Source organism: Abramis brama, assembly GCF_963993115.1.
Source record: "Abramis brama genome assembly, chromosome: 2".
NCBI classification, from domain to species: domain Eukaryota; kingdom Metazoa; phylum Chordata; class Actinopteri; order Cypriniformes; family Leuciscidae; genus Abramis; species Abramis brama.
The window spans coordinates 14,176,182-14,248,270 of record NC_139964.1 but is presented as its reverse complement, the minus strand read 5'-3'; the positions used below and the strand labels follow the sequence as shown (position 1 = coordinate 14,248,270).

General features: G+C 37.8%; 3 protein-coding genes across 4 annotated transcripts in view; all 3 read right to left on the bottom strand.

The window, feature by feature from the left end:
* Nucleotides 1–10,399, bottom strand: part of LOC311077682 (B-cell receptor CD22-like) — a 33,633-nt gene extending 23,234 nt beyond the window's left edge. Inside the window, exons 1-4 of the mRNA XM_084106264.1 lie at nt 10,309–10,399; nt 4,341–4,406; nt 3,630–3,977; nt 3,283–3,531 (exon numbers count right to left, since the gene is read on the bottom strand). Of these exons, the coding sequence (XP_083962390.1) occupies nt 3,283–3,531; nt 3,630–3,977; nt 4,341–4,406; nt 10,309–10,312 (667 nt within the window). The 5' untranslated portion in view covers nt 10,313–10,399. The remainder of the gene's footprint in view (nt 1–3,282; nt 3,532–3,629; nt 3,978–4,340; nt 4,407–10,308) is intronic.
* A 6,317-nt stretch (nt 10,400–16,716) lies between these two features.
* Nucleotides 16,717–31,703, bottom strand: LOC311077699 (B-cell receptor CD22-like). Of its 2 annotated transcripts, XM_084106293.1 has the most exons (12): nt 31,613–31,703; nt 31,414–31,470; nt 30,624–30,965; nt 30,277–30,525; nt 27,926–28,177; nt 27,603–27,839; nt 27,426–27,519; nt 17,883–17,972; nt 17,635–17,680; nt 17,389–17,466; nt 17,245–17,304; nt 16,717–17,107 (listed from the first exon to the last, which is right to left on the bottom strand). In XM_084106293.1, the coding sequence occupies exons 2-12, from the start codon at nt 31,466–31,468 to the stop codon at nt 17,084–17,086; spliced, it is 1,527 nt and encodes a 508-aa protein (XP_083962419.1). In that variant the 5' UTR covers nt 31,469–31,470; nt 31,613–31,703; the 3' UTR covers nt 16,717–17,083. The 2 variants fall into 2 exon arrangements, with proteins under 2 accessions (XP_083962419.1, XP_083962420.1); XM_084106294.1 differs by lacking the exon at nt 17,883–17,972.
* Nucleotides 31,704–43,454: 11,751 nt separating this feature from the next.
* On the bottom strand, nt 43,455–59,238 carry LOC311077701 (sialoadhesin-like). The gene is made up of 11 exons (XM_084106296.1): nt 59,197–59,238; nt 56,102–56,158; nt 55,403–55,744; nt 55,056–55,304; nt 51,551–51,808; nt 51,228–51,464; nt 51,051–51,144; nt 49,668–50,941; nt 44,548–44,625; nt 44,404–44,463; nt 43,455–44,266 (listed from the first exon to the last, which is right to left on the bottom strand). The coding sequence occupies exons 2-8, from the start codon at nt 56,154–56,156 to the stop codon at nt 50,686–50,688; spliced, it is 1,491 nt and encodes a 496-aa protein (XP_083962422.1). The 5' UTR covers nt 56,157–56,158; nt 59,197–59,238; the 3' UTR covers nt 43,455–44,266; nt 44,404–44,463; nt 44,548–44,625; nt 49,668–50,685.
* Between the last annotated feature and the right edge of the window lie 12,851 nt (nt 59,239–72,089).

Genomic DNA, 72,089 nt, shown 5'->3' with positions numbered 1-72,089 from the left:
CCATCAGAAATAGAAGACCATACAGGGACTTCTGGTATACTCTTTTCAACATACTATGCTTTGGGACATACTTATTTTAATATCACATACTGTTAAGGATATACAGCATGGACATTGAGACGCAGGGTATCGCTTGTTTCAGCATCTTCTTCTTCTGTGTTTTGATACAGAGATTCTGTACTCTTTCAGAAGATGCGTAATAGCGCCCCCTACCGTATAACAGTGAAAAAACTGATAGCCTGAAATTTCAGTCAGTGGCTGGGAAAAAGTAAAGAGATTTGAAGTAAATTCCTAAGTACACTTCCAGTGGACTAGCCTACTCAAAAACTCAGATGCTCAGAATAAGGAGCATATCTGTTTTCTTTATAAATCAATTGTGGTGAGCAGGGCGAGGCCGTGAGGCCAGTGGCGTCAAAGAGTATAGAAGCCCAAGAGGCGAAACTCTGAGGAGCGACACCTGTGAGACGCACTGGTCTCATATCTCTGACGGAGGAGCGGAGGCACAAAAGGAGGAGCGACGACAGTGGAGATCGAGAGAGGACAGGCCTGAACTTGTGTTGTGCTTTGTTTTATTGTGACAGCAGTCGTCCGTGAGGGGCTGCTGTCTTTTACTTTCGTTTTGTATTTGTTTTATTTTTTATATTAAAGTTGTTGAATGTTCGCCGGTTCTCACCTCCTTCTTCCCATAACAACGAATCTTGTTACATCAGTATTTTCAAACACAACCACAAGCCACGTATACTTAGAATACTTAATTATACTTTTAAGTATATCTCAATCAAAAGATAGGTACAAGTAGGCCAAATATACTTAGACCTTTCTGTCAGTATGTCAAGTATACTTAAGTGCAATTTTAAGTATATTTCTGAGAAGTGTATAAAAAGTAGACTGAAAGTATACTTTCTTATTTTTAGTTTAAAAGAAGTATACTAATAGCACACTTGAATAAATTTATTTTCCTTAAGGGGTGTCTCGTAAGCAATTGGGGTGTATTGTTGTTGGATGTAAGAGTGAACATAGCCGTCTTCGTTTACTAGTCCTGACATCAGAGCTGCTAGTGTTGCCAAAAGTATCGACTTCGGCAAGTCGTTACTGAAATTAAAAAAAATGTGACGAAACCAGCATTTCCCTCTAGCATTTTGAGCTGCTGAACGGATTCTTAAACACCTCTGATTGGCCATTGCATTCACACGCTCAACATATGTCTCTGATTGGCTACAATAATCAACACTTCAAAAACATGTTGTAAACAGACATCTTACACAGCGCTTAGATACACACAGGAGCGTTTAAAAGCAGTTATCTATCAGCAGATCCCTAATATATCCATTGATAGACGGATCCCCTGATAGACAGATGCGCTGATAGACACCTGCTTTCAAACATTCCCGTGTGTATCTGTGTAAGCGCTCAGTGAAGACAATGTTTTTGAAGCATTGATCATTGTAGCCAATCAGAGCAGCTAAACACAATGGCCAATCAGAGGTTTTTAAGAATCCATTCAACAGCGCGCAAATTGCTACTATATTAAACTGTGTTATTTATTGTTTTGATCAAATAAATGCAGCCTTGTGAGCATAATATACATCTTTCAAAAACATTTTTTAAAATCTTAATTATTTATGTAAAGACCACCCACTGGCCCAAAAGACGGAGTCCAACGGTCTGGGCGAAGGTATAATGCGTGTATGTCTTTTCAGCGCTCCAGTGAAGTTCACTTAATTTATTGGAATTTAGTTTCGATATTACTTTAGCTCTACACTTAATCTGACTTCAATTTCAAATGATAATCAAATTTAGATTGTGTTTCTTATTAGAAAATAATCATAAATATTGATTATGGATTAATTTTGGTCTTTGATTATTCTGGGTTTCCCATATTTTCAATTATTCATTCATTAAGGACCCTGTGTCACTTTGAGACGTCACGTCGCGAATGTGCGCTCACGATCACAAACGTAGCCAGTTCTGAAATAGTCAGAGGATGCAGTGCAAACTATTTTACCCTTAAGCAGTCGCCCATGCTTCCCAAAAGGTGTAATGTTTTGTAATAGTCGCAAGATGCAACGTGCTAAGTCAGTGATAGTCAGAAATCGGAAGGTCTCCTCAATGATGTGCCCCATGCTCCATTCATTAGTGCCTTCGGTTTGATCTATCCTGGACAGAGATTTGCGGGAACACCAGACTACACATTAATCTACTACGAATAATGATTTCAGAATACTTCAGAATAAATCAAGATGTAACATTTATTTGTCAGGTAAAAATGTTGCCAATTACACAAGTGATTAAAAGCCAATTCAGAAATACTACATGACATCAATTACTCAAAGATGACTCTAAAAGTAAGCAATGCATTCCTGACAGAGACACACAGGGGTGTGTGAGTGTGTTCCAAGTGTAAGACTTGAGAAAACACAGCACTGCATGGGGGTTATTCCTGGTTACAGGTTCCCAAAGTCTGCTCTGCCACTTCCCCTTAAATACAGTAGCAGTACACGAGATCCAGGGGGTGGAGTTGGATCCAGATTTAAGGGGTGGAGATTGGTAGGTTTAGAGGTGGGTTTAGGGATCAGGGGGTGGAGATGGGTAGGTTTAGGTATGTAAGGTTGGAGGAGTTGGAACTGGATCCAACTCCTCCCCCTGGATTTCGTGTTCTGCAGTGAGGATCTCCTTAAATACATAGACCAGAACAAAAGGGTTATACGAATATTTTTTTGAGTTGTTTTGGGTCAATTCATGTACCCCAGGGGGTAACGCCTGGTTTCGGGGGAGGGGGGAGAATTATCAGATATCTTGAAGAGACATCACCCAAAGAGGAGAACAGGATTCTCCTAAGTTCTCAATCTTTCTCATAATGCCAATGACTGCAATGAAATTAAGACCATTTTACCAATCGCACTGAGACATTTAAAATGATACCAAACATGAAAAGGAAAAAACAATAGATTCACAAGATACATCATTATGTGATATATAGACATTCTTAGTGAACTTTTGGTGACTTGACTCAGGAGGAGAGGAAGGGAGGAGGGAGAGGAGGATGACATAAGGAAGAAGAAAAGTTTGGAAAAGACAATGCCCTGTGCTCTTTCTTTGGGATCTTCTGTCCAGGGTGCGTTTAATTGCTTTATTGCTTTATTGTAGGGTGAATTTTATCTCAGCTTTTGTTTTAGCAGGAAAATCTGTTATTACATTTAAAACTTATGACTAGTAGGGGTGAATCGTCAAAGAAAATATGTTGTTAAATAAAACACTGAAGTACATAAAACACATACTCACACGTGACATTGAGCTGAACCTCAGGAGAGATGTGAGTGTGTCCGTCTACAGCACAGCTATATCTGCCTGAATCCTCTCTTCTGACTGACTGCAGCAGGAGTTCATTGTTTCTGTCTCTTCTCTCAGTTAATGGCTGTGAGTTTCTGTACCAGATGAATGTTGCTCTGTCAGTCAGAGCGCAGCTGCTTTTACATCTCAGAGTGACAGAATCTCCCTCTGTCACTTTCTTAGGAGACTCCACCTGAAGATCTGAACACAACACACACATTATATCTAGTGCTGCTGTCATACACTGATTATTATTCAACATAATGCACAGAAGAAGAGATAAACCTCAACAAACTCACCTGTGACAGTAAGAGTTACACCAGGTTTACCAATCCATTTTCCACCAGGTTTATCAGTGATGAATCTGAAATAGTACATGTCTTCATCCTTCAGTGTCACATGACTCAGTCTGACGGTGCAGTTCTGCTGTTTATCTCCCAGATACTGAAGCCTCTGACTGTATTCAGGGTCCTCAGACAGATCTGGAGGCTCGACAGGATCTGTTACCTCTGTTTTGGTCCAGAACACTTTCTTGATCTGATGTCCAGTAGGGTATTTATAAGTGCATCTCATTATCACTGTTGAGTCCTTTAGTGCACAGATGTGTGAAGGACTGTAACTAACACCCCAATCAGCATCAGAAACCCCTGTAACACAGATTATAGGGATAGTTTACACACACACACACACACACAAAAAAGATTTTACAATTACCCTCATGTTGTTCCAAATCTTAACGCTGTTACTTTTTTCCCTGGAACACATGAACTGTTAACATTGCAACGCAATTGAAATAATAGTTAGCGATGTACAGTACATAACTTGTACATTGATTTTTATCTTGGTACGTTGTAGTTTGGTGGAAACAATGAAACATTTAGCTGAACTTTAGTTTTTTACTAAACTAAAGACTCAAATTTGCTTAATATTATATTTTTGATTCATACAGAAAATGTGAAAGGGGGTTCAAAAGGATGATTGACAAAAGTTAAAATGAACTCGTAGCTCACCGTGAAATGCGAGAATCATGAGGAGAAGTATCAGAGGAAGAGGAGGAGCCATTCTGACCGACATCACTGCAAGATCAACAATATAATCAGGCTTGATTCCAGAATCTGAAGGCGCTTCTGAAATTAGTTACAGTGCTCAAAGTGTGTAAGCAACGGCTCCTTGCACCACCATAGCAATAGCATAATGTACATGGGAAACTTACGAGATTACAAGTCATAACTTCTACAAATAATTATGCAACAGCGTTAATACTTAATTAGTATAACTAATAAGTGATTTCATTAGTCATTATCAAGCATTTCAAGATTCTTGGTAGCAATTTCACTCCAAAGCAAACAATTGGATCAGATTCCCTTTACTATTTGTATTTAACTATTTGAAATAAAAAAATAATAATAATTAAATAATTATTCATAATTCTAAGTAAATGCTAATATTATTTACTTATCTAATAATATAATTATGTAACTCTCAGATATATATTTTTTTATTATTCATCTGTTATTCTGTTAATCTTCTTTCTTTATTTATTTATTTATTTAATTTATTTTTATTTATTTATTTTGGACAATTTTGTCTTGTCCGTTGTTGAGCTGAATCTCAGAAATGAGTCTCAAAGAACTACACTTCCCAGAATGCACCAGCAGCAGCAAACCAGCTGCTTGTCATCTGATCAGTCATTGTCACTGATGTGGAGCACCTGTGAAGACATGGAGGTCCTCAGTCATTCAGACAAACAAACTTCACAGAGAAGACACTCCAAGTTCACTCGTAGGTTAAGTCCAAAGACGCCAGTGGTCGGTGAAATGTTTTATTTACTTTCATGGTGTTCGAAATGCTGCTTAATATGTTTGAGCTATGTTTAACTGCTGGGTTAAGGAACACATTGTAGCACTGACTTCATTGATTTTTTGTTAAATGGGTTCTTTATTCCATGTAAAAGGCTTAAGTGGGTAATGTTTAACTAAAATGTTTAATTAAAATGGTAACTTTTGTTCTCTGTCTTTAAAGGTTTACAACCTAATTCATTGAACAGACCAATCAACTGACAAAGCCAAAATAAAAATAAAAGTGATTGAGTTGGAAATTTGAGTCGTCTTTGTGTCCTTTGGAAGTTGAACAAGAGCAGGACTTGAGGACTTCCGGTTATGGCGGCAAGGTGAGCAGACGCGTTTTCCTCATGCTCAGTTACTTTTCAATAAATCCTGCATAATATTCCAGAGAGAGGTCATATAAAGAGACAAAATTGTAAGCGTAAGAGTAAACTACTTCAAACATGCCAAAGAAAGCGGCTAAGGAGAAGAAAACGATGGAGAGCTATGAGGATACAGGCCAGGAGCTAGCTGAAGGGGAGCCATGCTCACCGGAGCAGGCACACGCTGATGTTTCCGCGGACGCCGAACAAGTCATAAACATGGATAATCCTTCAACAAAGGACCTCATGCTTGCCATAACCTCATTCAAACAAGACTTTAACACAAAAATTGACGGTATACTGACGGAAATAAGAATTGTCCAAACGGACGTTAAAGACTGTAGTGGGCATATCATGGAGGCCGAAATGCGGATGTCTACAGCAGAAGACGAGATACAGACCCTGAAAGAAACTATCGAAAAAGTTGAGAGCAAGACAAAAAACCTCAATAACAAAGTCGAAGACTTAGAAGGGAGGAGTAGACGTAATAACCTGCGTGTACTGGGCATACCCGAGAAAGTAGAAGGCAATGATACCTGCTCCTTTATGGAAAAGTGGATACCGGATACTCTGAAGATAACGCCACCAGTTTTGGAGAGAGCGCACCGGATAACAGCGAGCCAAAGTTCCACGACGTATCCGAGAACCATCATCGTCAAGTGTTTAAACTACAAGGACAGAGAAAATATCTTGAAAGCTGCGCGGATACAGAAAGAGGTGATGTACCAAAACAACAAAATAAGATTTCTTCCTGACCTGCCAACGGAGGTGTATAAGCAACAGAGGAGCTACGACGGCGTGCTTGACCAACGATGACCGCACTGTCGTCTTCAATACACCGGCGGACGTGAACAAGTACATCAAGAAACTGGAGCCAGTGACTGAGGATGACTAAATTAAGTGTGTCTTGATGAGAACTCTTATTAAACGTACATTCTCTTTAGATGTGGCTGCTGGAAACTAAGAGGTATGTAGGGCCTAATTCTGCTGGAAGCTTGACATCGTACTACTTACAGACTTGGTTCTTTTAAAATACTAGTATAAAGTATTAATAAGCCCTGTTTAAAGCTATATTTTATTTTGTTTTTTCTTTTGGTTTCTTCTTAAAGTGCAATTAGGTGCTTCTTACGTGAGTGCTGAAAAGTATGTGCATGTAGTATGGCGCACATTTTATTTTCAGTTGATAGATAAACTAGCTTATCTGGATTATTTTTTGTACATAGACAAGCAATTGAGCTGAGTTTTGGTTTACAGGAGAATAGTTCCTCAGTATAGCGTGGACCTATTCCCGATAATGGAGGGAAGTTATTTAGGGGTTTGGGCGAGCCTGTATGTTCTAGTGAGTCAGGCCTGGGTTCTGGGTGGGTCGCTCTCTTCCTTTTCTCGCTCTCTTCTTTTTCTTAACAGCTAAGAGCCAAAATTGTGTTCCTGCAGGAAACACACGTTAGACACACACACATGTAAACACACATCCATATCTCACGGATCATGAGATAATCAAAATTAAGCGTAGATGGCCAGGTCAGGTACTGTCTTCAACTTACTATTCTAATTCCAGAGGAGTTATAATTATGATACATAAGTCTATTCCTTTGCACATTGATAAAATAACTAAAGACCCCAAAGGTAGATTTTTGATTGTACAGGGAAACATTCTATCAAATCGGATTAATCTGGTTAATGTATATGGACCTAACGATGATAATGCAGATTTGTATAATTTTTTTTATTTTTGAGAATCTCCACAATGCCCAGAAAACACATTGTGGCAGGTGATTTCAATTGTGTTTTGCAGCCCAGTAAGGACCGGTCATCTGGTATCGATAACACTCATGTAAGGTCTAGGAAATGTCTTTACTCTTTCTTTCTGTTTCTGAGTAAATGGAAACATTTTCTGATTTCAGAACATGTCTTGAGTAAGAGTGGATGGTGTCACATTAGCTACATTCACACGGTCAGTCTAAGGGCCCTATCTTGCACTCAGCACAATTGACTTTGTACACCGACGCATGTATCGTTCCTATTTTGCACCCGCACACAGCGGACTTTTCCCTCCACAGACGCACGTTGGTAAATTAGGGAATGAACTTGCGCTCCCGGGGCGGTTCAGCGAAAAGAGGCGGCGTGTTCCGGCGCAAACGTTCCCTGGTGCTATTTTGCAGTTCCAGAAAACATTTCCGCCACTGACCAGGAAAAACCTCGTCTAAAGTCAGCGGCAGCGGACGCGGCCGCGTTTTCAGATGCTATTTTAAGGGTGCATCAATTCAATTCAATTCATTTCAAATCCAAAGAACTTTATCTGTTAGGAACTTCATTCATGTTGAGCATCAATGCGTGTACGGTTCCACAAACACAGCACAATATACCACACACACACACACACACACACACACACATTACATACAGTTCCATGTAAATAAATAAGTAATAACTAAAGCTTGCAAAATACAATAAATACATGATAAATAAGCAGTAAACATAAAAAAAAAAAAAAGTTTGCGTTAAAAATAGATAAAGAGAAATAGTCACCAAATCCGCACACACGGGCATACACCTTGGTGGGTAAATTTATCAACCATTCATGTTTCTAATAGATGTGGGCACAAAACTTGTCATAGCTCTCTTGGTCCTAAATATGAGTGATCTACACTCGGGAACACACCTAAATAACTAGACAAACTTAACACGCAACAAGACGCTCTCCACCTGTCGCCATTACAGCGCCACATCATCACATCAATTGTCTAATGATTCTCAGCATGCTTGGCCATAATGTAGCGTGTGCACAACGCACACACACTTTACTTCTCTCATCTACAGACACAGCAGTTGACATTTTTGCAAACCATACATAATTACAAGGAAAAATATTACCACACAACGGAAATCATTGTGGTGTCCATGAAGATGTGAAAAAATAAGCATAAATCTAGCTTACACATTTACCCAAATTATACTCCTTATTATACGCTTGTTTAAGCGAAGCTAATTTGGGTGGGTTTCTCCATCCCCATACAATGTCACTTCTCTGTCTTTTACGGCCCTGATGAGAACGTCGGTCTCCTCGGCTGTGAACCGCTCCTGGCGTGCGCCGGGCAAATCCACCGTTATAATAGCAATCCGCCATGGAACAAGCGTGCCTGCTCTTAAAGGGAATGTGAGATGACGCTCTGATTGGTTTATTTCACGTTACGCCCAAACCACACCTATGAGTAATGAAGCTACTTCAGACCAACCCATTTTAGATTTGCGTCGGGCGCAAGAGTCATTTATCCCGCCGGGATAATAGCAACAGTGCCGAGATCCACCCACAAAGTTACTTGCGTTTCGTGCTTGATACTTGCGTTTCAGATCGTTAAAATAGGGCCCTAAATCAATATTATTACAATAAAAAGTATTGCAACTGTTCAGATCCGATTTGTGTTGCCAGTGGCACTCTTTCATTTTCCGGAATATCCACATTGCACTGTAAAACTTTGACCTGTAAATTAATGGTAAAATAATTTACTGTTAATTGAACAGTTCTTTACTGTAATCTACGGTATGTTACTGTTTTAATGGAAAATGGTATGTTACTGTCAGAATTTGGCCATTTTTTTACAGCAAGGTTTAACTGTGTGGTTACTATAGCAATGACGTTGTGTTGGTATAAGCCAAAAACAACAACAACCGCAACATAGAGGGGTTTACAATACAGATCTAGTCTTATTTACAACATGACAATATGTAGTTGCCGTGCTGAACTACAAATAATTTATAGGTACGCTATAATTACCGAAAGTTACACTGTAAAATCGATTTAATCACGCAGTACTTTCCGGGCTGTAATCTAAAGCGTTACCCACATTACCATAGCAACACCTACAACAAATGTACAGTGGCTTATTTCTGTGAAATTTAATGGTTTAATTCTGTTGAAATTTGTATAGTACATTACCTAGTAAACAAACAAATATAACTTAAGAAAACTAAAACAATTAACTTCAGCCATACTCATTGCGACTGGTTTAGAAATGGTTAATTTAAACACACAAGCCCTTAACTTCCTCTTTTAGGCCAGTTCAAATTGAGCACCATCAACCGTACAAGCTGTTGACGAAGATAGTCTTGTGGGTTAAGATTATTAGAAGTAATGACACCATCTATGAAAAACAGCATATGTTAGTCTTCGTAATAAGCTTCGTAACAAGGATATTTACTCACTGAGCTGGAAAAATCATATAACACATTTAAATCAACAACAGCATATTATCTCATCAAATCAGAACAATTAGTACAAATGTGTGTGAATACGTACAGTATTCACACAGACAAACTGGGTTTAGTTGTCACACGTTTACTCCAGTGAATATTTCTAAAGGTAGATTTCTTTTTAAAAGTAACTTTCTGTATAGAGACACAGCTTAAAGACTTGGGCATGGCCGGCACTAGGGAGGGGCTAGAGTTGCTTCAGCACCCCCGAGAAAGACCAAAGCACTTCCATAACTTCCATCCCCCACACATTTTTTTCTGGAAGCAATAATATACAGGCTGGGTGTTATATTTAATAAGTTGATAAATAAAAGCAACAAATGAAATAAAATAAAAACATTTGACTCATTATGCATGAATGACGTGGTTTGCAGCTACTGTCACACTTTTCGTAATGTTATAGCATGCAAACACACTAGAACTTTTGACCTTAAACCTTATAGTGACTGTGTGACAACTAGCCCCAGTCTCCCCTATAACATATTTGAATCTAAAGATTGATTAGTAAATTATGCTCTTACCCATTTCACCAACACTCCAATGACGAATGAACAGGCTGAAACCAGCATTGGGTTTTTATGTGGTCAACACTTTATATTTAATATGAGGATATGAAACTTCATAGTGCTGATACCGGAAGCAAAGTTTAAACACAGTGACAGAGCAACATCAGAGACAATATTAGACTAAAGTAATAATACAAAAGTTAAACTGGATAAACTTTGTCAGTCTCTAGAGATGCTCATGAGCATGTTTTTAAACATGCATATTTAACCTGTTTCTATAGGACCAAGAAAATACACAGCAAAAACTCCAGTATAAATGAACTCTCCTGGAAGTTTATATGGCTCCAGACTCAAGAGTGTTAAAGTGTTAAAATATGTGTTAAATTAACACTTAAGAGTGTTAAAGTTAATTAGCTCATTGAGTGATGATTGATCATTATTGAAGACACCTGATTTTAACAAGCAGAATCACCAAAGGAGAAAATGTAAGACCCCGTTATGGTGATCAGTGTTTGCTTTAGTTGGGCTCTTGACCCTTACATCATTAACTTTAGATTTTGTTTGGCTGTTGTTTCTGATTTGTAACTCTCAAGTGAACGAACAAAGAGAAAAGTTGATCAGGTGTTGTTGGTTATGTTTTGACATAATCGTCATTTGACCTGAATCACAAAACTCATTTAGAGAGTTATGTCTACCTTGTTGATTACAGCAGCCCTGTAATTGCTTGATTGTGCATTTGATAAACCTTGATTCCTCGTCCCTCGCCTCCTCTCGGTGCAATTACGGTGTTTTTCTCGGCTCGCTTTACTTTGGCTCTGTTCCTGGCTGCAGCCTGCATATCGGGACGAAGGTGCACCTGGGGCGGGGCTGCAAAATTTGAATCCGTTAATTACTTAAATCTGGTAATAATATATAGTATTATAAATATTTTTTTGTTGTTTTTTTTGTTTTTGTTTTTTTGTGGAAAATGTTTTATTATGTACATTTCCAAGCAATAATCCAGTTACTTCTTTTGACTTGTCACACTGAAATGTCAACAAACGTATAGTTTCAAGTTATTTTTTATTCTTTTTAATGTTATTTCAGTATATGCTTTACAGTTACAAGTATTAATTTTTAACATTTAAATAAAAGTCGAATAATTTCAGCAAGTCTCAAGATGTTATTAAAATGAATAAATTATGGATTTACTTGATAATGAAAAGGGTTATGGTTAAAATACAAGCATTCACTCTAAAAAATGCTATGTTGGCTTTAACTTTTTTATGTCAACAGGTTCCACGTAACTAGGTTATGTTGGATTTATGTAACATTATTTACTTCAATTAACTTAAGTTAATTACATAAGGTTAATCCAATGCCGTTTAGTTGAATAAGGTTAACAGTCTTAATTTTGTCCAAAATTAACTAAAAACACTAAAGGCCACTCAGAAGGCCACTTAAAAAAAAAAAGAAAAAAAAAAGAGCAGCTTGCCTGTAGTCACCATGCTGCAATGAACCGCGGAAATGAAAACTCGCTAGAATCGACGTCATGACTTGACGCCAATGAGAAGAGATGTGGAGAGGCGAGACGTGCAGCCCTGCCTCAATCGACGTCATCACTTTGCCACTAACCAATGAGAAGCATTGTCTGGCCTGTTGAATACCTTGGTCCAAAGCGGGCCAGCTCGGGCTAGAGGAGTGGTTACGAACAGAGGCGGAGTTTACCTGAGTCTGGAGACGGCAGCACCGGATGATTCTGTCAGCATTAAAGACTTTTAAAATAATTTAACTCACTTTCATGTTTGAAGGCCATCTGTTTGTGATCCGATGTGGATTCTGATCACCGTTTAAGGCAGAAATATTTATGTAAAAGACTGTGCACGCTAACCATTACCATATTAAACATAGTAAATATGAACGCTTGAAGAAATCAGACAAATCATAAAGGCTATCACAATCATGTTTTTATGTTATCTGTCAGTAGCCTACGTCTCGTCTCTTTATACCGGACTATCATGAAATAAAGCAACTTTTTTTTCGGGAGCTTCCTCTGTTTCTCTGACTGAATATAACTGTACTGGGAGAGAGTGCTAAAGCTCCTCAGGTCATATTTTTGGTGGCATAATTGTAGAAATGATCATTCTTTCTAAATGTGATGTAAATATATCCTACAACTACCAAATAAACAGAAACAGACGCGACCGAATAAGTAAGTGTGTCCTCTTTCTTTTGTGAAATAGACCTAATGGTAAACCACTTTATTTCTGTGTGACTAATGTGCAATTTTGACACAAATTAATTCATTATGATCAATGTATCTCTTTTTATTGTAAACCTGTGGTAAAATATCGATGCTTGGATTTTAAATATTCAAGTAAAAAACAAAAATGCCAGCAAACGGCCGCTTTTATCATGTTTGTTTAGTGATCTCGCTAGTTTCCAGTGATTTCTTTCTGATTAGCTTTCGATAAAACTTGTTTTTTTTACTTTTTATTTTTATAAAACTTCCATTTGCTGGTGAAAAGATGGGTTAGTGTGACGTTGTTCCAGAAAGGCGTGTTATGGGCGCGTTTAGTGAAGCACTGTGGAGCTTCTGGCCCGACAGCGGAAACACAGCTAAAATGAACAATTTAAAAAATTAAAGGTGCGCTGAATGTACAGTTTAGACTCACAAAGACAATAAGAATCAGCACATGAATCTCAACAATGGTGACAATAAACAGAATATTAACAAACAGTTCAACTCTGAACATCACACACACAAAAAAAAAAGTCACAACAACAAAAAGCAAACAGGAACAATCAATGACAATTACAGGACAATTCAGCTGCATAATATATTCATTCTGCAATCCATAATCGGAGCCATGGATGCGTTTTGATTGGTGACTCCCATCATGCACTGCAACATAAAGCTTTTTGCTTGATTGTTACCATTGCTGAGGTTCATATGCAGATTTTTGATATCTGTGTGTCAATTGAAAAAAATTGTCTAAAAGCATTGTTGGATCTCAAGCAGTAACATCACAGATTTAATGTAATGAAAAATTAACAAATCTTTAATAATGGTGGATAAGATCTGTGATTCAAGCAACTACAATACATGATGAAAATGTCATCAAAACATTACTGTCATGATCTTGGCTGCATTTCCCTAAATACTAAGTTGATTGTAGAACAATTGCAACAAATGTTCTTAATGAAAAATGTAATTGGCTGTGATGTGATTGGTTATCAAGGCACACATGATCCGAGTTAGCCATTACGCTTCAGGTTGTTTTGGCAACTTAAAATGATAGTGTAATCATCATTAAATAGTAGGGGTGTGACGAGACGCTTACTCCATGAGACGAGACACGAGATTGGGTTCACGAGAACGAGACAAGACGAGATTTTTACACAATTTTTAAGAAATCCTCAATGATGAAATGTATGAATGGAAAATAGTATTTTATTCAACTGAAAATCACAAAATGCAAAACAATTTAGGTGCATTTTGAAATCAACTTGTAATGAATGTTATTTTACTTCTATTTTAATGAATTATACGCAGTAAAGGACATGCAAACACTGCAAAATGTTTTGCTATAAACTCTACCATCTGGCTTCTCCCCTGTACGATTTCACATGAGAAATCTAAATCCTTTCCACAAATCGAACATAAAAAATAAAATAAAACAGTATAAATAAAATTAATATAAATAACTGAAATAACACTTTAAATGCAAACAGTAAGTGTGTATCCATAATCAAAGTAGCCTACTGCTCTCTCAAAACTACAAGTTCAAACAGAATTTTTTTTTTTCTTCAAGCATGAAAAAGAGATAAATTAACTACACAGAACAGACTAAGATTATGGTCATGTTCTTTTTCAAGAATATAAGCATGTCGACGATTTCTGGCAGCAGTTGAGACCTTTGGGCATTAACTAGGGCTGCACGATATGAGGAAAAGCTGCGATGTGCGATAACATTGTTTAATATTGCGATGTCGATATGACTTGTGATATGTGAATGTTAGCTATACTGTCCCCATGTCTTAGTGCTTTAATAGGTTCTTTGCGCAATAGGTCAAATGTTTATTACCTGCCTGGTTCAGATTACAGTATTTTAGCGCGATTTTGGCACGATCCGTTTCGTGGAGATTCGTAAAGGACAACGGGCGTCGGGACGCAAGATTCGATCGTTTCATTTTGTATAGTGTGTCATAGTGGGCGACAACCTATGCGTCTGCTATGCTTCAGGACATCACGACAGAAAGACTAAAGACCGTTTAATTTTAACGGTCCTCCACGACGGGTTGAGTGTGTGCGAGAGTGAGTGTGCGCGAGTGAGTGAGAGTGCGAGCAACAGTGAGTGTGCGTGTGTGCGCGCGCGAGTGAGCATGTGTGTGCGCGCGCGAGTGAGTGAGTGAGCGAGGTGACAGTAAGTGTGTGTGTGCGCGGAGTGTGTGTGTGATTGGCCCGGCACACAAATGATTTAAAAGTGGCAGGCAGAGGTGGAAAGTCCAGGGGTCAGAAAGTAAAAGTCCTGCCATATATTTATTCCACCCATGAACTCACACAGCAAAAACTCGTGTTAAATGAACTATCCTGGGAGTTTATTTGGCTCCAGACTCAAGAGTGTTGAAGTTAATGAGATAATTTAGTGATTGATTGAGTGATGATTGACCATTATTGAAGACACCTGATGTTAACAAGCAGAATCACTGAAGGAGAAAATCTCTCTTTTTAAGTTGCCATTATTGTGATCAGTGTTTGCTTGGGCTCTTTTGACCCTTAAACTATTAACATTAGATTTTGTTTGGTTGCTGTATCTGAGTTATAACTCTCAGATGAACAAATAGAAAAGTTGATCAGGTGGTGTTGATTATGTTTTGACATAATCATCATTTGACCTGAATCAAAAAACTCATTTAGAGAGTTAGGTTTACCTTGTTGATTACAGCAGCCTGTGATTGTACAGTATTTCTTAAAAGTTGTTCTGATCAAAAGACTTTGAAAACGTATTTTATTTGGACACATAGAAATCAAGAATCAGCCTGTGATTCTCAACAATGGTGACAATAATAAAGCATGTTGCAGTGCATTCTGGGTGCCACCAATCAAAACTTATATGTAAACATTTATCACTGTTATGGTGACTTCAAATGAAACAGAGTTAAACCTCTGTTAATTCTCAATAAAACTTCTGTAGACGTCTGACAGAAATAAAGTCAGTCTGGTTAGTAATAAGTGAAGCTGGTAATGCTGTTTGCGGAGTTGTTTAATCCTCCTCTGCTGAGATCTTCACATATTTAATGTTTTTTATCTTCAGTTGATTTCATCTGAGACTGTGGCTGAAGTCAGTTGTAGTTCTTGTGTTTCTGCTCGTCTCTTTTTTCTGTTCCTGTTGTTTCTCTAAATGGACATTCCCAGAATTCCCTGTGTGACACTTCACATTTGATGCTATTTCATTTAAATAATTATGTTTCTTCTTGGTTTTTGTTATCAGTTTTATACATTTGGGGTTTATATTACATCATATATTGTTTAATGAATGATTATGGCATTATTTGGAGTCATGTGTGTGTGTCACCATGATGGTGTTTTGTGTTTGTGTGTATGACACTGTGCACCTTCTTAATATTAACATGTGCCTCAGTTTGTGGAAAACCAATGGTATACTTAAATCATAGTGTGTTTTTCTTTTCACCACCTGTATTATTATGATGGTTATCAGTATATTACAAAGATATAAAGCAGACTTTAATACTTTAGTGAAATTTAATGATAACATTTATCGGTTTACGTAACATAACGGTTGTCCCGTGGAAACTAAAAGGTTCCTACTGTTTTTTTTATGGTAAAGTACTGGCAACCACAGCTGCCGTTTTTTTACCGTAAATTTCACAGTTTTTTTTAACAGTGAAGATATTTGCACTACACTTCCTTAAAATGTTGTCTAATTAAATTAAAAATATTATTTTTTGCACTGGAAAGAACATTCTAGAAGTCTAATTCTATTGAATAAGTTTGCACAAGGCTACAGAAAACTGTTGTGTTTATTTTTCTTCAAATGCAGTCTAAGCCGATGAGTTTTGAATGTTATATGTTGTATTTGTTTAAGTTAAAAATAAAACGTATTATAAACTAAACAAATCCATGGTTCATTGTTGGCAAAATGATCATGATAGCCTTTAAATTTCACATCTATGTGGTTCAGTCATGTATATTGATTAGGCCTACTTTGCTATTCTATAAATATGCCTAAGTTGTATTATAATATGCTATAGCCTAATGTATGAAATATATTTATCTAAATGTATCAATTAGTTTCCACAATATTCACCAGAAGTCATCATTTCAGGGGTTATTTTTCAAAATAAAAATTTATTCCACGTGAATTGAAATCACGTGACAGGTTGATACGAGCTTCAAAGCACCACTATGAAACAATGGGCTGAAATTGGTCTGTTTATTTTTGCAAATTGAATTTCTATTTTAAAAGAATAAAGATAAAATATCAGTCACACAGTTCCTTTAATAAACAGATAATATTTGCACATAATTCAGTCACACTATAATATGTGTAAGGTCCTTTCAGCAATAGCTCATAGTAGAAAACATGTTTATTGATTACAATACTGTTCATTCATCACACACTTGAATATAATCCATTACTTTGTTTGACAAAAACTATAAACATACTTCACTGCAGAACAGAAACTCTACAGTGGCAGATAAAGTCGCTCATTTTTATTGGTAGTTGTGATGTTGGCGTGTCCAGAGATGCCACAAAAGTTGAGTAAAGTTTAAAGGTGCTTCATTTTACCGTGGAGGCTTGTTGTATGGCTACAACAGAAATGAGAGAAGATCATTTAAGTGATTAAAAGTGCTGAAAATTAAAGTGATGTTCACTATCTATTGACAAGTACGAGGACACTTTCTTTATTGATTATATTGAGAAGACCTGAGGATCTCACACTTACTGACACATTTTCATAGTCAGAAGAGCCCGACTGGTGAACAGTAGGTCTGGAATGAACAGTCTATGGGAAAAACACATAGATTATTTATTACCTGAATTTTGAATGCAAATATTTTGCACATGTAGTTTTGGACATTTCACTTACTGTGAGTGTGTTGTACTGGTCAGAAGATCTTGTCCTGAGGTCAAGAGCTGTATATGAGCCTGCACTGGGATCATCATTCTACACACACACACACACACACACACACACACACACACACACACACACATATATATATATATATATATATATATATATATATTACACACACACACAATCTCTGTATGGATAAAGAGGCTAATTTCCTTCTTTTATTGATTTTATTCTGTGATTCTTTGATCATCTCACCTCATACTCATGTATTGCAGATCTTCTGTTCATCTTTTTCCTCTGACTGTCAAAAAGAAAAAAAAGAAACGTCTCAGTTACGTATGGTAACACTCGTTCCCTGAAACATGCCGACATAATTCAGATCACTTCTAGGAGCCCTATCATCTTCGAGTATATACAGAATGAGCCAATGCATATTGGCGTGCAAGATTTGCATCGTGTGCCCCGCCCCGCAGTGTGGTAAATACAGAAGCGGATGCACACACCTTTGTTTTTTCTCTGAGAAGCCGAGATAGTGATGGCCGTACAGCGATGGCATAGGAACCGTGGCAACGGGACGTAACGTCTCCTGCTCCCTACTTCAGGGAACGAGGGTTACCATACATAACAGAGACATTTTCTTTCAGTCGGTCATGTTCGACGCTACGTCGACGTGCCCCACGTAATTGGGATCCCTATAGAAAACACCACTGTCGCTGCCACCTCCAGCGCCCTACACAAGTCTCTCAGCCCCCCAGCTGACTGGGTCGGAAGACCTGTATAAAGAGAGTTTATGCTGCTGTTCCTTATAACCCACACAGTAAGACTCTTTGGATAACACTAGGGCTGGGCGATATATCGCACGATATTGTTATGCGCATCTCGTCAGTAAAGCCGGTTCCTTGATTAGAAGTAAATCACCATCACCTGCTTTCAGATGGAGCGGCATTTACTACAAAGAGCCGTAGTTAACTGACAAGCTGAGCCATATCGCATTAATATCGCGGACGTATCGCACGCGATATTTAATGCGATATGGCTCAGCTTGTCAGTTAACTACGGCTCTTTGTACACAGCAAAAACTCCAGTGTTAAATTAACACTCCTGGGAGTGTATATGAGTCAACACTCAAGAGTGTTAAAGTTAATGAGATAATTAAGTGATTAATTTAGTGATGATTGAGCATTATTGAAGACACCTGATGTTAACAAGCAGAATCACTGAAGGAGAAAATCACAAATTGTAAGCCACCGTTATGGCGATCATTGGTTGCTTTAGTTGGACTCTATTATTAACTTTAGATTTTGTTTGGCGGCTGTATCTGAGTTATAACTGCCAGTTGAACAAAGAATAAAGTGATCTGATGGTGTTGGTTATATTATGACATTCATCGTTTGAACTTGATCACTGAACTCATTAAGATCCTTCTTTCTGACTTCGATTTATGTTGTTGGTTACAGCATAACTGTGAATCTGCATAAATGCCCAGAATTTTTGATATAATATAAAGGATTTCTTAAAAGTTGTTTTAAAAAAAGAACTTTCTTTTAGGCACACACAGAAGTCAAGATTCAGTCTATGCATCTCAACAATGGTGACGAGCAGAATATTCAATTAGGAAAAGTAAATTACATAGACAATTCAGATCATAATTTATTCATACCGCAATGCATGATGGGAGCCATTAATGAGTTGTGATTGGTGGCAGCCACTGCAACATGCTTTATTATTGTCACCATTGTTGAGATTCACAGGCTGATTATTGATGTCTGTGTTTTAAATGAATTTATTTGAACGTCTTTTGATCAGAACAATGTTTATTATATATATTTTGAATTATAAGTAAAGTACTTATAATCATAGGCTGTAGAATCACAGAGCTGCTGCTAACAAGTTAAACCAAACTATCTCAATAAGTTTCATTTTTCAGATCACAGCATGACTATGTCAAAACATAACCAACACTGTTAGATCACACTTTACTTTGTTCATTTGACTGTTATAAACTGTTATAAAAGACAAACAACAGTCCAATTCAAAGTAATCATATAAGGGTCAAGAGCCCAACTAAAGCAAACACCCATCGCCACAATGGTAACTTACAATGTGTGATTTTCTCCTTCAGTGATTCTGCTTGTTAACATCAGGTGTCTTCAATAATGCTCAATCATCACTAAATTAATCACTTAATTATCTCATTAACTTTAACACTCTTGAGTGTTAATTTAACACTCATATTTTAACACTTTACACTCTTGAATGTGGACTCATATACACTCCCAGCCCCAGGAGTGTTAATTTAACACCGCTCCATCTGAAAGCAGGTGATGGTGATTTACTACTAATCAAGGGAACCGGCTTTACTGACGAGATGCGCATAACAATATCGTGCGATATATCGCCCAGCCCTAGATAACACTAGGAAAGTGTGTGTAAGGATGGACTTTTACTAAGACTGAATTCAAGAATTCTAACCTGCAATAAAACAATAAAACTCACTAATCTGAAGAAGAGATCTATGGGACAGAGAGCACAACACAACTTCTCCAATCTTGTCTCTTCCCCCCATGCTGAGTTCCTGACTCCTCACACTATCTTCTCCCCTCCAGGTCTCATTCAGTCATGCAAAACACACACACCTACTGTCTCCAGTTGTTTTATGAGAGGTCAAAATAAATACTTTTGGTGCGAATGGTAAAGAAGTTTCATTCCCGCAGCAGCAGAACAGTCAGAAAAAAGAAAACAATGCCTGCTCTTCTGATGTGGGAGATGCCCCAATAAAGATCGTTGATAACATATGTCTTTATACCCCAAACTCAGGCGTGACCACTTTGGGCACGAGAAAGGGTCCAACAAAAGCTGAATAAATATTTGGGTGCTAGATGTTTATTGTTCTTTTGTTCCACTTGGGTATTTAAAGGGGATTGGCAAACCACTCAAGGAAGCATCTGTAAACAGAACTTCCCACACTGTTGCTGTGTGTCTCTATTGCCAGGTATGCTGACTCTTTGAAACTATTTTTGATATTGCATTTTGAATGTTGTCTCTATTATATGCTGATCAGTTAATTATTTTATTGGATGTTTAATTCTGCCTGGCAAAAATAAATGTTAACCTTGATTTATTCTGCATTCTTCTGAAATCATTATTTCCAGTAGATTAAAAGTGTAGTCTGGTGTTTCCGCAAATCTTTGTCCAGGATAGATCAAACTGAAGGCACTTTGAATGGAGCATGGGGCACATCTTAGGAAGACCTTCTGATTTCTGACTATCCCCTGACTTAGCATGTTGTACGCTGCAAATATAAAAAATTACACCTATGGGTCTGCAGTGAGCGGCTGCATAGGGTAAAATACTTGCACTGCACCCTCTGACTATTTCAGGACTGGCTAGTTTGTGATCGTGAGCGCACATTCGCGATGTGACGTCTCCAGAGGTGGAAAGTCCAGGAGTCAGAAAGTAAAAGTCCTGCCATATGTTTATTCCACCCATGAACTCACACAGCAAAAACTCCAGTGTTAAATGAACTCTCCTGGGAGTTTATTTGGCTCCAGACTCAAGAGTGTTAAAGTTAATGAGATAATTTAGTGATTGATTGAGTGATGATTGAGCATTATTGAAGACATCTGATGTTAAAGGGATACTCCACCGTGTTTTCATATTAAACTATGTTTTTCCCTTAACTAAGACGAGTTGATACATACCTCTCTCGTCTCAGTGCGTGCACTCAATCGCTTTGGCGCGCGGGTAAAATGGATAACTATATTGTATGGCGGAATACCATGGCAAGTGCTTGTAAGCACTTCGTCTTGGCGCAGTAATATCTTCACTAGAGGGAGCGGGGGCCGGTGAGAGGATTTTTCATGAGTGAAGATATTACTGCGCCAAGACGAAGTGCTTACAAGCACTTGCCATGGTATTCCGCCATACAATATAGTTATCCATTTTACACGCTTAGAAAAACACAACGTTTTGTTTTGTGTTACCGTCCTAGGTCGAGTTACACTACGCGAGTAACTGTATTTAAATAGGGAAAACGTGGAGGTGTTTGGTAGCTTCTCTGCTTGGCCCATATTGAATGAATGGGCTAAGCTAAGTGCTTTCAAAGTGTCACCGCGCGCCAAAGCGATTGAGTGCACGCACTGAGACGAGAGAGGTATGTATCAACTCGTCTTAGTTAAGGGAAAAACATAGTTTAATATGAAAACACGGTGGAGTATCCCTTTAACAAGCAGAATCACCAAAAGAGAAAATCTCTTTTTTAAGTTACCATTATTGTGATCAGTGTTTGCTTTAGTTGGGCTCTTGACCCTTAAACTATTGACGTTATATTTAGTTTGGCTGCTGTAATTGAGTTATACCAGCCGGATGAACAACAAGAAAAGCTGATCAGGTGGTGTTGGTTATGTTTTGACAATCATCATTTGACCTGAATCACTGAACCCATTTAGAGCCAAATCTCTGACTTAAATGTATATTGGTCATTACAGCATCACAGTGATTCTACAGAATTAGAGCCAGATTTTTCAGTATAATCCAAATGATTTATTAATGTTCAGATATATAAAAAAAAACCAAAAAAAAAAAACATCAAGATTCAGTGTATGATTCTCAACAATGGTGACAAAAAGAATATTCAATTAGGGAAAGTAAATTACTAAGACAATTCAGATCATAATTTATTCATACTGAAATGCATGATGGGAGCCATGCATGAGTTTTGATTGGTGGCACCCAGAATGCACTGCAACATGCTTTATTATTGTCACCATTGTTGAGAATCACAGACTGATTCTTGATTTCTATGTGTCCAAATAAAATACTGATCAAAGTCTTTTGATCAGAACAACTTTTAAGAAATACTGTACAATCACAGGCTGCTGTAATCAACAAGGTAAACCTAACTCTCTAAATGAGTTTTGTGATTCAGGTCAAATGATGATTATGTCGAAACATAATCAACACCACCTGATCAACTTTTCTCTTTGTTCATCTGAGAGTTATAACTCAGATACAGCAGCCAAACAAAATCTAATGTTAATAGATTAAGGGTCAAAAGAGCCCAACTAAAGCAAACACTGATCACAATAATGGCAACTTAAAAAGAGAGATTTTCTCCTTCAGTGATTCTGCTTGTTAACATCAGATGTCTTCAATAATGGTCAATCATCACTCAATCAATCACTAAATTATCTCATTAACTTCAACACTCTTGAGTCTGGAGCCAAATAAACTCCCAGGAGAGTTCATTTAACACGAGTTTTTGCTGTGTGAGTTCATGGGTGGAATAAATATATGGCAGGACTTTTACTTTCTGACCCCTGGACTTTCCACCTCTGGAAATAACTGTGTTTTAACTGTGTGTTTCTATTAAAAAAGATTAATGAAGATTTCTGTAAAAGTATTTTGCACTTCATTTAAATTAGGATATTTTACTTTATTTTTACGTTTTTTGTTTGGCAGCCGTAGCTGACAGTCATTGACCGTTTTTTTACGATTTTATTTTTTACAGTGTAGGCGCAGAGTGCGAACGGGACAGATAAAAGCCAGGGCTGGGTCTGCCTCCTCCAGGGGCAGCGCTTGCAGGTTCACCCCCTGGTCCCGGGAAGGAAGTGGTAGGAACCTTGGGCAAGTATCCAGACGGTAGTCTCAGGATCACGTGAGAGTTGGCCGGGCCGAATTCTTGATGTCCGGCGATAGTTGTGACACACTTTAAGGGTGGAGGAAGATAGCCTTCGCTCCAACCCAGCTTGCAGGAAGGAAAGCACTGCCCTGATCGGGCAAGTTCGGGGGTTCTCCTGGTGAGAAGAACACCACTCAACGAACAGGTACCACTTCAATGCATAGAGGTGCCTCGTAGAAGGGGCTCTAGCGGAAGTGATGGTGTCTACCACCCAGGGTGGGAATTATGTAATTTTAGGGGCAAGGCCATTTGGCCTCCACCTTTTTTTTTTTTTTTGGGGCACCAAGGCCATATGACAGGGTACAAAGGCCATCATACAATTCGATGGTTTTCCCATTCAGATTGATAGCATAACATCCTAATTTGGAATAAGACATGGATTATGACTTTTTTAATAAAAAAAACATTTTTTAATGAGAGAGAGAGAGAGCGCCGTTACATCCAGAAGGTATACACCCTCACACAACAATAGAAACAACATAAATGCCAATAAAAGCATTCAGAAACACCACAAATGCCAATAAAAGCATTCAGAAACAACACAAATGCCAATAAAAGCATTCAGAAACAACACAAATGCCAATAAATTAATAATTTCCTGCATTGTCGAACGCTCTTCTTCATGTGTTTCAAATATGGACTATAATGTTCAGTAGAGCGCCCTCAGGCTGCTGGTATGAATTGAAAACACAGCACATCAGTATACAGCACTCATAATGATTACATCGACGCATTTGGCTATAAATTCAGTAAAATATTATTCCTGTCAATAGAAATCTGATGTAAACTGAGAATATATCAATATTTCTCCAAATCTGCACACTTTTGAGCTAAAAGCCGTGAGGGACGTTGTTTTGTGAATCGCTTTCATGACGACAGCACAGGAGTTTTTTATGAATGGGAGCGTCTGACGCTCATAATTCATATTAAAGGTATCGACTCATTTTTGCATTTCATAACTCCTGACACAAATTAAGACATAACTGTCAATATAAATTTCTCAGAATACAATAGTGGTCAAATACTGAAACGTGAGTCTTATATCTTTTTAATGATGTAAGTTATAGTTTGTCAAGGTAATAACATTAAATCTTATAGTAACTTTGAACTATTAAAAAAAAAAAACGCTTCAGTGCGCCGACGCCGTTACCTCTGGAACCTTGCATAGGGCCCTTTTCTGAAAAGGGCACTTATCTACTAGCAAATAGATTTTGATATTTTTAGGTCAAACCGTTCTTGTCTGTCAGTCATATAATGCAGGTCTATGGTCACGGTCTCAAAGAGCATCCACAGAGTCCAAATTAAAACAATTCCCCATCGTCCAAATTAAACAATTCCCCATCGTAAGTACACATTGATGGCCTAAGACACGAAACGAGCGGTTTGTGTGAGAAAACGAACAGTATTTATATCGTTTTTACCTCTTGTAACACAGCGACGTCCAAGTGATCTGAGGGCGCCCGCGCTTCCTGCTGTGTGACGTGTGCGCAGACTGGTGCATAGATAGACATATAGATTTCGCCTTGGCTACGGCAGTTCATGAACGAATGCCGTAGCCAAGGCGAAATCTAGTGTATATATCTATGCACCAGTGTCGACAACAGAGTGTCGTTCTTCTGTTGGTGCTGACGTTACATGCTTCTTGCACTGCTGTTTTGATGCGTGAGATCATCAATGTGATTATGACACTGCACCTGCGCGAATCCACAAACTAATTGAAGTTCAGAGACTACTTGGGTGGAACTTGGACAGGGCCAGGGCACACAGGCCACTGTGGCCGTACGATGATTTTTTTTTCACGGGGCATGAAGGCCAAAGTGTAGGGCAACGGCGGCCGTGGCCGCGGTATAATTCCCACCCTGCTACCACCGCTTGGACAGGACGCTTCCCGTCCAGGGACCAGACATGGAGCTTCCAGAGGATTGGACGCGGGGGCCATAGAGTGGCCCGTCTCTGAGAAAGCAGGTCCTTCCTCAGAGGAATGGGCCAGGGAGGGGCTGTCTCGATGAGTACTAGTTCTGGGATCCAGGTCCGGTTGGGCCAGTACGGCACTGTTACAGCCCTGCCCCTGTTTTTAACTCCAGTTTCTTTTGTGATAATTCTAGGACCGACTCCTCTTTATTGGGTCGGATTGTCCTAATGAAAACTAGCCGCACCTGTGACAACCTATTTAAGGAGCTCCTGGATTTTGTCTAGTTCTCTCTCAGTTTTGTTTTTTCTTTGTTTGAAGAGTGGGTTCTTGAGTTTGTGTTCCCATATGATTTCCACAACTTTCCAAACCCCATTTCCAACTGTTTATTGATTTGAGGTTGTATTGTTATTTACTATTATTACCTTATATTTTGACCCTAGACATTATTTGTTTAACCTTAAATTTATATTTTTATAAAAAATATAAATTACTTGGCCCAGTGCAAGACATACTGCTAACAACTTGAGGCAGTTGATGTGCAAATGCAGTTGAGGCCCCGTCCACAGACCTGAAGCTACATGCCCATTGTACGTGGCCCCCCAGTCGGTGGCAGAGGCATCCGTGAAGACCACAGCATACCTAGACACTTATTCTAGGGGGACACCTGCCCGTAGAAACGAATGGTCCAACCATGGGCTGAGGGTTTGGTGACAGTGTGGGGTGATGGAAACCCGGCATTAGCTATGCTGCCACGCCCATCTTGGGACCCGGTAATGAAGCCAGTGCTGAAGCGGCCTCATATGAAGCAATTCGAGTGACGTCACATCCACTGAAAAAGTTTCAGTGGGGCCACCGCACAACGTTTAAAGGAATTACGCTGTTCAACACTGACTGAACATGGGCCTCCGTGAGGGCTGTAGAAGCCGGTCTTCATATCGGCTGGAGCGACCGGCTCTATTGCGTCCTTTGCCAGTAGGACTGCGATTTCTGCCTGAAACACAGGGGCATTGTCCGCCAAAAACGGGTGAACTGAATGCTCATCAAGGCCGGGAGACACCGGGTGGACTGAATCGCATAGCATTCAGCTGGCGGACAGGTGGAGGCAGCAGCGGTCCGCCGGGGCAGGATGTGCCGGATTACCTCCGTCTGCTTCTGGGCAGCCAAGAACTGTTGGGCGAAGCTCTCGACTGCGTCGCCGAATAGCCCAACCTGGGAGATGGGGGAGTCCAGGAACCAATATTTATCAGTCTCCCTCATGTCTGCCAGGTTGAGCCAGAGGTGGCGTTCCTGGACTACCATGGTGGACATCGCTTGATCAACTGAATGTGCGTTTTTTTGCATTGTTCGGACAGTGAGGTCGGTTGCCACAAGGGAGGACTTCTGGGAAGAAAAGCCCTGGGGCAGAACGCTGAGAACAATCGCGGCCCACCCAGAGAAACCAATCATCCAACCTAGAAGGTACGGGACACGGTCGAGGGTTCCATGCCAGTGGCAGTGTCACACCTGTGATGCTCTTTTAGGGAAATTACGCTTTTAGTTTTAGGCTACGTTTACACGGAAACGATCTGAAGAGAAAACGCAAAAGTGATCACTTTTTATTCTGCGTTTAGACGAGCGTTATCGGGGGGAAATCTGCGTGCATATGGTGACGCAAAAGTGTGTGAAATTCAATGTAGTACGCACTCCAGGCGGCTAGGTGGCAATGTGAAGCACTGATCGGTGCCTTCACTGTCTAGCAAACTTTTGCGTTTTTACCATTTAGACGGAAACGCGACGGTGGAGCGTTTTTAAGATTTCCACTCTGGAGGGTGGTTTCATTTTTTTGCGTTTTTAAGCCTCGAAAACGCCGTCACCGTCTAAACGAAAGGCACATCTGATAAAATATTTTTACGTTTTCACCTGCGAGCGTTCTCGTGTAAACAGGGCCTTAGTGCTGAGGCACCCAGTGATAGCTGCACTGCACAAGTAGGAATAGTGCAGCCTGCTGTGCACCCTCAAAACGGGGAACACTGAACCGACACAGAAATTTAGTGCTGTGAAAACAGCAGTTGTTGAGCTTTCTCTTTAAAGCTTGCGGCCACCGCTGATCGCGCTATCACATCAGCACCAAACAAAAGGATTTCCACAAAGTAGACTTGAAGAGACTTGGAGAGAACAGGAAGCTCGGCTCCGAAGTGAAAGCCAAAGGGGCGTGCATCCGCTTCCGTATTTATACCCGCGCTGCAGGGCGAGGCGTTAGATGCAAATCGCGCACGCCAATGTGCATTGGCTCGTTCTGCATACCATCGAAGATGATAGGGATCCCTGTTACGACGGCACGTCGACTTAAAGTCGAACATGATGGACTAAAAGGCAACTAGAAATGTCATTGTTTCATATATAAATAATTATCAAATATCCTTATGCATTAGTTTGAAAGTAGATGATATTTATATTCTCTAATATTGTATTTACATTATAAATAGTACGGTGATGAAGATGATGATGATGAATAATCCTCCAGATACCGCTGTGATCATAATCACATTCCTACCAGCAACATGATGAACTGAAAGAGGAAGATCATCATGATTAACTCTCCAAACTAATGAATGATGTGAAGATACAGGAGTGTGTTAAGAAAACCTTTACCTGTGACAGTTACAGCGTCTGATCTCTGAGATCCATGTTGATTGTGAGCCTGACAGTAGAAGCGTCCACTCTGTAGTGCACTGAAACTCTGTCCAGATCCAACAGCTGAGGTTTCATTCTCCTTAAACCAGCTGAAGTTCAGAGCAGGAGGGTATGAGTCACTGCTGCAGTTCAGAGTCACTGAATCTCCCTCCACTATTTCACCAGAGATAGACACTAAGACATTCTTTGGCGGGTCTAAAGCAGAAAACACAACAAATTTCACATCACAGAAAATGTTTAAAGAATTTAATGTCACAGTTACTGAACCATCATTAACTCACACATGACATTTAAAGTCACAGTATTAGAGTATTTCCCTCCATAATCATTGATGGACTTGCACTTGTATTCTCCACTGTCATCAGAGCTGATCTTTGAGATGCTGTAGATTCTTCCAGATCCTACAATCGTTCCTCTAATCCAGCTGATTTCTGCAGGAGGGTTTGAGTCACTGATGCAGTTCAGGGTCACTGAATCTCCCTCCACTATTACAGCAGATGGACTGATGGAGATCACAGGTTTCACTGGAGGATCTATAGGTGAAATATTTTATATTTTTATCTTTAGTTCATCACCAAAGGCCTCAACGTGTCAAGGAAAACTCTGAGTTGAACACTGAGTTGATTTGTATTATTATTTTGATTCACTCACACTGACTCACACAGACTTCATGCAATACAATTCTTTCAGACCAGAGTCAGTAAGTCATTTCTTTATAAATCTCACAGCGGCGTTTGATGAGGCTATATAACCCCCATAATGTTTTCCTAATGATTTTCCTGTTGTTTACTCTAAGATTTAATAAACGTTTAAATGTGCCTATATGTATATATACAATGGTCTCGATGAGGGAGTAGTAGATTAGGCCAAGCTCATGTACTGCAAACATTAGCAAATAGCAAATCAAGAGCGATCATAATGGAGCTCCATTAAAGGTGCAGTAAGCTGTACAAACAACACCTGCACCTTAACCAACTTATAGCCAATCAACAGTAGGGAGCATGTCCACTCACGATAGGGAAGGAGAGAAAGTGAGCAATAGGGAGATTTGAAGAAAGAGTGTAGAAAGAGAAATAGCTGAGAGACATTACAAAAGAGAAAAGGTCAGAGGAATATCACTGGAAAAAAGGGATTATAATCAAGAGCTTTAGAACCAATGTTACTATAAGAAAAGCTTTCCAGTGTTGGAGAGACCTCAGCTGGAAGGCCTGAAAACAGATGCTGAGGTTGTGTTGTTTCCGCTCCATACGTGAGTAACACTGGTTTTGGGTGTCATTGGTTTTCTGGAACTGCTGTGCTGCTGGTGACTAACAACCAACTCTTGCTTGTACAGTATATACTCTTGTGTACTGTATTTTCATAGTTTGTGCTTACTTGTTGTTTGTTTGTCATCGTCCTTTTATTTTTCACAAAGCATTATTCTGCTGCGCTTTAGCTATGATAAACAGACATCCTCACTTGCATTTAATTTTCCTGCATTTCGGGAGCGGAGCAATGAAGGGAGGCGTGTGATTGTTTGGGTTTATTTCAAATATCTACAGTGTTCAACAACGATTGTTGGAAAATGCATACTGCACTTTTAAATATGAAGCATAAGACCCGTCTCAGAATAGCTCAGAAGATAAGGACAGATTGTCCTCTTGTAATCTGCAATTGGTGAGTAGCTACGCTTGTGGCTTAAGCCCCTGATTATTGTCAAATGCCCCTGATATTTGTGAAGATTCACTCACATTATAAATGTAAAATAATATAGATTTTAATATAAATTCTTCACAGTCAGAGTCTCCCATTCCCTTTAAAATCCAGTTGCGATCACGGCAGATTCGCTATTTACATGACGCAATTTGCAAGCGGAAAGTCTGAACACATCTCTAGAGAGCAAACGGCTCATGCGCGAGGTTAAAGCTGAATCAGACCATCTACGGGACAAGTCGGACTCCACCATATCTTTATGAACACAATATTAATCTTTTACATTGTAATCCTTTTATTTTTAATATTTGGCATGTTTGTGTGCTGCTGCACATCCCTATGTTTGTAATAAACAGAGTGTATGCGTGTTGTGGACCGGCCTATAGGCACACATTACTGACGCGCTCTTTAAATAACCAAAAAAATATTATGCCATTGACTTTACACCAGGTTCCAGTAGGTCAATGGCTCAGTTTATTTCAGTTCCTCAAAATAGCAACATGCCAGCAATGTGCCTGAACACACCTGGTTTTCAGACCAGCAGCCCATGGGTGCAAATGCATTTGCTATTTAAACAACGTGGCGCAGGACGTGAAAGTCATGACTGCGTCGGGCCTGGCAAAAAACACTTGCGTCGCGCCTGGAGCTGCATTGCGCCGGGTGTATGATAGTGCCCTATAGATGCATATGTCTATGTGATTGTCAGTCTGCAGGTTTCGATTCAAAGTGCTGACAAGGTAATAACGAAGATGTTCAGAAAGACTGATAACATCTGCTTAAGTTTACATTATAAGATTTTAAATGTATAGTTTTAAGGTTAAATAAAAAAAAAATATAAAAAAAATACAGGGTATTAAAGTTATTGATGCACTTAAAGTTCTTAGCACCACCTCTGAATGTATAATTTTCTTAAATTAAATACTAATAATAAGATACTCACACATGACATTGAGCTGAACAGCAGGAGAGATGTGAGTGTGTCCGTCTACAGCACAGCTATATCTGCCTGAATCCTCTCTTCTGACTGACTGCAGCAGGAGTTCATTGTTTCTGTCTCTTCTCTCAGTTAATGGCTGTGAGTTTCTGTACCAGATGAATGTTGCTCTGTCAGTCAGAGCGCAGCTGCTTTTACATCTCAGAGTGACTGAATCTCCCTCTGTCACTCTCTCAGGAGACTCCACCTGAAGATCTGAACACAACACACACATTATATCTAGTGCTGCTGTCATACACTGATTATTATTCAACATAATGCACAGAAGAAGAGATCAACCTCATCAAACTGACCTGTGACAGTAAGAGTTACACCTGGATAACCAAACAATTTGTATTGATCAGTGATGAAATTGCAGTAGTACTTGTCTGTATCCTTCAGTGTCACATGACTCAGTCTGATGGTGCAGTTCTGCTGTGTATCTCCCAGATACTGAAGCCTCTGACTGTATTCAGGGTCCTCAGACAGATCTGGGATCTCTCCAACCTTTATTATAGCAGCTTTGGTCCAGAACACTTTCGAAATATAATATCCAGGGTATGTAAAAGTGCATGTCATTTTCACTGTTGAGTCCTTTAGTGCACAGATGTGTGAAGGAGAGTAACTCACACGTGAATTATACTGGCCACAAACTCCTGAAACACACATTAAAGGGATAGTTCACTCAAAAATTCAAATTAGCCCATGATTTAATTTAGAATGTCATATACACCTAGGGTGACTTGAGGGTGAGTAAATCATGAGCTAATTTTCATTTTTGGGTGAACTATTTTTTATATTAACTATTTGATTGAATTATAACATTTATGTGAATGAATTGGCCTATCGAGAGAGAGAGAGAGAGAGAGAGAGAGAGAGAGAGAGAGAGAGAGAGAGAGAGAGAGAGAGAGAGAGAGAGAGAGAATAAGAATTAAGTATTCAGACAGACCATGGTATAAATGACATTGTATATCTGATTAATACAAACAAAAATTAAAGGGGGTTCAATGATTGGCAGATCCCAGCAAAAGAAAGTCACAAAAAACAGGTTTATATAATAAGTGACTATGTAACGTTAATTATGTTAATTCTCCAGTGACTCACTGTGAATCATGAGCAGAATCACCAGAGGAAGACGAGGAGCCATTCTGACTGACATCACTACAATTTAACACACACACGATTAGAAAAAAAAGTATTTAGCTTTAGATTTCAAAGAGAATATTTCCTTTAGAATAGGCCAGAGGTTTCCACAGAAGTATTAATCTGACTATATTCACATATTAAGCGTTGTAACTCTTACCGTGTTCTGGGGAGTCTGATGTCAGGCAGGAGTTAAACTGATTTCACATGATTAACACAGTTTTAAAATCCCCATGCTGGCAGAAATCGTTCCTTCCTCTTTCTTTGGTCCTGCCCTTGTGTGAGAAACTTCAGACAACTTTTCATCATGATCCAATGGCATGTATTGTAATCTAAAAAGTCTTTAAACCCCAAATTCTTTAACAATAGGAATCCTCATTTCCTATTGTTAAGGCATTTTGGGTTTAATGACTTTAGTCATATTTTTTTGGTCCACCACTTTAATTGATCAGTGAATCTCAGATTTATTGACATATTGTCAGATATTAACGTATTTACAGTTTTGCTTGCTTTTTCACATATTAAAACTGAAGAGATGTTTAATATGAAGAGATGTTTAGATGTTTATAAGTCATATAAAAATAAAACGGTCCGTTTATACTGGCCACGGTTTCTTCCTGGAAACATTTTCTGAATAATTTTGAAACATTTATTGAGTAAGGCTGGATGTTGTCACTTCGACCATAGAGAGTTATTTTTTGACATCCTTGAGAAATGTTCTTTTTGCCTTCAGTTTGTTGGCAAAAAGAAAAAAGAGAAGTGACAGGAGGTGGTGGATTGTGGTTGTTCGGCATATTTAAAAAATTCTTCAAATTATCAGATTGCATAACACTGCTGGAGCTAACGCTGCATTATCACAGAGTCAATAGAACAAAATTTGTATTCATTAATAATATTAATGTGACCACTTTATGACAATTATATCATTAACAATTAGTACCAACATCACCTAATCTCACTCCACCTTGGCTTTCTTTGCCACTGTTACGATGAGGTAGGAACAAGGCAGAGAGAGAATCCACATGCAACACTTACTTTAATAAAACAAACAGGTAATCCCGGGCAAATATCAGGACTCAGGACTCAGAACTCAGGACTCAGCTACAACGACCAACAAACAACAACTGAAGCACAGAGGTTTAAATACAAAGGCAAACAAGCTAAACAAGATAACAAGGGGGCGTGGTAAATAAACACCTGGGAAGACTAATCAACATAACGGGGAACTGCTAAACATAGGATGAGACAGGGGAACACAGACACAAATCATGACAGCCACAACAAATGCGTTTTATAAACACACTGTTACAGCAGCCATAAAGTAAATCAAAATGTCAAGGATGAAGAGCCCAAATAAAGCAAACACTGATCATCATAACCACAATCTGGTTAGTAATAAGTGAAGCTGTTAATGCTGTTTGTGGAGTTTTTAAATTAAGATATTTCCTCACCTTAAACGTACAGTATGGGATTTTTTCTCCACTAGGGGTCGCTAACCTATTTACAATAACAAAGGCGTAGTTTGATGACGCAACATTTGCTAAGAATTATGGATCTTGTCGTCAACGTCAAGCCGACCGATTTAATAATGTTTATGGATGACTGAATACATCGATGCTTTTATCATGACTATGATATGAAGCAGTTCGGGATTGCTAAGAGACAGCTATCAGCTCCAAACCGCTCCAAACGCGACGCGAGTCCCGCGGATATAAAAGGAATATGGACATTTCATTCTACCGGACTACACGCAGAATTACTACTCACAGGTCAGTTTATTAGACAAATTAAACTTGTGAGGTAACGCAGCGCTGTTTCACTTGGTCTAACATTACACTATCACACTAAACTGCATTTGAATGTGTTGAAATGTATGTGTTAGTTTGTCTGTATGAGACTAACGTTATCAGTAACGTTAAACTAGATCAACATTAGAATAACATACAGATCATATTCTGACATTTTATCATTGTTGAACTACATAACATTAATTAGTTTTATGTAAATGTGCTCACCTGTTTAATAAAGTACATGTAGAAGCGGTCGAAGTCTCGGACGTGGAGCTCTCGTTTATATACTGTCTATGGGAGCTCTCGGCATCTCGAAAACACCGCGCTGATATTGATTCTCGTTTTAGTTCTCCTTTTTTATCCAAAGTCTGCTTGCCATGGTCCATAATGTTTGAACGAAACAACAACAGCGTGCAGATAGACATTGCGGACTACAGTGGTCCACGTCTGTCGTCTTGGTTACTATCAGACGGCTCTGGTTCATAGCTCTGGTTACCATGGCAGCACGAGCGGAAACCAGGGACAACGCGGATATGACGCCATTGACTGCGACAAAACAGAAATAAAGAAACGTGCCGTGTCTTCGAATTAAATTAAAATTTCTCCTGGTTTGAAAGTTGTTGGAAACAGTCGGGATAATGTAAGTACACAACTAAAAAAAATATATAACATAGATATAGTGATTTTTGCTATTTTTAAAGCAAAAAAGTTACATATTGTGCCTTTAAGGTATTTAATTGATTTGACTTGCAGTTGAATGTTCGCATGTCTTCCAATGCAACCTCTTAATTGCAGTAAAAATTTACTTAAAGGGGAATTCAAAATTGTCATCCGAAACATGACTGAAATATTTTAAATTAAGTATTTACTATTAAAATAAAAGAACAATTTGAATAAAATAATGATTTATTTGGTTGAACTGAGAAACAAAATGAACATGAATGTTCAACTTGACAAATAAAGCTGAAATGTATTTAATATTCTGAGTAAATACAACTTAAAGGTGCTGTAGGTGATTCTCTGCAGAAACAAATTTTTGTTATGCTGGTTGAAAGTCCCCTCATATCCTGATAGCAATCACTATGTCAAGCGACAATAAATATATGTTGTCTGTGGAAGGCGTAGGACCATAAAATGTTCGTTCAATTGTATCGTTTGGTCCGAACGGTCCTATCGCATATGTTCCCTGTCGGTCAATGTGTGTTTACATACCACTGCGCAAGCTGTTCACGCAGACATAATGAGTCACATAAGTCATCAGCGCGTTCATGTCCGCTGTTAGTCTGGCTATCACCAGAGCAAGCTCAATCTTTTAAGATTGAACATTGGTCTGGGGAGTCTGCTATGTATTTTCTACTCAACGGGCATAGTTCAAATGACTCTGTACAGAATTGGATAGTCCTTCAACCAATCAGACCATGCAAAAAAAAAACCATGAAAGTTTGTGGTATTTACACCCACTTGAGCGATTTGTGTGCTAAAAAGAAGCCATTGAGCATCGTCGAGAGGTTAAAAGGAATTGGACAGAGCCGTAACGGCTCTGGAATTGGATTGGATTAAGCCAGTTTGTGATTGGTTCTCGCAAATTTGTAAAGTAAGCAGCAGAGATAAATGTACAGGTTTCCAGCCTGAGCTGCAGGGTGAAATCAAATCACCTGCAGAACAGGCTGGGTTTACCCAGTCTAGTACGCTGTTCAGACAGAGCGAGAATGGCAGGCAAACACACTCTCAGAAATAGGGGTACAGTAGGAGTCCATTTCTGTCCCCCAAGGTACATATATGTACCTTTTTGAGGGTCAAAAAGGTACATATATGTCCCCAAGCATTAAAAGGTACATATACAGTGAGGAAAATAAGTATTTGAACACCCTGCTATTTTGCAAGTTCTCCCACTTAGAAATCATGGAGGGATCTGAAATTGTCATTCATAGGTGCATGTCCACTGTGAGAGACATAATCTAAAAAAAAAAATCCAGAAATCACAATGGATGATTTTTTAACTATTTATTTGTATGATACAGCTGCAAATAAGTATTTGAACACCTGAGAAAATCAATGTTAATATTTGGCACAGTAGCCTTTGTTTGCAATTACAGAGGTCAAACGTTTCCTGTAGTTTTTCACCAGGTTTGCACACACTGCAGGAGGGATTTTGGCCCACTCCTCCACACAGATCTTCTCTAGATCAGTCAGGTTTCTGGGCTGTCGCTGAGAAACACGGAGTTTGAGCTCCCTCCAAAGATTCTCTATTGGGTTTAGGTCTGGAGACTGGCTAGGCCACGCCAGAACCTTGATATGCTTCTTACAGAGCCACTCCTTGGTTATCCTGGCTGTGTGCTTCGGGTCATTGTCATGTTGGAAGACCCAGCCTCGACCCATCTTCAATGCTCTAACTGAGGGAAGGAGGTTGTTCCCCAAAATCTCGCAATACATGGCCCCGGTCATCCTCTCCTTAATACAGTGCAGTCGCCCTGTCCCATGTGCAGAAAAACACCCCCAAAGCATGATGCTACCACCCCCATGCTTCACAGTAGGGATGGTGTTCTTGGGATGGTACTCATCATTCTTCTTCCTCCAAACACGTTTAGTGGAATTATGACCAAAAAGTTCTATTTTGGTCTCATCTGACCACATGACTTTCTCCCATGACTCCTCTGGATCATCCAAATGGTCATTGGCAAACTTAAGACGGGCCTTGACATGTGCTGGTTTAAGCAGGGGAACCTTCCGTGCTATGCATGATTTCAAACCATGACGTCTTAGTGTATTACCAACAGTAACCTTGGAAACGGTGGTCCCAGCTCTTTTCAGGTCATTGACCAGCTCCTCCCGTGTAGTTCTGGGCTGATTTCTCACCTTTCTTAGGATCATTGAGTATATACTGTATATACCGTTTCTTTATGCAGCTAACGACCTCAAACAGGTGCATCTAATTTAGGATAATAAATGGAGTGGAGGTGGACATTTTAAAGGCAGACTAACAGGTCTTTGAGGGTCAGAATTCTAGCTGATAGACAGGTGTTCAAATACTTATTTGCAGCTGTATCATACAAATAAATAGTTAAAAATTCATATATTGTCATTTCTGGATTTTTTTTTTTTAGATTATGTCTCTCACAGTGGATATGCACCTACGATGACAATTTCAGACCCCTCCATGATTTCCAAGTGGGAGAACTTGCAAAATAGCAGGGTGTTCAAATACTTATTTTCCTCACTGTATATACCGTTTCGGTAACGCTTTAGATTACAGCCCGGAAAGTACTGCGTAATTAAAATGAAAGTACAGTGTAACTTTCGGTAATTACAGTGTACCTATAAAGTACTTACGTGTAAGTATAGGGGAACAATACGTAAAGTCTTGGGAATAAAGGTGTAACAACCAGGAAAATACTGCGTAATTAAAACGAAATTACAGTGTAACTTTCGGTAATTACAGTGTACCTATAAAGTACTTACGTGTAAGTACAGGGGAATAATATGTAAAGTTTTGTGAATAAAGGGGTAACAACCAGGAAAATAACAAATTATTTAGGCAAATTATTTAGACTGTAAGTATTCCATGTAGTTACAGGGTAAGTATAACATTGCGGGCTGTAAATTAAAGTGGTGTTTCTTACCCTCTTGTTTCATGTAGTTACAGGGTAAGTATGACATTGCGGGCTGTAAATTAAAGTGGTGTTTCTTACCCTCTTGTTTCATGTAGTTACAGGGTAAGTATGACATTGCGGGCTGTAAATTAAAGTGGTGCTACTTACCCTCTTGTTTCATGTAGTTACAGGGTAAGTATGACATTGCGGGCTGTAAATTAAAGTGGTGCTTCTTACCCTCTTGTTTCATGTAGTTACAGGGTTAGTACAATAAAAACACATGTACACACACAATCTGATATCACTCGGAAAACTTTATTTGAAAAATTATTTATTACTTATTTCAAAACGGATTTACAGCACTTTGTTTCTCTTGCTTGGTTTCCTCCTCCTCTTTTTCCTCTTCTTCTTTTTCTTTCTTTCCACTGATGAATTTTAAGAAGGAATCCCATGACATGTCTCTTGCTATTCTGTATTATGTGTTAAAAGAAAATACAGTACAGAAATGGCCTCCCCATTTACTCATCTTTTACCCTCATGTCATCCGAGATGTATACAAATTTCCTTCTTCAGATTAACATAAACAAAAGTTTTTAGAAAAATAAATAATCTCTGTAAATGCATATAATGCAAGCTCATGTGTTCCTAAAAGTTGACAACAGCACATACAACAATAACTACAGTAATCCATACGACCCCAATGGATGAATCAATGTCTTCTGAAGTGAAACGATAAGCGTTTGTAAGAAAAATACCAAATATTTAAACATTTTAAACTGTAGACTATCGCTTCCGACCAACTGTCACCTGCGCTTTCATGAGAGGGTTGAGTAAGTTTACGCTTGAAAATTTAAAGCTTGACGTAAGCGCACCGAAAAACCGGATGTCGAATTATTATTATTATTTTTATGTTTTTATTATTGCTCAAAAATACAAAATAACAAAATACAAACAATAACAGATAATACTAATGAAAAACAAACCATGCAGAAGAACAGAGACACCAGTTCTCGCGCGAGTTTCACATCAAACTCGAATGCAATGAATGCTTAAAGCTTCACCAAACGCGAAGCCATTCAAGCCGACCCTGTGAAGCCGACTCTCATGCACTCGCTGGTGACAGTTGGTCGGTAGCGAAAAGATGAGTAAATTATGAGAACATTTCTGGGTGTACTGTATTTTCTTTTAATACATAATACAGAATAGAAAAATACTCCTTCTTATGATTAGGCAAATCAGTGGAACGATAGAAAAAGAAGAGGAGGACCAAGAGGAGGAGGAAGCCATGCAAGAGAAACAAAAAAGGACAAACATGCTACTTTCTGTCAGGACTTTAGTATTTGAAATGAAAAGTTGATTTTAAAAAAATAATAAAGAATAAGAAGTGTAATATGTTGTAAATCTGTTTTGAAATAAGTTGTTTTTCAAATAAAGGTTTTCCAAGTGATGTCAGATTGTGTGTGTGTACATGTGTTTTTATTGTACTTACCCTGTAACTACATGAAACAAGAGGGTAAGAAGCACCACTTTAATTTACAGCCCGCAATGTCATACTTACCCTGTAACTACATGAAACAAGAGGGTAAGAAACACCACTTTAATTTACAGCCCGCAATGTTATACTTACCCTGTAACTACATGGAATACTTACAGTCTAAATAATTTGCCTAAATAATTTGTTATTTTCCTGGTTGTTACCCCTTTATTCAGGCAAATTATGATTATGTCAAAACATAACCAACACCACCTGATCAACTTTTCTCTTTGTTCATCTGGCTGTTGTAACTCAGATCAAACAGCCAAACAAAATCTAAAGTTGATGATTTAATGGTCAAGAGTCCAACTAAAGCAAACACTGATCACCATAACGGTGTCTTAAAAAATATATTTTCTCCTTCAGTGATTCTGCTTGTTAACATCAGGTGTCTTCAATAATGCTCAATCATCACTCAATGAATCACTTAATTAGCTCATTAACTTTAACACTCTTGAGTCTGGAGCAATATAAACTCCCAGGAGAGTTAATTTAACACTGGAGTTTTTGCTGTTGGACCTCAAGGTACATATATGTACCTTTTTGAGGGTCAAAAAGCATTAAAAGGTACATATATGTACCGTTTCTTTTAAAGGTTAAGGTACAATATTGTACCCTTGAGGGTACAGCCCCAGTGACAAGCCATTGTACCCCTAAAGGTACAATTATGTACTTTATTTTCTGAGAGTGTATGTAGAGCCAGCCCTGATTGGCTGCTTGAATCTCAACGTAAAAGAACGTCCAATTCGCGGTCTTTCTTTCTTTTGGCCATCGGTGGAGAAGAAGTCATAGCACGGTTACTCATGGTTCTTACCAGAGTTGTATAGTCCAGGGGTCAGAAAGTAAAAGTCCTGCCATAGTTTATTCCACCCATGAACTCAGTCAGCTGATTTCACTAATTAGTTCTCTCTCCTGTCTGAATTAGCAAATCCAGGTGATTGGAACAAAATTCTGAGCAGGACTTTTACTTTCTGAACCTGGACTTTACACCTCTGGAGAGAACAGAAAAAGAGACGAGCAGAAACACAAGAACTACAACTGACTTCAGCCACAGTCTCAGATGAAATCCACTGAAGAGAAAAGAACAGAGGTGTAAAGTAAATCTGTGAAGATCTCAGCAGAGGAGAATTAAACAACTCCACAAACAGCATTACCAGCTTCACTTATTACTAACCAGACTGACTTTATTTCTGTTAGAACTCCTTATTGAGATGTGTGTAATTTGAAGTTACCATAACAGTGATTAGCATTTCCATTAGTTGGGCTCTAAACTCTGATTATATCTTTTGTGTTTTCTGGCAGCTGTGACAGTGTGTTTGTTAAACACATTTGCAGCAGCAAAGAAAGCTCAGTTTAATCAGGGCAGGTGATGTTGGTTACCTGTTGATGGCTTTATAATCATCATGAAGTATCGTGCTCCACTGATGCTTTTCAAATCTAACAATTGTGTTCCATTAATATTTTCACTTCACAAATCCTGAGTTATTGCAGTATGAGATACAGAAGTAATATAGGAATCAGTTAAAAGAATTTTATAAACTTGAGTGCTATAGCTAAATCTACTATGACAAACATCAATAATCAGCGTATTAATCTCAACAATGGTGACAATCAAAAGTACCTTGTTGCAATGCATGCTGGGTACCAGCATAGTACAAAACTCCCAGCATGCATTGCAACATGAATAAATTATGCAGCTGAATTGTCCTATTATTTTGTTTAATTTTAAATATTTGCTTTTATTTTTTGCTGTTGTTTTTGTAGTGACATTTAGTAGCTTTTTTGTAATGTTCAGAGTTGATCAGTTTATCTGAATATTTTTGATTGTCACCATTGTTGAGATTCATACGCTGATTGTTGATAAGTGTGTGTGTCACACTGAAGATAAAATTTTTGTTCTCATGTTTGTTCAAATATTTTAACTGATAGGTATAATACTGCTTGATCTCATGCTGCAGTAACACAGGGCTTATGATATTGATATATTAATTGAGCAAAACAATTGTATTACACAAATTATATCAGTGATTCAGGCAATAACATCATGATTAAAAAGCCATCAACAGGTAACCAACATCACCTGCCATGATTAAACTGAGCTTTCTTTGCTGCTGCAAATGTGTTTAACAAACACACTGTCACAGCTGCCAGAAAACACAAAAGATATAATCAGAGTTTAGAGCCCAACTAATGGAAATGCTAATCACTGTTATGGTAACTTCAAATTACACACATCTCAATAAGGAGTTCTAACAGAAATAAAGTCAGTCTGGTTAGTAATAAGTGAAGCTGGTAATGCTGTTTGTGGAGTTGTTTAATCCTCCTCTGCTGAGATCTTCACAGATTTAATGTCTTCTTTTCTCTTCAGTTGATTTCATCTGAGACTGTGGCTGAAGTCAGTTGTAGTTCTTGTGTTTCTGCTCGTCTCTTTTTCTGTTCTCTCCAGAGGTGTAAAGTCCAGGTTCAGAAAGTAAAAGTCCTGCTCAGAATTTTGTTCCAATCACCTGGATTTGCTAATTAGCAGTTTTTCAGACAGGAGATAGAAATCAGCTGACAAAGTTCATGGGTGGAATAAACATATGGCAGGACTTCTACTTTCTGACCCCTGGACTATACAACTCTGGTTCTTACACAGAGGTGGAAAGTCCAGGGGTCAGAAAGTAAAAGTCCTGCCATATATTTATTCCACCCATGAACTCACACAGCAAAAACTCGTGTTAAATGAACTCTCCAGGGAGTTTATTTGGCTCCAGACTCAAGAGTGCTAAAGTTAATGAGATAATTTAGTGATTGATTGAGTGATGATTGACCATTATTGAAGACACCTGATGTTAACAAGCAGAATCACTGAAGGAGAAAATCTCTCTTTTTAAGTTGCCATTATTGTGATCAGTGTTTGCTTTAGTTGGTCTCTTTTGACCCTTAATCTATTAACATTAGATTTTGTTTGGCTGCTGTATCTGAGTTATAACTCTCAGATGAACAAAGAGAAAAGTTGATCAGGTGTTGTTGATTATGTTTCGACATAATCATCATTTGACCTGAATCACAAAACTCATTTAGAGAGTTAGATTTACCTTGTTGATTACAGCAGCCTGTGATTGTACAGTATTTCTTAAAAGTTGTTCTGATCAAAAGACTTTGCAAAAGTATTTAATTTGGACACATAAAAATCAAGAATCAGCCTGTGATTCTCAACAATGGTGACAATAATAAAGCATGTTGCAGTGCATTCTGGGTGCCACCAATCAAAACTCATGCATGGCTCCCATCATGCATTTCAGTATGAATAAATTATGATCTGAATTGTCTTAGTAATTTACTTTCCCTAATTGAATATTCTTTTTGTCACCATTGTTGAGAATCATACACTGAATCTTGATGTTTTTTTGTTGTTGTTGTTTTTATATCAGAACATTAATAAATCATTTGGATTATACTGAAAAATCTGTCTCTTATTCTGTAGAATCACTGTGATGCTGTAATGACCAATATACATTTAAGTCAGAGATTCGGCTCTAAATGGGTTCAGTGATTCAGGTCAAATGATGATTATGTCAAAACATAACCAACACCACCTGATCAGCTTTTCTTGTTGTTCATCTGGCTGGTATAACTCAATTACAGCAGCCAAACTAAATATAACGTCAATAGTTTAAGTAACTAAAGCAAACACTGATCACAATAATGGTAACTTAAAAAAGAGATTTTCTCCTTTGGTGATTCTGCTTGTTAACATCAGATGTCTTCAATAATGCTCAATCATCACTCAATCAATCACTAAATTATCTCATTAACTTTAACACTCTTGAGTCTGGAGCCAAATAAACTCCCAGGAGAGTTCATTTAACACGAGTTTTTGCTGTGTGAGTTCATGGGTGGAATAAACATATGGCAGGACTTTTACTTTCTGACTCCTGGACTTTCCACCTCTGTTCTTACAGGGCTTTCAACTGAGGAGGTCCTTCAAAAAATATCAGAAGCAGGCATAGAAGTAACCGACGTCGAGATGAAAGGAGATGAAATGGACTTTCAGGCAAATGACACTTACTCAGATGATAATAATTGATATGTTACAGTTAGACATTGTGTTTAAAAATGTTGGAAAATGTGAAATTGAAAAGGATTTAATAAATTCAGATTTTAATTCAGTGTGTGTGTAATATATATATATATCTCATTATAGTCAATGATTGTACCCTGTCAAAGCCAATTTTGTACCATTTTTGAAGGGTCCATTTTTGTACTGTTAAATAAAGGTACACAATTGTCACCACAGAGCAACATCAGAGGCAACATTAGACTAAAGTAATAAAATAAAAGTTATCACACTTTTATTATGGTGTCACACCGGAACTGTTTCCCCAAAGGAACTTGTTCCATTTATTATGGTTCCTATTTGTCACTCCGTGACATCTGTTCCTCGCCTCCTCGCGGTGCAATTACGGTGCTTTTCTCGGCTCGCTTTACTTTGGCTCTGTTTGCCGCCTCTACTGCTGTAACTTCATCGGAAACGCAACACAAACAAATGCACAAAACAGGATACAGACATTTCTTTTTTCAAGTTGCGTGTGACGGTCATTTAAAGCAAGTCATTTAAAAAAGTTCTGCGAACAAATTATACTGCCGTGGCTGTTGCTGACTTTGAATCTACACAGCAAAATCCCCAGTGTTAAATGAACACCCCTCAGTGTACATATGTGTTTAACTGCAGGGTGTAAAATGTAACACTGAAGCAGTGTTGAAGTTAATGAGATAATTAAGTGATTAATTAAGGGATGATTGACCATTAGTGGTGACACCTGATGTTAACAAGAACAGAAAAAAAGAGGGACACAACAACTACAACTGACTTCCAGCCATTACACATTATTGCATTTATTACTAACTAGTTTGACTTTATTTCTGTCAAATATCTACCAAAGTTCTTATTGAGAGTTAACAGAGGTTTAGGTGTTAATGTTTAATGGATGTTTTGTTTGAACTCATCATTATGGTGATTAGTGTTTTATTTAGTTTGACTCTTGACCATTTACTTTTTAATGTTAGTTTTTCTCTGGCTGAATTAAATAACAAGTACTTTGGGTGTCTTGTTCATTATATTTATTTTCATATAAAAGCAACAGAACTTAAAATTACATCCAGTTTATTAGCAACACCGTGCACGAACGTGAATCCTGTGAATCCCGTGAATCCCGCTATATCCGTCTTTGATCTCGTAGGCGTCTGATCCACTACGAGAAGATGGATTTGTCCGTGTTGTCTGCACTTTTTTCACTCCTCCTCTCACTGCAGCCGCCTACTCTCGACAACATTTCAGGCGAGGCAAGGCTGATCTCAAACAATTAGTCTGTGCAGCTCCGGTTCAAGTCGATCAAGCCTAATGATGTAATAAAGTCTTGTTTGTTGAAATCACGTGACAGGTTGATACGAGCCTCAAAGCACCAATATGAAACAATGGGCTGAAATTGGTCCGTTTATTTTTTTTTTTTTGCGGATTTAATTTCTATTTAAAAAGAATAAATATAAAATATCAGTCACACAGTTCCTTTAATAAACAGATAATATGTTAAGGTATTTGCAAATTCTTACACATAATTCAGTCACACTATAATATGTGTAAGGTCCTTTCCGCAATAGCTCACAGTGGAAAGCATGTTTATTGATTACAATACTGTTCATTCATCACACACTGAGGTCACACATGAACATAATCTGTTACTTTATTTTACAAAAACTATAAACATTGCTTCACTGAAGAACAGAAACTCTACAGTGGCGTTCACAGATAAAGTTGCTCATTGTTATTGGTAGTTGTAATGTGGGCATGTCCAGCGATGCCACAAAAGTTGGGTAAAGTTTAAGTGTGCTTCATTTTACTTTGGCATCTTGTTGTGCGGCTACAACAGAAATGAGACAAGATCATTTAAGTGATTAAAAGTGATGAAAATTAAAGTGATGTTCATTATCCATTGATGAGTACGAGGACAATTTCTTTATTGATTATATTGAGAAGACCTGAGGATCTCACACTTACTGACACATTTTCATAGTCAGAAGAGCCCGACTGGTGAAGAGTAGGTCTGGGATTGACGGTCTATGTGAAAAACACATAGATTACTTATTACCTGAATTTTGAATGCAAATCTTTTGCACATGTAGTTTTGAACATTTCACTTACTGTGAGTGTGCTGTACTGGTCAGTAGATCTGGTCCTGAGGTCAAGAGCTGTATGTGAGCCTGCACTGGGATCATAATTCTACACACACACACACACACACACACACACACACACACATATATATATATATATATATATATATACACTGTAAAACCCAACAAGTTAAGCTAACTCATTTCATTTGAGGAAACCGATTGCCTTAATTCAATTAAGTTTATAAAAAACAATAGTTATGAGTACTCTGAACTAGGGCTGACTTCTAATAGTCGAGGATTCGACGATTCGATTCGGAGAGGTCTGATTCGACTATGAACCTCGTAGTCGAATTTACATGGGCGTCAGTTTGGTTTGAAATCTTGGGGGGAGACGCATTCGCATTTTCAGAAGGGCTGGGTACAAAAAAATTTTTTTCCGCTTTCGCGCAGGTCATGTTTTGAAAGACGGTGTCCTGTAGCTTACTAATGTAAATAAATAAAAATGTATTAAAAAATCTGCTTCACATTTTCAGCAGGGCTGCGGAGCGGCTGTGGGTTGACTCCACACGGTTCTCATGGGCTTTATATATAGGCTAAGTCCTAATGTGAAAAAAGCTTTACGTGGTTTAATGTACCTAAACAATGATTACCAAATTTCCCTCTCATATTGCTCCTCATAACCACTGAAAATGGTCAAAAAATCGAACCCAGAGTCCAATTATTATGGACGTTATCTGACATTAAGCGTTTCTGCTTCACATTTTCAGCAGGGCAGCGGAGCGGCTGTGAGTTGACTCCACGCGGTTCTCATGGGCGTGAAAAATCTTTACGTGGTTTAATGTACCTAAACAACGATCACCAAATTTCCCTCTCATATTGCTCCTCATAACCACTGAAAATGGTCAAAAAATCGAACCCAGAGTCCAATTATTATGGACGTTATCTGACATTAAGCGTTTCTGCTTCACATTTTCAGCAGGGCAGCGGAGCGGTTGTGGGTTGACTCCACACGGTTCTCATGGTCATGGACGTGAAAAAGCTTTACGTGGTTTAATGTACCTAAACAACGATCACCAAATTTCTCTCTCATATTGCTCCTCATGTTTATGAAATGTTATGATATATGTGTGATATGTTTTGTTCATCTGGCTTTAAATGAATAAAAGGTATTTGTTACACACCATATTTTTCTTTTAGGTTTTTTTTTAGCTCTTTTGTTTGAAATGGAAAAAATCTAGCTGCTATCTAAAAAAAAAAATAAAAAAAAAGGTTCGACTATCAGTCGACTACGGCAAAATCTAACGAATCAGATTCGACTATGAAAATCCTTAGTCGAAAACAGCCCTACTCTGAACTTATTTTAATCAAGACCACTAAAACAATAATACAAAGTCAAATTCAATAAGTTAAGCTAACTTATTACATTTGAGGACACCGATTGCCTTAATTCACTGTAAAACCAAACAAGTTAAGCTAACTCATTTCATTTGAGGAAACCGATTGCCTCAATTCAATTAAGTTTATAAAAACAATAGTTATGAGTACTCTGAACTTATTTCAGTTGAGTTTACTAAAAGTAGATATACATTGCAGTCAAGAAATTAAGTGATTAATTAAGTGATTATTGAGCATTAGTGATTAACACCTGCTGTTAACGAGCAGAATCAATGAAGGAAAGAGAAACACAAGAACTACAACTGACTTCCAACCACAGCCTTAGATGAAATCAACTCAAGATAAAAGACGTTTAAATCTCTAAAGATCTCAGCAGAGGAGGATTAAACCACTACACAAACAACATTACCAGCTTCACTTATTACTAAACAGTTTGACTTTTGTCATGTGTCTACAGAAGTTGTTATTGAGAATGAACAGAGGGTTAGATGATAATGATTTATTGAGTTTCATTTAAAGACACCATGATAGTGATCCGTGTTTGCTTTAGTTGGGCTCTTGACCCTTGACTTTTTAACACCAGTTTTTCCTCTGGCTGCTGTTACTGAGTGTTTATAAAACACATTTGTTATGGCACATACGCCAAAAGAAAATATGAGCATGTGGTTGTGTTAAAATAATAAAAACCATAATTTAGTGACTTGATTCTCTGATCTTTTCCAGAGCCTATCTCTGATTAGACAGGTGATGCATTACTTGTATTATTCATTATAATAGAACTGATTCTGCTGTAAGACACATTGTTGTGACAATCAGATTTTAAAAACTTCTATGGTATCATGCTGACTTACACAGTAATCAAGAATCAGCATATGAATCTCAACAATGGTGACCATTAAAAAATGATTTATGCCGCAATGCATGCTGGGAGCCATGAATAAGTTTTGTATTATGCTAGTACCCAGCATGCATCATTTTTTAATGGTCACCATTGTTGAGATTCATATGCTGATTCTTGATGTCTGTGTGAGTCTTAGTAATGCAATACCTTTTCTGTGAACCTTTTTGTGCACAACTATTTGTAAAATCCTTCATATTATCTGATGGCCACAACATGGCTAGCTCTTATGCTGTAGAATCACAGTTTTGAGTGAAACTAATATGTTGCCCTTTTAATCAGAGATTAATCAGAGAATGGAATCAAGTCACTAAATGATGATTGTCATCATCAGTCCTTCACCATCAACACCCAATCAGGCTTCTCCTTGCCTTTTGTACCATAACAAATATGTTTTATAAACACTCAATTACAGCAGCCAAAGAAAATCTTAAGTGCAAAAGTCAAGGGTCAAGAGCTCAACTAAAGTAAACGCTGATCTCCATCATGGTGACCTTAAATGAAACTCAAATCATCAACTTCTAAACCTTTGTTAATTCTAATAAGAACTTCTGTAGACGAATGGCAATAATAAAGTCAAACTGTTTAGTAATAAGTGAAGCTTGTAATGTTGTTCGTGGAGTTGTTTAATCCTCCTCTGCTGAGATCTTGAGATATTTAATGTCTTCTTTTATCTCCAGTTGATTCCGCTGAGGCTGGAAGTCAATTGTAGTTCTTGTGTTTCTCTTTCCTTCAGTGAATCTGCTTGTTAACAGCAGGTGCTCATCACTTAATTAATCACTTAATTATACAATTATCATTCTGGGATCTAGAAATGTTCTATAACTCATTCAGTTTGAGTTCTGTTTCAGTCATTCAAGTTTCGGTAATATTTGAGTGCTGTGAACTCAATTGTATTTAGTTAATATTACTGTTAGGTTTTACAGTGTATATACAGTGAGGAAAATAAGTATTTGAACACCCTGCTATTTTGCAAGTTCTCCCACTTGGAAATCATGGAGGGGTCTGAAATTGTCATCGTAGGTGCATGTCCACAAAAATCCAGAAATCACAATATATGATTTTTTAACTATTTATTTGTATGATACAGCTGCAAATAAGTATTTGAACACCTGTCTATCAGCTAGAATTCTGACCCTCAAAGACCTGTTAGTCTGCCTTTAAAATGTCCACCTCCACTCCATTTATTATCCTAAATTAGATGCACCTGTTTGAGGTCGTTAGCTGCATAAAGACTAGGGCTGGGCGATTTAAATTAGGGCTGTGCGATATATATCGTGAGATTGTTATGCGCATCTCGTCAGTAAAGCCGGTTCCTTGATTAGTAGTAAATCACCATCACCTGCTTTCAGATGAAGCGGCATTTAGGGCTGAGGAGATAATTAAGTGATTAATTTAGTGATGATTGAGCATTATTGAAGACACCTGATGTTAACAAGCAGAATCACTGAAGGAGAAAATCACAAATTGTAAGTTACCATTAAGGTGATGGGTGTTTGCTTTAGTTGGGCTCTAGACCATTATATGTTTACTTTAATATTTACTGTTGTTTGTCTGCTGTTATTGATTTATAACAGTTAAATGAACAAAGTAAAATGTTGTCTTATAGTGTTGGTTATGTTTTGACATAATCATGCTGTGATCTCAAAAAGGAAACTTATTGAGATAGTTTGGTTTAACTTGTTAGAAGCAGTTTAGTGATTCTTCAGCCTATGATTATCAGTACTTTACTTATAATTCTAAATATTTAATAAACATTGTTCTGATCAAAAAGACATTCAGATAAATTCATTTAAAACACAGACATCAATAATCAGCCTGTGAATCTCAACAATGGTGACAATAATAAAGCATGTTGCAGTGGCTACCACCAATCACAGCTCATTAATGGCTCCCATCATGCATTGCGGTATGAATAAATTATGATCTGAATTGTCTTTGTAATTGACTTTTCCTAATTGAATATTCTGCTCCTCACCATTGTTGAGATGCATAGACTGAATCTTGACATCTGTGTGTGCCTAAAATAATGATTTTTTTTTTTTAAACAACTTTTAAGAAATTCTTTATATTATATCAAAAATTCTGGGCATTTATGCAGATTCACAGTTATGCTGTAACCAACAACATAAATCGAAGTCAGAAAGAAGGATTTTAATGAGTTCAGTGATCAAGTTCAAATGATGATTGTCATAATATAACCAACACCATCAGATCACTTTTTTCTTTGTTCAACTGGTGATTATAATTCAGAAACAACAAACAAACAAAATTTAAAGTTAATAATATATGGGTCAAGAGTCCAACTAAAGCAACCATTGATCGCCATAACGGTAACTTACAATTTGAGATTGTCTCCTTCAGTGATTCGGCTTGTTAACATCAGGTGTCTTCAATAACGTTCAATCATCACTAAATTAATCACTTAATTATATCATTAACTTAAACACTCTTGAGTGTGGAATCATACACTCCCAGGAGTGTTAATTTAACACTGGAGTTTTTGCTGTGTACAAAGAGCCGTAGTTAACTGACAAGCTGAGCCATATCGCATTAAATATCGCTGGCGATACGTCCGCGATATTGATGTGATTTGGCTCAGCTTGTCAGTTAACTACGGCTCTTTGTAGTAAATGCCGCTTCATCTGAAAGCAGGTGATGGCGATTTACTACTAATCAAGGAACCGGCTTTACTGACGAGATGCGCATAACAATCTCACGATATATATCGCACAGCTCTAGTAAGCACCAGAGACAACTCCCAAGAGGGTACTGAGTGAGGGCGAGGAGGTTTTAGGCTTCTCGCCCCCCCAGGAACCTAACGACCAGGTCGTACTTTCCCAGCGACTTACCCTCGACTGCATCATGATGTCCGGCGACATACCCTTTAAGGGTGGAGGAAGACAGCCTTCGCTCCAACCCAGCTTGCAGGAAGGAAAGCACTCCCCTGGATCGGGCAAGTTCAGGGGTTCTCCTGGTGAGAAGAACACCACTCAACGAACAGGTACCACTTCAATGCATAGAGGTGCCTCGTAGAAGGGGCTGTAGTGGAAGTGATGGTGTCTACCACTGCTTGGACTGGACGCTTCCCGTCCAGGGACCAGACATGGAGTTTCCAGAGGATTGGACGTGGGGGCCATAGAGTGGCCCGTCTCTGAGAAAGCAGGTCCTTCCTCAGAGGAATGGGCCAGGGAGGGGCTGTCTCGAGGAGTACTAGTTCTGGGAACCAAGTCCGGTTGGGCCAGTACGGCACTGTTACAGCCCTGCCCCTGTTTTTAACCCCAGTTTCTTTTGTGAAAATTATAGGACCGACAACTTAGTGAAAAAGTTTCAGTGGGGCCGCCGTACTGCGTTTAAAGGAATGCACGCTGTTCAACACTGACTGAACATGGGCCTCTGTGAGGGCTGTAGAAGCCGGTCTTCATATCGGCTGGAGCGACCGGATCTATCGCGTCCTTTGCCAGTAGGACTGCGATTTCTGCCTAAAAACACAGGGGCATTGTCCGCCAAAAATGGGTGAACTGAATGCCCGTCAAGGCCGGGGGACACTGGGCGGACTGAATCGCATAGCATTAAACTGGACGGACAGATGGAGGCAGCAGTGGTTCGCCGGGGCAGGATGTGCCGGATGACCTCCGTCTGCTTCTGGGTAGCCGAAAACTGTTGGGCGAAGCTCTCGACTGCGTCCCCGAATAGCCCAAACTGTGAGATGGGGGAGTCCAGGAACCAATATTTATCAGTCTCTCTCATGTCTGCCAGGTTGAGCCAGAGGTGGCGTTCCTGGACTACCATGGAATTTAGTGCTGTGAAAACAGCAGTTGTTGAGCTTTCTCTTTAAAGCTTGCGGCCACCTTTGATTGCACCATCACATCAGCACCAAACAAAAGGATTTCCACAAAGTAGAAGCTCTTGAAGAGACTTCAAGAGAACGGGAAGCTCGGCTCCGAAGTGAAATCCAAAGGTGTGTGCATCCGCTTCCGTATTTATACCCGCGCTGCAGGGCTTTAGATGCAAATTGCACATGCCAATGTGCATTGGCTCGTTCTGCATACCATCTAAGATGATAGGGATCCCTGAAGTGATCCCAATTACGTCGGCACGTCGACTTAACGTCGAACATGACGGACTGAAAGGCAACTAGAAATTTCATTGTTTCATATATAAATAATTATCAAATATCCTTATGCATTAGTTTGAAAGTAGATGATATTTATATTCTCTAATATTGTATTTACATTATAAATAGTATGATGATGAAGATGATGATGATGAATAATCCTCCAGATACCGCTGTGATCACAATCAGATTCCTACCAGCAACATGATGAACTGAAAGAGGAAGATCATCATGATTAACTCTCCAAACTGATGAATTATGTAAAGATACAGGAGTGTGTTAAGAAAACCTTTACCTGTGACAGTTACAGTGTCTGATCTCTGAGATCCATGTTGATTGTGAGCCTGACAGTAGAAGCGTCCACTCTGTAGTGCACTGAAACTCTGTCCAGATCCAACAGCTGAGGTTTCATTCTCCTTAAACCAGCTGAAGTTCAGAGCAGAAGGGTTTGAGTCACTGATGCAGTTCAGAGTCACTGAATCTCCCTCCACTTTTTCACCAGAGATAGACACTAAGACATTCTTTGGCGGGTCTAAAGCAGAAAACACAACAAATTTCACATCACAGAAAATGTTTAGAGGATTTAATGTCACAGTTACTGAACCATCATTAACTCACACATGACATTTAAAGTCACAGCATCAGAGTATTTCTCTCCATAATAATTGGTGGACCTGCACTTGTATTCTCCACTGTCATCAGAGCTGATCTTTGAGATTCTGTAGATTCTTTCAGATCCTACAAACGTTCTTCCTTTAAACCATCTGAAGTACAGAGCAGGAGGGTATGAGTCACTGATACAGTTCAGAGTCACTGAATCTCCCTCCACTATTACACCAGATGGATTGATGACCACTGAGACGGTCTTTGGTGGGTCTAAAACAAACAAACAAAAAAAATCATTGAGTAAATCACAATAAAGCTGCCATCACTATGTTTAAAGGATTTAATGTCACAGTTACTTACAAATGACATTTAAAATCACAAAAATAAATCTTGACACGCTGCGCTCTTTTCCATTTCATTCACATTTTTTAAAAGCACAAAAGCATGGGTGTGTTTTGGGCTCAGTTTATTTCAGTTCCTCAAAATAGCAACATGCCAACAATGTGCCTGAACACACCTGGTTTTCAGACCAGCAGCCCATGGGTGCAAATGCATTTGCTATTTAAACAACGTGGCGCAGGACGTGAAAATCATGACTGCGTCGGGCCTGGCAAAAAACACTTGCGTCGCGCCTGGAGCTGCATTGCGCCGGGTGTATGATAGTGCCCTATAGATGCATATGTCTATGTGATTGTCAGTCTGCAGGTTTCGATTCAAAGTGCTGACAAGGTAATAACGAAGATGTTCAGAAAGACTGATAACATCTGCTTAATAACTAGTTTACAATATAAGATTTTAAATGTATAGTTATAAGGTTAATTGAAAAAAATAAAAATAAAATAAATACAAGGTATTAAAGTTATTGATGCACTTAAAAAAGTTCTTCACTGTTAAAAAAAAATACTGTGAAATTTACGGTAAAAAACCGGCAGCTGTGGTTGCCAGTATTTTACCGTAAAAAATAAGGTAGCAACCTTTTATGTTTTACGGGATTTAAATTTACGGGCAAAAAAACACAATGTAAAAAAAAACCTGTGAAATTTACGGTAAAAAACGTCAGCTTGGTTGCCAGTATTTTACCGTAAAAAATATGGTAGCAACCTTACTTAAAAAAAATAATAATAATAATAATAAAAAAAAAAAACCCTTCAGCAGGATTTAAATGTGTGGTAAAAAAAACATCAGCTGTGGTTCAAAAAATACAGTAGGAACCTTTTAGTTTTCACGGGACAACCGTTATATTACATAAACGATAAATGTTATCATTAAATTTCACTAAAGTATTAAAGTCTGCTTTATATCTTTGTAATATACTGATAACCATCATAATAACACAAGTGGTAAAAAAGAAAAGCACACAATTATTTAAGTATACCATTAGTTTTCTACAAACTGAGGCACATGTTAATATTTAGAAGGTGCACAGTGTCATACACACAAACACAAAACACCATCATGGTGACACACACATGACTCCAAATAATGCCATAAACATTCATTAAACAATATATGATGTAATATAAACCCCAAATGTATAAAACTGATAACAAAAACCAAGAAGAAACATAATTATTTAAATGAAATAGCATCAAATGTGAAGTGTCACACAGGGAATTCTGGGAATGTCCATTTAGAGAAACAACAGGAACAGAAAAAAGAGACGAGCAGAAACACAAGAACTACAACTGACTTCAGCCACAGCCTTAGATGAAATCAACTGAAGATAAAAAACATTAAATCTGTGAAGATCTCAGCAGAGGAGGATTAAACAACTCCACAAACAGCATTACCAGCTTCACTTATTACTAACCAGACTGACTTTATTTCTGTCAGACGTCTTCAGTTCTGTTTGAGAATTAACAGAGGTTTAGATGTTGATGATTTATTGTTTCATTTGAAGTCACCATGATGGAGATCAGTGACTGCTTTAGTTGGGCTCTTGACCCTTGACTTTCTGACATTAGTTTTTCTCTGCCTGCTGTAACTCTGTGTTTATAAGACATGTTGATTATGGCTAGGAAATCAGAGAGAAAATGAATCATGTGATGTTGGTTGTGTATCGATGATGGCAATCACCATGTTTGATTCACTGAGCTCTTATAGAGTCTTATCTTTGATTATTTGTGTTATTAATTTTACATTATTGATTGTAGTAGCCCTATGATTCTACAGCATGTGATCCATCATTGCTGTGATAATCAGAAGAGTTTTTAAAACATTGTGTACAATAAAGGTTTGAACTGCTGTATCTTTCAGACACACACAGACATCAAGAGTCAGCGGATGAGTCTCAACAATGGTGATGATAAAAGTGTAGTGCACTTGATGGAGCCTCCAATCAAAACTCATCAGTATCACCCAGCATGCATTGCAGCAGGAATACATTATGCTGAATTGCCTTAGTATTTTCTTTTATTATTATATCTGCTTTTATTTTTGATGTTGTTTTTGTTGCAGCTTTTTAGTAGAGTTTTATCTGATTATTGTGTTGATTGTCACCGTTGTTGAGATTCATACGCTGAATCTTGATGTCTGTGTTGGTTTAAATCGAGCCGTAGTTCAAAACCTTTTTTCTACACCATGTATTTTTAAAGTTCTTCAGATTATCTGTTGTTCGCTGCTGGCTTACAGAGATATTATACTTAATAATATGAAATATTTATTTTTAATATTATAATTAATATTATCACTTTGCTCATAAAGTGAGAGAAAAGACTCTTTATGAGATCAGTGAATCAGGCCACAATATGACGATTATGTCATCATTAACCTGCCATCATCACCTGGTCACATTTTCTCTCTGATTTTCATGCCATAACGTTTGTGTTATTGTTTGTGCAACTGTTACCACACAGTTAAGGCAGTCAGAGTAAATCTAAAGTTAAAAAGTCAAGGGTCAAGAGCCCAACTAAAGCAAACACTCATCTCCATAATGGTAACTTCAAACTTTATTATTTTCAATAAAACATCAATGTCTGAACCTCTGGTAATTCTAAATAATCAGATTACAGGAAACCACAGCTGGCAGGTTTTTATTTTTTATTTTTTATATAAAAGTTCAGTTCAATGTTCAATGCCATAAAACCTAAAATATTACTACCATATTTTTTACGGTAAATCGCATGCAACCAGCTGCCAGTTTTTTACCGTAAACTTTAGTTCAATGCCGTAAAACATAAATATTTATACCGTATTTTTTACGGTAAAGTACTGGCAACCAGCTGCCAGTTTTTCACCGTACTTTTTAGTTCGATGATGTAAAACTTTGTAAAATTAGTAAACATTTGCTACCGTATTTTTTACGGTAAGGTACGGTAAATGCAAGTTTTTTTTTACAGTGAAATGTCCCGTGAGAGCTATTACAGTTTTTCACTGTGTATAACATTTTTTTTCCGTTGCTTTTTTACAGTTTTTTACAGTTAAAATTACGAACATTTTTTACAGTGCTAGCACCACCTCTGAACTAACTGTATAATTTTCTTATACACTAAATTAAATACTAATAATAGATACTCACACATGACATTGAGCTGAACAGCAGGAGAGATGTGAGTGTGTCCGTCTACAGCACAGCTATATCTGCCTGAATCCTCTCTTCTGACTGACTGCAGCAGGAGTTCATTGTTTCTGTCTCTTCTCTCAGTTAATGGCTGTGAGTTTCTGGACCAGATGAATGTTGCTCTGTCAGTCAGAGCGCAGCTGCTTTTACATCTCAGAGTGACTGAATCTCCCTCTGTCACTCTCTCAGGAGACTCCACCTGAAGATCTGAACACAACACACACATTATATCTAGTGCTGCTGTCATACACTGATTATTATTCAACATAATGCACAGAAGAAGAGATAAACCGCATCAAAGTCACCTGTGACAGTAAGAGTTACACCTGGATCACCAGTCCATTTGTCTTTATCAGTGATGAATCTGAAACAGTACATGTCTTCATCCTTCAGTGTCACATGACTCAGTCTGACGGTGCAGTTCTGCTGTTTATCTCCCAGATACTGAAGCCTCTGACTGTATTCAGGATCTTCAGACAGATCTGGATACTCTTCACCCTTTTTTACAGCAGCTTTGGTCCAGAACACTTTCGTAATATAATATCCAGTGTATGTAAAAGTGCATGTCATTTTCACTGTTGAGTCCTTTAGTGCACAGATGTCTAAAAGAGAGTAACTCACATGCGGATCATACTGGCCATAAACTCCTGAAACACACATTAAAGGGATAGTTCACCCAAAAATTGAGACGTGTGTTGTGTGAATGATTGCATCTGTGCAGCATCTCTCTATAGCAATGAAGTTTAGAGTTTAATGAAAGCAGAGCATTAATATAGAACAGTGATTAAACTGACATGGAACTACCATTAAACGGTTTTATTGCACACCTTTCAGCCAATAAGAATGAAGTATTCAGACAGACCATGGTATAAATCTGATTAATGCAAAAAATTAAAGGGGGTTCAATGATTGGCAGATCCCAGCAAAAGAAAGTCACAAAAAAAACTGGTTTATTTAATAAGTGACTATGTAACGTTAATTATGTTAATTCTCCAATGACTCACTGTAAATCATGAGCAGAATCACCAGAGGAAGACGAGGAGCCATTCTGACTGACATCACTACAATTTAACACACACCCCACATAGCAACATTGTGACGGCCCAGATCCGGCCCACATCTGGCACACATGGAAAGATGATCTGGCCCACATGCAGCATGGACTTACGGCACTTGGGTGGGCCACTCCTGTTTGCCAGATCTGGGCCACAAGCAGGCCATAGCAATGCCACATCTCAGCCAAGAGCAAAGAAATAAACCAGAACTGGAGGATTAAACAACTCCACAAACAGCATTACCAGCTTCACTTATTACCAATCAGACTGACTTTATTTCTGTCAGACGTCTACAAAAGTTTTTATTGAGAATTAACAGAGATTTTATTATTATGTGTTTCATTTAAAGTCACCATTACAGTGAATAGTGTTTCCATTAGTTGGGCTCTTAACTCTTATTATATATTTTGTCTTTTTTGGCGGCTGTGACAGAGTGTTTGTCAAACACATTTGCAGCAGCAAAGAAAGCTAAAGTGAAATGAGATCAGGTGATGATGGTTACCTGTTGATGGTTTTATAATCATCATGAAATAACCTGTTTCACTGAGGTAATTTGAATCTCACAATTGTGTTGTACCATTAACCCATTTAATCCCACCGGTCACAATAGTGACCGTAAAAAAGTGTTTCATTTCTAAGGCTATAAAAATGTTACTGAATGATCTATCAATGCATTTCCAGCAGATATTGAAATAATAAAGGGTCTCAATGAAATATGTGCAGTGTCGCATGTTTACTGTAAATTGTCACATGACCAGAGCCGTTTACTTCTTGTTTGCGCCAAGAGAAGAGGATGGCAGCAAGAAAGCTCCCAAAGAAAAGGGTGGTAAAGTATGTTAACATAAAGATAGGACATAGATTTTTGGTACACATCATGTTTAAGGTGTCTAGTATTGATATATGCATTTGCAATTACTCAACTTTGTTTAATGTGGTCATAGAACTCACAAACATGTCAACGGCAACAATAGTGACCGGTGGGATAACCCATTGTATCTACATACTAATACACATAGGCTAACTGTTCTACCTTACTTTCTACCTAATTTTACACACACACACACACACACACACACACACACACACACACAGTCACGTCTCTTCTGATGTCTGATATCCACACACACACACACACACACACACACACACAGAGACAGAAACTCACACACACACACACACACACACACACACACACACACGCACACACACACACACAGAGACAGAAACTCTCACACACACACACACACACACACACACGGTCACGTCTCCTCTGATGTCTGATCTCCACACACACACACACACACACACACACACACACACACACACAAACAAACACACACACACACACACACACACACACACACACACACGGTCAAGGTCACGTCTTCTCTGATGTCTGATCTCCACACACACACAGACACACACACAGAAACACACACAGATACAAACACACATACACAAACACACACACACACACACTCAGACATGGTCATGTCTCCTCTGATGTCTGATCTCCACACACACACCCACCCACACACACACAGACAAAAAAAAAAAAAAAAAAAAAACAACACACACACACACACACAAAAACACAAAAAAACACTGCCCAGGTCAAATAGACCTATATTAAATCAATACAATGGTTGATACAACACAGTATCCCACCGGTCACAATTGTGACCGACCATAAAACACACTTTTTCACACACTTTTCCATGAAAATTTAAAAAAATTATGATTGATTGTTTCAAAGGGATACTAATGACACATGATTTGGATATTTTTGTGTCTGGGAAAAATTTGGGATTAAATGGGTTAATATATTCTCATCACAAACCCTGTGTTACTGCAGCGTGAGGTCCAGCAATAGTATAACAATCAGTTAGAAGACTTTAACAAACATGAGCATGAAAAAAAATCCACGGTGACACACAGAGATATCAAAAATCAGCACATGAATCTCAACAAGGGTGACAAAATTTTATTTTTTTAGATTAATTCAGAACATCACTGAAAAGCTACTAAATGCCACAACAAAAACAACAGCAAAAAAATAAAAGCATATACTTAGAATTAAACAAATTAATAGGACAATTTAGCTGCATAATTTATTCATGTTGCAATGCATGCTGGGAGTTTTGTACAATGATGGTACCCAGCATGCATTGCAGCAAAGTACTTTTGATTCTCACCATTGTTGAGATTCATACGTTGATTATTGATGTCTGTGTGTGTCATCGAAAAGTAATGATTCGTGCTCATGTTTGTTAAAGTCTTCTAACTGATTGTTATAATATTGCTGGACCTCACGCTGCAGTAACACAGGGTTTGTGATGAGAATATATTAATGGTACAACACAATTGTTAGATTCAAATTATCTCAGTAAAACGGGTTATTTCATGATGATTATAAAACCATCACCAGGTAACCATCATCACCTGATCTCATTTCACTTTAGCTTTCTTTGCTGCTGCAAATGTGTTTGATAAACACACTGTCACAGCAGCCAAAAAAGACAAAAGATATAATAAGAGTTAAGAGCCCAACTAATGGAAACACTATTCACTGTAATGGTGACTTTAAATGAAACTCATTATAGTTAAACCTCTGTTAATTCTCAATAAAACTTCTGTAGACGTCTGACAGAAATAAAGTCAGTCTGATTGGTAATAAGTGAAGCTGGTAATGCTGTTTGTGGAGTTGTTTAATCCTCCAGTTCTGGTTTATTTCTTTGCTCTTGGCTGAGTTGTGGCATTGCTATGGTCTGCTTGTGGCCCAGATCTGGCAAACAGGAGTGGCCCACCCAAGTGCCGTAAGTCCATGCTGCATGTGGGCCAGATCATCTTTCCATGTGTGCCAGATGTGGGCCGGATCTGGGCCGTCACAATGTTGCTATGTGGGACACGATTAGAAAAAAAGTATTTAGCTTCCAAAACATTTCCATGCATTAGATTTCAAAGAGAATATTTCCTATTTAATAGGCCAGAAGTTTCCACAGAAGTATTAATTATATTCACATATTAAGCTTTGTAACCCTTACCGTGTTCTGGGGAGTCTGATGTCGGGCAGGAGTTAAACTGATTTCACATGATTAACACAGTTTTAAAATCCCCATGCTGGCAGAAATCGTTCCTTCCTCTTTCTTTGGTCCTGCCCTTGTGTGAGAAACTTCAGACAACTTTTCATCATGATCCAATGGCATGTATTGTAATCTAAAAAGTCTTTAAACCCCAAATTCTTTAACAAAAGGAATCCTCATTTCCTATCGTTAAGGCATTTTGGGTTTAATGACTTTTGTCATCATTTTTTGGTCCACCACTTTAATTGATCAGTGAATCTCAGATTTATTGACATATTAGATATTAGTCAGATATTAACGCATTTACAGTTTTGCTTGCTTTTTCACATATTAAAATTGAAGAGATGTTTAATATGAAGAGATGTTTAGATGTTTATAAATCATATAAAAATAAAACTGGCTGTTTATACTGGCCACGGTTTCTTCCTGGAAACATTTTCTGAGTAATTTTGAAACATATATTGAGTAAGACTGGATGTTGTCACTTCGACCATAGAGAGTTATATTTTGACATCCTTGAGGGATGTTCTTTTTGCCTTCAGTTTATTGGCAAAAAGAAAAAAAGAGAGAAGTGAAACGAGGTGGTGGATTGTGGTTGTTCGGCATATTTTTAAAATTCTTCAAATTATCAGATTGCATAACACTGCTGGAGCTAACGCTGTATTATCACAAAGTCAATAGAACAAAATTTGTATGCATTAATAATACTAATGTGACCACTTTATGACAATTATATCATTATCAATTAGTACCAACATCACCTAATCTCACTCCACCTTGGCTTTATTTGCCACAACAAACGCGTTTTATAAACACACTGTTACAGCAGCCATAAAGTAAATCAAAAAGTCAAGGATGAAGAGCCCAAATAAAGCAAACACTGATCATCATAACCACAATCTGAAGTAATAAGTGAATGCTGTTTGTGGAGTTTTTAAATTAAGATATTTCCTCACCTTAAGATATTTAATTGATTTGACTTGCAGTTGAATGCTCGCATGTATCCAATTCAACTTCTTAATTGCAGTAAAAATTTATTTAAATGGGAATTCAAAATTGTCATCCGAAACATGACTGAAATATTTTAAATTAAGTATTTACTATTAAAATAAAAGAACAATTTGGATAAAAGAATGATTTATTTGGTTGAACTAAGAAACAAAAAAACAAATTAGGTTAAATTAACATGAATGTTCAACTTGACAAATAAAGCTGAAATGTATTTAATATTCTGAGTAAATACAACTTAAAGGTGCTGTAGGTGATTCTCTGCAGAAACATTTTTTTGTTATGCTGGTTGAAAGTCCCCTCATATCCTGATAACAATCACTATGTCAAGCGACAATAAATATATGTCGTCTGTGGAAGGCGTAGGAACATAAAATATTCGTTCAATTGTATCGTTTGGTCCGAACGGTCCTATCGCATATGTTCCCTGTCAGTCAATGTGTGTTTGCATACCACTGCGCAATCTGTTCATGCAGACATAATGAGTCACATAAGTCATCAGCACGTTCACGTCCGCTGTTAGTCTGGCTATCACCAGACCAAGCTCAATCTTTTAATATTGAACATTGGTCTGGGGAGTCTGCTATGTATTTTCTACTCAACGGGCATAGTTCAAATGACTCTGTACACAACTGCTAGTTTCCATACAGTCCATACTTATGCAGTATTATGTTTTATTTGTATAATTAATTTCTCTTTTTGGATTTATATCTCATGTCAACTTAGACATGTCAACATCTTACTCATTACTGACAAAACCCACAGCATTATCAGTCAGGATAGGGGATGAGGAGGGGTCGGGGAGATCAGCAGAAAAAAAAAACTGCCATGGTAACAGCGTTGTGTGTTGGTGGTTGGCTCTCTGCCTCTTCTAAAGCAGCTACAAAAGTCATCGCTGCTATAGTGAACTTGCAGCTCCCCTTCAACAGCGACACTAACACATGTCGAAAAGTCGCTTTGCACTCATAGACTGTAAAAAAATATGGATGTAGTGTCCGTGACGTCACCCGTAGTTTTCTGAAGAGCATTTTTGAAGCTCAAAGTGGGCGGAGCCCATAGAAGAAATGGATACAGCGACCCCACAGAAAAGTGAAGTCAATTAGATGTCACGTGAGCATCCCGTCTGTCTTCTAGTAGCTGTTCCAAGAGAAATCTGAATCTTGCAGAGACGGAGAGTGTGAGTAGGAGGTGTCCATGAGCTAGGAGCAGGAGCAACTTTTGCTAAGTATTCTAATTAATTACTTTGTCATTTTGCCTCCACGTCCCCCCGATTGCCTGCGAGCTTCTCATCCTGTCCATACGGTAATCTCTCTTCTGTGCGACAGAGAGTCGCGTGGTTATGATGCAATCGTTAGCCTATTTTTACAAAAACTGCTTCTACAGGGCCATAACGTAAGATACAAGGTAATGGAGCCTTTTATACATTGTCGTGTTTCTTTAGAAATTAATAATGTACAACTGGAGTCTTTAAACGCCTCAGATGTAAAGTTATTCGCTGTCAAAGTGACGCCAAAATGAATGGGAGTCAGTGGAATGCTAACAGCAGGTGATGGTCCGCTAGCCAATGGGGGCGCAATCCACCTGTCAAAGTGACCATTACAAATCCATTTGTTCTTCGTGTCAGAAGTAGCGTATGTCATAAATAGAAGTGAGCCTCAGCTTCTTGTCTGGGATTTATCGTGTCCCGCCGCATCCAGTGCCGATGGTTTCTATTGTCTTCGGTTGCGTTTCGCTGCTCGTGTCACATGCAGACACGGTGACATTGAAACTATTGCAGGTGTTTTTCGTTGCAGGTTTTTCAGTTACAAATCTCTCAATTTTCTTAATTTTTTGTGAATTTATTTGGTAGTTTGAGGTGGGGGTGCCAGATTTTGTTAAGGGGGGCATGATCAAAAACATTTGAGAAATTATCAGAATTTAACATTTCGTTTCACATTGTATGACCTAACAAAGCCTCGTTTTCTGAAATCACGTGACTTGGCCAGTTTAATACGCACTTTAAAACACAGATATGAAACAGAATGTTGAGTCTACGTATCTTTTTATCATTTAATGTTTTATTTGAAAAGGAATAAAGAGAAAAATCTGCCACATGCACTCTTTAATACACAGATAAAATATACAAAATATTACAGAAACAACTCTAAACTCATTTATTAATTACACATTGACTGTTTATTAATGTCACACGAATATAATCCATTGCTTTCTGCAGAATGGAAACTCTGAAGATGCGTTTAAAGAAGGCTTTGCCTATCTTAGCGTTTTTGTTCTCTCTGCTGGTCTTTTTATATTCTGCACTTTAAATTGGTTTTATTCAGTTTCGGGGGTTGGGTTCAAAAGAACAAGCGCATGTTGAATCTGCCGTCAGTCCATAGCAACAACAACACTTAAACGAGGCAGTGTCTGTAAGTGCAGTTTAATTATTCTTGATTTTGGCATTTTGTATCTTTATGAGGGAGTGCATATAAAAGTAATTGTTTTCATAGTTCTGCGTTATATTGTGTGAACATTTTGTATTAATTTATGTTGTACATTGTTGGACTCGTCATTTGTGACAGTTTATGTATTCTTTTTGTTTTTATAATGTTTTACAGTTTTACACATTTATTCAGTAAATCTGAACTCAGTAGACCAATTGTGGTAAGTAGTACTTACCAGATACCTTGTGTCAAAATGATTTACGACTTTGACCTTTGACCTTTTGGCAGGTTGAACTTCCGGTGACCTTTATGATTGACGGGTTGAACTTCCGGAATGCGGTCATGGGATTAACCTATTGACCCTGCTAGCCTATCGATCATGTTGTTTGACAGTTAGTTTTGAACTATGACCTATCTAGGACTAAATCATAATTTTGACGGGTAGTTTTGTCCTATATTAATAGAACAGATGTTTTTTGCCGTTTGTTTGAACTTTGTCCCAGTTATATGTGTGTGTGTGTGGTTATATGGCTTGTGCCTGCGCCCCCACCGCAGTGAAAGTGAGAAGCGTATGTCACACAAAATAATCTCATCCTTTAAAATAAAACATACATTGAAACCAATTATTTTAGATGAATAAAAGTGTATAAAATAAAAAGCTACTAAAACCAATTATTTTAGATAAAAATTACATAAACATTCTATCTTTTATATAATTTATATAATTTATATAATCTAAAGCAATTTAACTAAGGTTGAAAATATTCTGTTCTTTTAAAAGCTTACTAAAACCAATAGTTTTAGCTGGATAAAAGTGTATAAAACATTCTATCCTTTATATTCTATCCTTTATATAATTTATATAATATAAATTATATAATCTAAGGTTGAAAAAAAACATTCTATCCTTTAAAAGTATATAATGGAATGCTTACACAGTATATCTTACAAAAAAAAAAAAAAAAAAAAAATCTTCTTACATGTTTGTAAGTCGGACGGTCTCTGACTTCAGTGATCAAGATATCAGGGGGTGAAATTATAATCCTAAAAGTTTAAAAATGTTTTAAAGTTGTAATAATGCTTTTAAAATCAATGAATTATTAAAAGTGGTAAAACAAAAACACTCCTTTCCTGTATGAGCTCACCAGCGTCTATGCACGCCCCCTCTCCGTCTGAGCTCTGACCCCCTCCTTTGCATACTCCTTTGCATCGTGAAATCTCACACTAACAAAAGTTGAAAACATACCTTTAAAAGTGTATAATATAAAATAAAATATCTTGCTAAGTTGAAAAACATACCGTTCCTTAAAAGTATAATATAAATATCTTATTGATCCAATTATTTTAGAGAGTTGAAAAGTATGTCCATACCACTGATGCCCACAAAAATAATTAAACTAAAGTTGAAAAACATACCTTTAAAAGTGTATAATATAAAATAAAATAATTTTACTAAGGTTGAAAAATATTCTGTTCTTTTTAAAAGAATATAAAATAAAAAGCTTACTAAAACCAAGTCATTCAGCTGAATAAAATCATCTTACCTTATTTTAGAAAGTTGAAGTATACCATTGATGTCCACAAAAAATGCAATGTATGAATGGATTCAAAATTGTTTTACACAACTGAATTCACATAGTCATTCCTGAATGACCTCACACTGTTTCAAAACATAAGGAGCGCGTGTCTGTGTGTGTGTGTGTGTGTCTGTGTGTCTATGCGCGCGTCCTCTTCCTGCGAGCTCTGACCCCCCTCCTTACAGTGTAACTGTCAAGTGAATCTCACACTAACAAAAGCTGAAAAAACATTCTATTCTTTATAATCTACTAAAACCAATTCTTTCAGTTTTATAAAAAATCATCTTACATGTTTATAGAGAGTTGAAGAAGCTCTTAACACATCAATTCCATACGAATGGGTCACAAAAATAATTTAACTAAAGTTGAAAAAAATATTCTGTTCTTTTTAAAAGTATATAATGAAATACTTATAAAATCTACGGAACCAAGTATTTCAGTTTTAGATAAACAAAACTGTCTCAAAACATAGCGCGTCTAATGTATGTGTGTCAAAAAGTAAAGGAGCCGTGCGCGTTTCTGTGTGTGCATGTGTGTGTGTGTGTGTGTGTGTGTGTGTGTGTCTGTGCGCGCCCCTTCACATGTGAGCTCTGACCCCTCTCCTTCGCATACCAGAGCACGGTGAAAGTGAGGAAGGGGTTTCCTAATATCACACTAACAAAAGTTGAAAAACATACTGTTCCTTAAAAGTGTATAAATAAAATGGTTATAAAAATATACTGAAACCAATTATTTTAGATGAATAAATAAAATTCATCTTACATGTTTAGAGTTACAACTCTTGAACTTACAAGTTCAAGAAGCTCTTAAAGACATAAATCACAGAGTGGTTCTCTCTCACACCAGCGTCTCTGACTCAGAGGGTTGTATTCAGTGATGGGATGAGACATTTTGAATGCTGTGTTGGGGGTAAATTAATTTCAAAGTTTAAATGATATCTTTTTAAAAAAATATTTGTTTCATAACATATAGATGTCCATACATCCTATGAATGAGACTGCAGTTGTAATAGAAAAGACTTTTTTTCCTGACTCTGCTCCGTCGCATTCCTGAGCACAGTGAAAGTGATAATAATGTTTTAAATTTCACAAAAATAATATAAAATAAATACCTTGCTAGAAATCTACTGAAATGCTTGTAAAAAGAATAAAATTCATCTCACATGTTTAGAGAGTTACGATTCTTGAACTTATGTGTTCAAGAAGCTGTTGAGAGCCATAAATCACAGAGTGGTTCTCTCTCACACCAGCGTCTCTGACTCCTAGGGTTTATTCAGCGATCAGAATGAGACATTGTGTTAGGGCTAAATTTATTTCAAAGTTTAAATGATATCTTTATAAAATGTAAATGTAATGTATAAAAAATGTATAAAAAAGTCTCTCAAACAGAGGCCCTCGCTCGTGTCTATGCTGCATTCTGACATCCCCTCCTTTCATTTCCAGAGGTAACAGTGACACTGTGAAGTGTATCTCACACTAACTAAAGTTAAAAAACATTCTGTTCTTTATAAGTATATAAAAAATATTCTCTCTCTCTCATCTAAAAGCATAACCTTAAAAAGTTTGCATTAGATATTTTAAAAGATTGATTAAATTAAATCTTTAAAGTTTCAATACATACTCATCTTCTATTTATCTGTACTTATGTATGATATAAATTATTATTTTTTGCTTAACGGTGACCTAAAGTATAATTGTTATTAAACAATGTCTGTTCAAAAACTGTACTTGGTCGTCTTAAATCTCATTTATACGAAAAAGATTCAACCAGCATTTTTTGTCCATGTGGGGGTTTCAACTTTTATGGTGGGGCTTTCCATAGCTATCCCGTACATCTAAACAGAACCATCACAGAAAACTACATTTTCAAAATGTAAACAAAAGTTTTAGCTAAATAAAAACACCTTATTTCCAGAGAGGCAAAGTAGTTCTTTATGCAATGATAAAAACGATCCAAAAAAGCAAATAGTTTAAGTCGTCCTATAACAGCCCCAGGCCCTTCAGTGATAAACTACAGTGTGAACTGAAGCTTCAGGATATAGGGCGACAGACCAGATGAGTCTCGGGGGGAGTCTCTCTGCATTCCAGACTACATCCAAAGTTTACACTAATTTCATTTAAAAGTTTAAATCAAATCTTTAAAATCATATCTTCTTAGAAGATTTATGTATTATTGTTACTAAGCAGCGTCTGTCCAAAAACTTGAGATCTTAGATCTTTTGTCCATACAACATGAAACATGTTGTCAAAGTTTGTCACAATGTTTTTAAGAAATCCTAGGACTTTACATTGCTCTTATTTAGACAAAGTTGTATCATTTGGTAAATCATCACACAATTTGAGAGATGCAATGTGTGATAAGTAAAAATCACCCATCGTATAAGATCATTTTTACTTGTATCTCCCGAACTAGGGTGAAACCCTTTACTGAGAATATACCACCGGCCATCTACTCAAAATATATGTAGAAGTTTCAAATGTTAGCATTTGTTGATGGTGGTCGCATGAACAGACTTTGGGGAGAGCTATATCAGGAAGCTATGCCCTTTGACCTCCTCGATTTTGCAGGCCTTTTTGTTAAAGATTTTAGAAGATTCCCATCTAGCGGTGAAATTCTATTTTGCATTTAAACGAATAGTGCTTTCTAGCAGTTCTCCCATCTACTCGTTTTTTTTTCAACTTTGGTAAATGTGCCAAGAATCTATGACAACGTGTCTTCCGATAGCGCTTCATCGAGTTTAATTGTACATGTTCTACCGTTATGATGTACTTGTTACATGTTCTACCGTACATGTTCTACCGTTCTATATAATGATTTACACAACCGAGCAATAGACCGTACCTTTGACTTACCCGTCGAGAAGAAAGTAGATTCCTAGATAAAAGCTATCCCGATATTTATTTACATACCGATAAATTAAATTTGAATTTAATTAAAACTTCTCCTGTGGCTCGGCTTAACTATGATCCAGCATTATATTGTACCGTGCAGTGCAGCCTTTCAAATGTGCCGCGAGAAGTATCAACGCCTCCCATATGGTCTAGCGGTTAGGATTCCTGGTTTTCATCCAGGCTGCTACTCAATAGTCGAATAATCATCAATAATAATTTTTAGTAATTCATAGTCTTAGAGGCCTACACGAACTGCAGAAACAAGCAGAATGTGTGAAAACTCAGTTTCAGTACCAAATCATTTTCACAAATACAATTATATTGAATTCAGAAAATTTCACTATGGAATACTTTATCTATCATAATTCCAATTTAGTACGTCATCATTTCAACTTTTCATCTCATAATTATGACGCATAGTCATAATTTCAACTTTTTAAGTCATCATTTCGACTTTTTGTCAATTACGCCTTTTTAATGTTTTAAAGTCATAATTTGGTTGTTGACTATAGTAGTGTTGCACCTGAATGTCCACTAACTCGCTTGTGAGAGTCAGAGTGTGTAAAGTAAGCTCTCATTAGTGTTAGTAGAGTATTACTGGACTGGTAGGGTTAGAATAAGTAATATTACAATAAAATATCTGTTGGTGGGCATCGCGATAAAGAGTTAGCAGATATTAAGCACATATTAAAATTAACATTTTTCAACCGAGCGAGTCTGCGCATGAGAGGCCTTCTTCAACTTTTTAATTCAGAATTACAATGACGCCTTTTTAATGTAATGCTTAAAACGTTTTTTAGCCATAATTTGGTTGTTGACTATAGTAGTGTTGATGATGAAACGTGCTAGTGCTTTTTGTACCTCTCTGGTATTATAGTGTTTCAAGATGGCGGAACGACACGGAAGCCTCCTTGGACTTACCCGCCCCATGTAAATAAAAGATAAGAAATGATCTGATTTTAAGAAAGATCATTTTACACCCATGAGGACATATTTATGAATAAAGATGATGATTTTAGCTAATAAAATACCATTTTTCAATCTACACATGAGAGACCTTCAGAAGTCAGAACTTCAGCGGTTTAGGCCCGTTGGCGAAAACACTGCATGTGTAAGGTAGTTTTCCAGATTTTCACCCAAAATCAAATACTGTATGACACTTTTCAAAGTTAGAATAACCTGTTGTGTTCTGACACAAGGCCATTAACCGGTTCTTTTTGTTTTATAAATGTACTTTGCTTATTTCTATATATCAACCTGATAAATATGAATTCACGATTAAACAAGATAATTTTTAAGAAAAAACATTTTTAAGAAAAATACAACTAAACCATGATAATGTTTAGTTTAGATGTGGATGATTAAGTTTCAGGCGTAGTGCAACCAGATTTCTCTAACATCTCACTCACAACGCAAAACGTTGTAAATAAACATTTTCAAACTGTAATTTTATTTTATTGATTATGGTGATTTAAAGTTTTTGTTATTAACTAATACCTTTATCTTTTAACTAACATCTAACCCCAAATAAACAGATAATGGAATGTTCACAATCTACAGTTATATATTCTCCTACTTAGTATCTAAGTAGTTGTGCTTAAATCTTTGGCTGTATTTTGTCACACCGTAGTGATGCAAAGTTCCAGACTTTGGTAAAACCTGCAGGTAAAATTCCACAAAAGTAAATTCTAATTCTTCATCATCATGAGCCATTTAAAACAAATACAGGAAAGCCACTATAGTGATCCGTTTTAGCTTTTGAATGTCTGTCATTGACATCTTGTTTCTTTTTGTACAGTTTGCAAAAAGTACATAGACTGTGGTCAAACATGTTAGGAATGTATCCTATACATTAGAGGTCCTTCTACACGATAGGCCTTTAACCGGTTCTTTTTTGTTTTATAAAAAAAAAGAAAACAAAAAATATGACTAAAAAAAATGACTAAATCTTTCTGCGATGCCTACGAAACATCGACGTAAAAGATGAGTATGGCTGTTTTTCTGTTACCTATTACGCTATAACTCGTCTAACTATTACACTTATTTTGTTATTTTGTGTGTGTGTCGCTAAACAACGGTAAAGCTAATGAATTACGGTTGATACGTGGTATTTTTACGTGAATTGATTCATTTTTTTATTCCGACCACACTTTGACACCATTGTTTTATTCGGCAGAATGCCGAAATATTTAATCTATCGTCAATTTCAATGGTTAGATAAATCATCTAACTATTATATCTAACAAGCACAGTCGCATTAGAGTCAGATTCTTGTTTATTTTGAACATTGTTATTGAACCGTTTTTCAATATTATTGAAAATAATTGTTAAATAAAAGCGCTATTGTTCTCGGCCTCATCAAAGTTCACATAGTTTTCACAGGAGCGTACCGTTTTTGAACAAGACTTTGTTTAAAAGATTTTGTTTGCATTTCTTCTGAAACACCCTGTTTTGAAATTGTTTAACATCGCTAGCGTAACACTTACCGTACTGCCGGTTGTGATTGTATGGCGTTTTCTTTACACTTTTCCTACAGTTAGCTGTAATGTTAGTGAACTCTAGGTCTTCTCTTTGTTCATATACGACGGTATTCGCATGAATTGGCTTGAATTGTATCTTGATTTGATACGAGAGACATTTATTATATTATATTATTATACCATAAATAGCGCTAGAATGTATATTTTAATATTTTAATCTCTGGTTCTATGTTTTTAAAGACAAGGACGCCTCTTTCTATAAGCGACCCTCAAAATCTGTGCATACAACAAAATTACTTTTGTCTCATTGTTTGAAGAAAAACTCAGCGGGTGCTTGATCACTATTGAATCTATTAAACACCCCTGAATTCGGTAATGTTATCACATTTTAATTTCAACTAACTTACTTTTCAAATAACATCTTGTTGGTCAAATTAACTTAAAGCCTGCGCAAAATTATTCTTAAAAAACATTAACTTAAAGCATGCACATCCTAACTACTTTCTAAATGTTTGTAAATCCAAAAACTGTTGTCACTGTTGTCACTGGATTGTTTTTATGCATCAAGTTAAATCCAAATGATAGGAAAACTTTATGATAGGAAAGTACGGACGGCGTCTTTGACCAATCCTCTACATATGGGGCACTTGCGCAGAGAAGGCGCACATTCTTTGCACACAACTAGGTGACCACAGGGGATGAAGACAATGTTTACTTCCTTATCCATGCAAACTTTGCATGTGCGCTCCTCTTGAAGTCTTCTTAACTGTTCCTCCATAGGCAAGTCTGAAAGATCTTGACTCGGGGATGCAGCTTCATTTGTCTGGGCCGTCAGGCCACACTCAAATTCCATCTCCAAAGCAGGATTGTTCTCTTGTTCTCTCACAAATTCTCTCGAGTCACTGTCTCCATGAGTCAATAGCCGCTCAAATAGTCTTGGAAATCTTGCTTGAATCTGATGAACAAACTCTTGGCCCCTTTTCTTGCAGCAGGTATTAACATCTTGGAAACCACTTGGCATGTTCTACCCATGGATCATCACCAGACTCCCAACATCTGAGTCCACCATCGCATGAAAAGCACTTCACGTCATCATTATGACCAACATAGTAAAAACCAGCCTTAGCCAATTGGTCTGGTCGAACAGTTATTCTTGAGGGCCAGTAGACAAATGTGAGCGACCTTTCTTCACACCGTTGCATTGCCGATGCATTGAAAAGGCTAGATAAAGGTACATTATCTGCACGGTCACCTCGAATGAAGGGGCAGTTGGGGTAATGTCTCTGGTGCTCTGATACTGCACGATCTCCCGGTTCCCAGTTGCTAAGCTGGCCTCCACAACTGAAGCAAGCCACTCTGTCGCCCTGACCAAGGTAGTAGAAACCACTTTTGGCAAGCTCGGCCGGACTTACTGGTGCAAGAGTCCAATTCTGAAAGGTGTCAAGGCGTTCCTGTTCCCGACGCATGCCAGGATTGTGACAAGCCGGAGGTTGCTGGTGAGACATATCCATGTTTAAGTAAACTCCTCCGTTTGGCCTGAAACGGATGTCGCAGGGGTGGAAAGCTCTCAGTTGCGAAGCGGGGAAAAGGGTGAAGACATAAAAATGGGACCACAGGGCGTGTCCACTCAAGCCCTTCTCTCTGCCGGACTAGTGTCTAGTCATCCATGGCAGAACGCATCATCTTATTAAAAAATGTAATGAGAACAAGAACAACACCACAAAATGTCCTTTCTTCTGTACACGGCGGGCAAAACAGTTGTATCATTTGATACAACTGTATTGCCGCCTCGGGAATACGGTAATTAAAATGCAGAAAACAAATATTGAAATATTGAATTATTCTAAATATTATGAGCTCAGACATTTTTTACCAGAATTTTATTTCAACATTATACTTTCATACATTGAAGTAAAACGACAATAACGACATTTACAGATGGTCTAACCAGAATAAAAAATCTCTGCAGGCTATCATGTTTTGCTCCAGGCTATAGTTGACCAGACTTTCAACTAATTCACCAACGTCAGTTTTTGCATTTTTTGACACCAGTGACACACAGAGATCCGTTACAAAAGTCCATATAGCGAGTATTTCTGTGATTTCGAATTCGTCACAACATCCACCCAACACATCCAGAACTTTTCTGAGGATTACGCCGTTCGGCTCTTTGCCGTTAAAAAACATGGGCGTTACATCAGGCCATGGCTTTGTCAAGCCTCTTACGACGTCCATTTCATTTTTGAGATTTGTCACACGTTTGGTATCCTGCGCACAATCTTTTTTCATATCACGCGCAGCGTCGATGATCCTGTGCATCAAGCCAACCATTTGGCCTCTAAAATAATCTTTAAACATAGAGTCCAGCATATCTCTTAAACGACACTCTTTGCCCGTGGCACACTCACACACCGGAGGATAATTGTACCCCGTATCGCCAGAACTCAACGGGGAGTCGCTCTCCTTTAGGTTTTG

Excerpts from the sequence above, each read along its gene's own strand:
- LOC311077701 (XM_084106296.1), bottom strand. The coding sequence starts at position 56,156 with ATGTCAGTCAGAATGGCTCCTCGTCTTCCTCTGGTGATTCTGCTCATG. Across the intron at positions 55,745-56,101 it reads GATTCTGCTCATGATTTACA|GAGTTTATGGCCAGTATGAT; the intron begins GTGAGTCATTGG and ends TGTGTGTTTCAG. Across the intron at positions 51,465-51,550 it reads TGTGACTTTAAATGTCATGT|ACCCGCCAAAGAATGTCTTA; the intron begins GTGAGTTAATGA and ends TTTCTGCTTTAG.
- LOC311077699 (XM_084106293.1), bottom strand. The coding sequence starts at position 31,468 with ATGTCAGTCAGAATGGCTCCTCGTCTTCCTCTGGTGATTCTGCTCATG. Across the intron at positions 17,305-17,388 it reads ACCAGTACAACACACTCACA|ACTGTTCATTCCAGACCTAC; the intron begins GTAAGTGAAATG and ends TTTTTCCCATAG. Across the intron at positions 17,108-17,244 it reads CTGACTATGAAAATGTGTCA|CCATACAACAAGCCTCCACG; the intron begins GTAAGTGTGAGA and ends TTTCTGTTGTAG.